Source organism: Salmo salar, chromosome 15 (assembly GCF_965601325.2).
Source record: "Salmo salar chromosome 15, fSalSal1, whole genome shotgun sequence".
Classification (NCBI taxonomy): domain Eukaryota; kingdom Metazoa; phylum Chordata; class Actinopteri; order Salmoniformes; family Salmonidae; genus Salmo; species Salmo salar.
Genome location: NC_138305.1, coordinates 52,132,892 through 52,204,980, shown reverse-complemented (window position 1 = coordinate 52,204,980; position 72,089 = coordinate 52,132,892). Strand labels below are relative to the sequence as shown.

At 45.1% G+C, this 72,089-nt stretch overlaps 1 protein-coding gene across 1 annotated transcript; it reads left to right on the top strand.

Moving 5' to 3' along the window:
- Window positions 1–47,201: 47,201 nt before the first annotated feature.
- LOC100194732 (checkpoint suppressor 1-like) lies at window positions 47,202–71,692 on the top strand. Its single transcript, NM_001139762.1, has 4 exons — window positions 47,202–47,307; window positions 66,837–67,403; window positions 71,225–71,247; window positions 71,481–71,692. Exons 2-3 carry the CDS (start codon window positions 66,855–66,857, stop codon window positions 71,228–71,230), a joined length of 555 nt encoding a protein of 184 aa, NP_001133234.1. The 5' UTR covers window positions 47,202–47,307; window positions 66,837–66,854; the 3' UTR covers window positions 71,231–71,247; window positions 71,481–71,692.
- The last annotated feature ends 397 nt before the right edge of the window (window positions 71,693–72,089 follow it).

The window sequence follows — 72,089 nt, the reverse complement described above, 5'->3', positions numbered from 1 at the left end:
TTTTCTACATTGTAGAATAATAGTGAAGACATCACAACTATGAAATAACACATATGGAATCATGTAGTAACCAGAAAAGTGTTAAACAAATCAAAACATATTTTATATTTGAGATTCTTCAAGGTAGCTACCTGTCACGATTCCCACCGACGGTGGCGCCCCCTCCTGCTCGGGTGGCGCTCGGCGGTCGTCGTCACCGGCCTATTAGCTACTACCGATCCCCTTTTTGGTTTTCCCTTTTTTTGGTTTTGGGCACCTGTGGCCAATTAGCTATTAGAGGGGGTATTTAGTTTAGCTGGCCCGTCCATTGTTTGTGCGGGATTAATTTTCTTCATTGACGACGTGTTGTTCGTCGGCTTTTTCTGGTCGTCTATTTGTATTTATTCCCTATGGTTGGGAACTTTTGTTTATCCAGTGTTATTAAAAACACCACTCCCTGTGTTCGCTGCTTCCTGCACCTCATTCCTCCCACCCGACTACCGAAGCCATTACACTACCATTTGCCTTGATGACAGCTTGACACACTCTTGGCATTCTCTCAACCAGCTTCACCTGGAATGCTTTTCCAACAGTCTTGAAGGAGTTCCCACATATACTGAGCACTTGTTGGCTGCTTTACCTTCCTTTTCCTTCCTGCAGTCTAACTCATCCCAAACCATCTCAATTGGGTTGAGGTCAGGTGATTGTGGAGGCCAGGCCATCTGATGCAGCACTCCATCACTCTCCTTCTTGGTCAAATAGCCCTTACACAGCCTGGAGGTGTGTTGGGTCATTGTCCTGTTGAAAAACAAACGATAGTCCCACTAAGCACAAACCAGATGGGATAGTGTATCACTGCAGAATGCTGTGGTAGCCATGCTGGTTAAGTGTGCCTTGAATCCTAAATAAATCACAGACAGTGTCATTAGCAAAGCACCCCCACACCGTCACACCTCCTCCATACTTCACGGTGGGAACCACACATGTGGAGATCATCCATTCACCTACTCTGCATCTCACAAAAACAGAACGGTTGGAACCACAAATCTCAAATTTGTACTCATCAGACCAAAGCCAGATTTTCACCAGTCTAATGTCCATTGCTCATGTTTCTTGGCACAAGCAAGTCTCTTCTTATTATTGGTATCGTTTAGTAGTGGTTTCTTTGCAGCGATTCAACCATGAAGTCCTGATTTACGCAGTCTGCTCTGAACAGTTGATGTTGAGATGTGTCTGTTAGTCTGTTACTTGAACTCTGTGAAGCGTTTATTGGGCTGCAATTTCTGAAGCTGGTAACTCTAATGAACTTATCCTTTGCAGCAGAGGTAACACTCTTTCTTGTGGCGGTCCTCATGAGTCAGTTTCATCCAAGCATTTGTACTGCTGGCTTATGGGTTAAGTGGGCATTGTGTCAAGAAGCAGTGTGGCTTGGTTGGGTTGTGTTTCAGAGGACGCACAGCTCTTGACATTTTTGTCTTAAAGTAATGATGGACTGTTGTTTCTCTTTGCTTATTTGAGCTGTTCTTTCCATATTATGGACTTGGTCTTTTACCAAATAGGGCTATCTTCTATAGACCAACCCTACCTCGTCACAACACAACTGATTGGCTCAAACGCATTAAGAAGGAAAGAAATTCCACATATTAACTTTTAATAAGGCACACCTGTTAATTGAAATGCATTCCAGGTAACTACCTCATGAAGCTGGTTGAGAGAATGCCAAGAGTGTGTAAAGCTGTCAAACGGTGGCTACTTTGAAGAATCTCAAAGTATAAAATATATCACACTTTTCTGGTTACCACATGATTCCATATGTGTTATTTCATAGTTTTGATGTCTTCACTATTATTCTACAATGTAAAAATACAGAAAAACCCTGGAATGAGTAGGTGTGTCCAAACTTTTGACCGGTACTGTATGTCTCAAAGGATTCTTGGACCCAGTGGACCTGGGTCCAAGAGACAAAAGGGGTTCAGGGGAATTTATGAAACCCACCTCGGTTTTCAATCCATCAAAAGCATATTGCATGATCTGTTTGATTTTAACCTCTGATATTTGGCAGGCGTGTTAAGGAATCGCTGTGGTGCCATAAGGCTTGATCCCCGCCATGGCTGCTTGCAGCTATATTTCTACCTTAGCTCCAGGTAGACGTTGTTGCAGTCCCCTATCCCAACCTCCGTTACTATGATTATGAGCCTGACAACAAAGATGACCGTGTTATTCCCACAAACTAGCTACTCTGTAGCTCATGTCAGCTCATTGTTTTGCTTTCCCAACAGTGCACACTGGAATAGCCAATTTTCACCAATTACTGTTTTAATCCAGGCCAATTGATGGCTGGTTGTGTCTGATGCTCTGAGGGCGTGAGGAGGCCATGGTGAATTGATGACCTGACTATCACTTTGCCCCCCCCTGCCTCCCTCTGCTCTCCTAATTGCCATAATGAGAGGATTACTGCAGAGAGTAACACGTCTCTCTGTCACTCCTGGCCCAGCTCGGCACACACACAGACGCGCACACACACACTCTCCCAAACCGCCACCGTCGCACAGTGAAGGAGGACACCATTGATAAGCTAGACTGGAGGAGAAGCCCTCTCACTCTGACAAGACACAATTAACCCACACTGACTAGAAGCTGCACGCTATCTCTTAAGTACGGCACTCCTTTCGCTGTTTCCTCTGTTTCGTTTCTGTCCCTTTCTCTCTGGCTTTTAGTCTGTTTCTTTCTCTTTTTCTCTCTAGTTCTGTTTCTCTCTCTCTCACCCCTCTCTCTGTAAGTCTCTTTCTTTTTATTCCATCTCTCTCTCCCTGCTCCTGTCTTCTCATTATCTGTGCTGCGGTACATTCAGCTTGGTCACTAGAAATAGACTTCGCTTATGGACGTTTGACAAGGTCCTGAGAACGTCGATATGCACCTTCCTCGGCGCTCGCACCAAATGAAATGGCACCAACTTGTGATGCTCGGAGCCAAAGCGCGCTGTTTAGACCACCGCGCTATGGCAGTTCTCAATGCTTTAGCAAGCCATGAGAATACTTGATGGTATGACGTCGGTTGGTTTGCAGAGCCTTCCCCAAACCATTGCCTTAACCTTAACCACCTTTTAAGTTGTTTCTGTTTTAACCCTGTAACCATGCGAAATGAATGCGTCAAAAAAATAGATGCTTGTGTGGGCCTCCCGAGTGGCGCAGCGGTCTAAGACACTGCATCGCAGTGCTAGCTGTGCCACTAGAGATTCTGGGTTCGAGTCCAGGCTTTGTCGTAGCAGGCTGCGACCGGGAGACCAATGGGGCGGCACACAATTGGCTCAGCGTCATCTGGGTTAGGGGAGGATTTGGCCGACAGGGATGTCCTTGCCCCATCGTGCAGTGCACGCTGACACGGTCGCCAGGTGTACGGTGTTTCCTCTGACACATTGGTGCAGCTGGCTTCCGGGTCAAGTGGGCATTGTGTCAAGAAGCAGTGCGGCTTGGCTTGGTTGGTTGGGTTGTGTTTCGGTGGACGCATGGCTCTTGACCTTTGCCTCTCCCGAGGGAGTACGGGAGTTGCAGCGAAGAGACAAGACTGTAACTACCAATTGGATACCACGAAATTGGGGAGAAAAAGAGGTAAAAAAAAATGTTATACAACAAAAAAATAGATGTTCATCCACAATATGTTGAATTTCGAAGAGAAACTATGAAATCGTGTTGAGTACAGTAGCCCGAGGCTGTTCACCTGAAGCTGATGTTGTCGACAGGCTTTAATCATTACCTGGGGCTGATTAAACACTCTGGTTAAAATTCACTGCTCTTTGTTCTCCTTGGCCAAGCCCCAAATGGAACCCTATCCCCTATATAGTACAGTACTTCTGGCCAGAGCCGTGTGTTTTACAGGCCATCTGGGTGAGAAGATGGAGAACAGAGAAGGAGAGGGGAAACCTAAGGCCTATTCTTTAATTAGAAACAACATTCTGTAAATATCACAATTTGTTTTGATGTCTGTTCTTTTCAATGTTGAGTTCTTTCTACAAACACGGAAAGGTAACCTGCGAGCTCTGTCGCTCTGTCTATATGCCAGACAAACCACCCGAATAGTGGCTGTATTCTTGGGACCAAAACTCGGTCTCACCATTTGTTTTTCTGTCCGTTCAAGTCAGTGTGAGTATACTTAACAGGCATGCAAAGACAACCCAAAGCTCTATCTCGTTTCATTGCCCTTCCCTTACTGTCTAAATTCTTCAGATTCAAAACTAGTTAAGTTCTCACTCTTATAAAAAAATGACTCTCTCTCCTAAATATCAGCACCTATTTTTCTGTCCGTTCAATTTCACATGAAGGCACCCTGAGCCATGTCTGTCCTTAAAGCTGAGATCCGCAATAAGGAGAAATACTGCCACTTGGCACTCCAGGCCCATTTGTTATTGTTTTTGTTTTGTTGATTCAACGGCGGAGAGGAGCTCCAGCATCAAATTAATACAAATTGTCGAGCATACAGTACATCTGCTGTTCTATTGCACATGCAATGATGGGCAATCAGTGTTCATTGATTGAAATAACATATTTGTTGTTGTAATATCGCAAACGGACATGGCAGTTTCACCGCTACGGATTCCAACTTTAATAGGCCTATACTGACTATTGAGGCTGACAGTAGTTTTCAGGCCAAAGGTAAACACTATCTCTCAACACACTTAAAATTACAATAAACCATCTCACTGAGTGACAAGTTCAAGCCAGTGCTATACCTTTCCATGCTCTTTCCTCCCTCCCTCCTTCTTTCCTCCTTTCCATCTCTCTCTCTCTCCCTCCCTCTCTCCCTTGCTCTTTGTCTACATGAGATTGTGTTACGCTCGTTAGCTGAACCGCTCATTCAACCCATTCTAATTAAAATGATACACACGCACACATACTGTACACACAGATACATGCATTAATTCACACGAGCCGACACACACACACAGAGAGAGATTAGTGGGTGCTGAAATCCTTATCTCAGGCATATCTCATAGCCTCGGTAAACAGGACCTAGTCTGTTGTAGACATTATGGGCCTATTGCAACGAACATTGGCCAGCGTACTAACACAAGGTATTCTCTTGTTAAACCATCAATCAGTGTTAAATTCACCAGCACAGCTGATCTCAATTGCAACCATCAATGCCCACTTGGCACAGACATCAATTCAACGTCTATTCCACGTTAGTTCAACGTAATTTCATTGAAACAACATGGAAGCAAAATTGATTCAACCCGTGGCCACTGATTTATCAGCCTCCTTAAAGTGTATGTGGAAGTTATCTTTAGGTCCAGATTGCTGGGAATAAAAAAAAAAAAATGTTTCACTCTGTGGTGGGTATTATCATTTTGAACAAATTGATCATGCTTTTTTAGGAGACTAATGGCGATAGATCTATTTGAAAATCATTCTATACAACTGAAGTAAAGTATTTCTTTGTTTACTGTGGCAAATTACCCAACACCTATGAATGGCAAACTGTTCATTACAATTTGTCTTTAAAAAAAAAGTTGTCTTTAAAAAGTATGGTCATTTCTTATCAGGATCAGGGGAAATATCCCTGGACTGTCCACATTTGAAATGTGTATTAAATCAAGTCAATTGTGTTATGTTAGGTCTGTATAATCTATATTTTGTATCAAATGAAAATGCAGTCTAATAAAGTTATTTCAAATAGCACACATTATTTAGCCATTTAAGGTGAATGTTTGAATTAAATATAGGCCTACCACTTCTATATCCTTGTACTAATAAGTATTTTTTTATTAACCAGCCTTCTGATACTCCTGATAGGTTGATATTTCATTGGGGGCGGGAGTAGAGAACATAGCTGTCTAGTACCATAATCAGTTGGCACGGTAACAGTGAGAGATCAACTGATATGCTTGTTTATTCTCGTAGGCAACGAGGCAACAAGGCTGGTGACTAAATGGCATTGAAACAAAGTATGGTTTCGGGTTAGTCAGTTTTTGTGTCTTTGTTTAGTCTGGAGGTTGACCCCATGGGGGATGGGTTTACAGCCAACCTCAACATATTACCGGACGGAGTGTGTATGAGGAGTGTTTTAAGAATCCAGCGGTAACCTCCAGGAGCGCGTTAAGTTCTACCTGTTCTTTACAATCAACCCAGTGTCGCTGGTTTTGTGTATGTGCGTACGTGTTTTTGCATCTATTAAACATACACACTCCGTCCGGTAATATGTTGAGGTTGGCTGTAAACCCATCCCCCATGGGGTCAACCTCCAGACTAAACAAAGACACAAAAACTGACTAACCCGAAACCACACTTTGTTTCAATGCCATTTAGTCACCAGCCTTGTTGCCTGAAAGATACTATTTTTTTGAGACACAAGGGGGGGGGGGTCTAGATAGTATTCCGGTATAGACACAACTCTCAATAGGGTGTCAGTCTACTCCTCCGCTTTGGGCTTGTTCCACTATTTCTATATCCTGAGTGCGTCAGTCTCTATGTGTGTGTGTGTGCGTGCATGAGCGCAGTGGTGGAAAAAGTACCGTATTGTCCTTCTTGAGTAAAAGTAAAGATAAAATGACTCAAGTAAAAGTGAAAGTCACCCAGTGAAATAGTACTTGAGTAAAAGTAAAAAGTAGTTGGTTTTAAATATACTTAAGTATCAAAAGTCAAAGTAAAAATCATTTCTAATTCATTATATTAAGCAAACCATTACGGATAGCCAGGGGCTATCTCCAACACTCAGACATAATTTACAAATGAAGCGTGTGAGTTTAGTGAGTCCGCCAGATCAGAGGCAGGGGATGACCAGGGATGTTCTCTGTTTAGTGAGTCCGCCAGATCAGAGGCAGTAGGGATGACCAGGGATGTTCTCTGTTTAGTGAGTCCGCCAGATCAGGGGCAGTAGAGATGACCAGGTATGTTCTCTGTTTAGTGAGTCCGCCAGATCAGAGGCAGTAGGGATGACCAGGGATGTTCTCTTGATAAATGCATATATTGGACCATTTTCCTGTCCTGCTAAGCATTCAAAATGTAATGAGTAGTTTTGGGTGTCAGGGAAAATGTATCGAGTAAAAAGTACATCATTTTCTTTAGGAATGTAGTGAAATAAAAGTTGTCAAAAGTATAAAATAGTAAAGTAAAGTACAGATACCCCCAAAAACGATAGTACTTTAAAAATATTTTTACTTAAGTAAAAATAAAATGCATGCATGTGTGTTTGTCTGTTGATCTGACTGTCTATGTGTGTGCACTCCTTTAGTTTGAGTTTTTACCCAATCTTTCTATATCAAGAGTGTCTAGCAAGTAGCAACCAACTAGCAATCTGCCTCTCCCTCATTCCACCTTCAGCAACTCTCCCTGCATGGTCTTCAATACCAATCTGCCTCTCCCTCATTCCACATTCAGCAACTCTCCCTGCATGGTCTTCTAAACCAAACTGCCTCTCCCTCATTCCACATTCAGCAACTCTCCCTGCATGGTCTTCAATACCAATCTGCCTCTCCCTCATTCCACATTCAGCAACTCTCCCTGCATGGTCTTCTATACCAAACTGCCTCTCCCTCATTCCACATTCAGCAACTCTCCCTGCATGGTCTTCAATACCAATCTGCCTCTCCCTCATTCCACATTCAGCAACTCTCCCTGCATGGTCTTCTATACCAAACTGCCTCTCCCTCATTCCACATTCAGCAACTCTCCCTGCATGGTCTTCAATACCAATCTGCCTCTCCCTCATTCCACATTCAGCAACTCTCCCTGCATGGTCTTCAATACCAATCTGCCTCTCCCTCATTCCACATTCAGCAACTCTCCCTGCATGGTCTTCTATACCAAACTGCCTCTCCCTCATTCCACATTCAGCAACTCTCCCTGCATGGTCTTCAATACCAATCTGCCTCTCCCTCATTCCACATTCAGCAACTCTCCCTGCATGGTCTTCTATACCAAACTGCCTCTCCCTCATTCCACATTCAGCAACTCTCCCTGCATGGTCTTCTATACCAATCTGCCTCTCCCTCATTCCACATTCAGCAACTCTCCCTGCATGGTCTTCTATACCAAACTGCCTCTCCCTCATTCCACATTCAGCAACTCTCCCTGCATGGTCTTCAATACCAATCTGCCTCTCCCTCATTCCACATTCAGCAACTCTCCCTGCATGGTCTTCTATACCAAACTGCCTCTCCCTCATTCCACATTCAGCAACTCTCCCTGCATGGTCTTCAATACCAATCTGCCTCTCCCTCATTCCACATTCAGCAACTCTCCCTGCATGGTCTTCTATACCAAACTGCCTCTCCCTCATTCCACATTCAGCAACTCTCCCTGCATGGTCTTCTATACCAATCTGCCTCTCCCTCATTCCACATTCAGCAACTCTCCCTGCATGGTCTTCGATACCAAACTGCCTCTTGTACCACTAATGCTAGTCTGCTATTATAGTAATATTATATGTCAACCCTCTTGCTTTTTCCACCCATATCTATAACTGAGGGACAGTTGAAATCCCAGGCTGGACTAACATGGCCCTATGTGTTTGTGATATGTTTGTCGTTTGCTACACTTGCCACTAGTATGACTGCCTGGAATAGGGCGCCATTTGTCTGTGTCCCAAAAGGCATCGTGTTCCCTACATGGTCCACTTCATATGGGAAAGGGTGTCGTTTGGGACGCAGGCTATGTGTTGCTAACAGTGATATATGGTGGTGTCACCAACTGCGGCCTCGTGATAGCATGATAGCATGATGCACCTGTTCAAGTGTCGATTGGCAGAGAGACGAAAGGGGAGGTGTAGTGGGTCAGATGACCGGGTCTGTTTGCTATTCCTGACATGACTGTCTGTCTTTCTTTGTCTTTTCATGTCTCTCTCTCTCTGTCTCCATCCTCCACCTCCTCTCGTTTCTCTCTCACTCTCCTTCAGTGTGTATGTGTGACGTGTGTGTGTGTGTGTGTGCAAATGCTGTGTGTGTCTTTATGAGATAGCAGAGAGTGGGACAGTGAGGGCTGTAAGTGACTCCTCATACTCTGGTGACAGGCAGGCAGGGAGGTCAGACTAGTGTTGTGCTGACAGTGACAGATCAAAAATAACAACAAAACAATCAGGATGCACGTCCAGACTTGTTTTTGCCGGGCCGGCGTGCATGGACAGGCACAGTGTCATAAATACGTCCTGCCTGGGAGTTTGCAGTTGTATGTCTGCATTAGCAAAGAGGAATCGGTTTGGCATTGGCATGGAATGTCAAGCTATTTCCTGTCTTAGAACAGACGTATTTATCAAAGAAGAAGAACTTGTACCGGTATGTCCAATGAATCTTTACACCAATCTTAGAAAAACGTGAACAAACCTCAAAAAACAAGTTGGACGTCTCAAAACCTGTCACCCTTCATAAGGGCAGGCAGCTTTGCTGCCAATTTATCTAACGTGCAGTGTAAAATATAATGTTCAAAACAAGTGTGTAAGGTTGGGTATGTGCTGTGTAGGGACAGCGAGTGTGTGAAGATGGAGGGAGGACATTGGGAAAGGGATAAGTGATTCAGGCTGAGGATCAATACAATAAGATTCACAATGCCTCCCCTCCAATCCTGCTCAATCACAACACCACAGGGAGGGAAGGAGAACAGAGAAGAGGGAGGGATGGAGGGAGGGAGGGAGGGATGGATGGGGGGAGGGTGTATAGAGCGGAAGGATAGAAGGGGAGAAAGAGGGAGAGAGATGGGGAGAATATATGTGAGAGGTGAAGTGAGAGAGTTTGAGAAAGGGGCTGAAAGGGAGAGAGGTGAGAGAGCGTGAGAGAGGGGGGGATATCATATTTGAGTATGTGTCGGTTTTAGATTGTTTGTGGATCATCTGCCATTTGACTCTGGATATCTAGAAAATAATGTAACCATGGCAATATGATAGCAATGACAGTGTGCCCTTGACTGAAGAATACTTAAATTGATATCACTCACATTATTTTTTTATTTGACATTTTCCTGTTCATGGCTTCTAAGCAATCTCTCTCTGGTCATAATTGTCCACAATGTCCATTACAGTAAGACAATTAGTAGTGCATTGATAAATATTGTCTGCGTTTGACTGATGCTATTTAAATATTGACCTCAGCTGATGAGTTCTGAGTAAAACCCTCTAGCCCTCAATGTCCTTGTATGACCGCCATGCTAACCTTAACAAGGTCAAGCCATAAACACACCCATCCACCACCCACACATGTTTCCCCTACTTTAATAATGCATACATTTCCCCTAGAAACAGCAATGTTTGTGTTTTTTCTGTAGGCTCTCTCTCTGCCTAACCCTCCATCTCCCCCTTCCCCCCTTCTCTCTCTCTCTCTCTCTCTCTCTCTCTCTCTCTCTCTCTCTCTCTCTCTCTCTCTCTCTCTCTCTCGCTCTCCCCCCTCCCTCTCTGTCTCTCTCCCTCTCTGTCTCCGCCCCCACCCTCTCTCTCTCTCTCTCGTTTTCCCACCCGAAATAGAGTGGCTGTTGCTATGGTGATACATCCATTGGCGTTGCCGGGACATTTTTAGCCAAGCGATTCACAGGGGATTTAGCTCACTGTAACTTTCTGTAATTTCTATTCTAATTATATCACTGGGCCACCACATGGGGTAAAATAGTGTAGGGACGGTCGAGCAGGGATCCAACCATACCACTCTATATGTGTTTCAATCACTGATCTCTCTCTGTCTCTCTCTGTCTCTCTTTCTCAATTCAATTCAATTCAAGGGGCTTTATTGGCATGGGAAACATATGTCAACATTGCCAAAGCAAGTGAAGCAGATAATATACAGAAGTGAAATAAACAATAAAAATTAACGGTAAACATTACACTCACAGAAGTTCCAAAAGAATAAAGACATTACAAATGTCAAATTATGTATATATACAGTGTTGTAACGATGTACAAATGGTTGAAGTACAACAGGGAAAATACATAAGCATAAATATGGGTTGTATTTACCAATGGTGGTTTGTTCTTCACTGGTTGACCTTTTCTTGTGGCAACAGGTCACAAATCTTACTGCTGTGATGGGACACTGTGGTATTTCACCCAGTCTCTCTCTCTCTCTCTCTCTCTCTCTCTCTCTCTCACTTCCCCCCGCTTGCTCTCTCTCTCCCTCTCCAGCCACCCACTCTCTCTCTCTCTCTCTCTCTCTCTCTCTCTCTCTCTCTCTCTCTCTCTCTCTCTCTCTCGTCTCTCTCTCTCTCTCTCCTCTCTCTCTCTCTCTCTCTCTCTCTCTCTCTCCTCTCTCTCCTCTATCTCTCTGGTGGCTTCACACTACGATATACTGACGTACCCTGACACCGAGTGAAGGGAGAGTGAAATAGAGAGTGTGTGTGAACGTAATATGTGAATCCGTCTGTAATATGTATGTCTAGGCATGCATGGATGTACGTGAGAGAGAGCCAACACACCACATGCTACAGTCTTTACATCCATATGAATAGAGGGCGTCGCAGCATCATTTGGTGATCAATTGAAGGACTATATGAGATAAGCTGAGGTCTCATTGATGCTGGTGCCAGTTATCATATAGGGACAGCAGGGGGTATGTTCTATTAGGGAGAATACAGCCTGTCATCACTAATGAGCATTGTCATCTATTATCATTTGTTCACACACTGGGTTTAAGTTACTATTGTTCTTGATTGAGCTTGCTTGGGTGCAATGGACTAATAGAATAATCAAAAAACTGCAAACCCCTCTCATAAGGTGAATGCACCAATTTGTAAGTCGCTCTGGATAAGAGCGTCTGCTAAATGATGTAAATGTAAATGTAAATCCAGGGAGATCAAAGCAAACACTAAAAGTATTTGAACCCAGGTCTGATAGCCGACTGTGTCTTCTCCCATAGTATTTTATTTAGTATGAGACTGAAGGACCTGGCCCACTATATCCCCCTCATACTCTTCCATCCTTCAAGACATCATTAGGCACTAACTACTTAGTTTATTACCATGGCGACTGACTACAGGAAGTATTTACCAAAGTGAAAGATGATTCAAAAAGTGTTGTGTTTAATAATTCATCAACTTCAAAGAGCTCCTTATTGAACTTCATGAATAAAAACAACACCACGGTCAAGCTCTGTGTTTTACAGCAAACTACCAGAATACAGGCTATAGAGGGGAACATCAGTTAAAGTTAGAGAGAGAAAAAGAGGGAGGGCGGGAGAGAGAGAGGCAGAGAGAGAGGGAGAGAGATAGAGGAAGACAGACATAAAGACAGAACGAAGGACAAACACGCTCACAACAGTGGTCAGTCTCCCTGTTGTATGTCCTGGTGTCATTTTATGTTTCATTAGTATCTCGGATGTTCATTAAACATGGCTTCCCCTCAGCAGATATGGTTCCTACAAACTCATTACCAGTCTGGGAGCTAGCACTATGCTAACAAATGGCTCATCAACTCACATGGGAGGTCGCGCTATGCTAACACCCCGGATCCTATGAAAACTCATGAAGACTAAGGGCTAGCATGGAGTTAGCCTGCTACTTGTGCAAAACAACATTCTCGATACGATGTGTCACTTTCTTTCTTTGTGAGTTAATGGGACCAGAGATTTTATGTCAGAGAACACTGGTAGGTCGAGGAGGGATGCTTTTTAGAGTATCATTTTAAAGGGAGGGAGGAAAGCGAGGGGTAGTTTTATTTTTATAGTCAATTATCGACATAAACCATACCACATACCACGAGATGTCTTCATCACTGCAAAATATAAACGTTTCAGTTTGATTATATTTAAAAGATTACAAACAGTGTTGTCAAGCTATTTTATTTCTTTTTGAAAAACACATTTTTTATGAATTGTGTCATTTTTAAACCTTTATCGTCAATTATCTAAAAACATGTTAACTCAAAATTTTTTAAATATTTACATATGTTGTAGCTTAGACCCTATTTCACGTCATCTGAGGTTTTTGTGTTGTGCCCGCCATTGATTGAGATACAACATACTCTTGAATACAGGCTGGGTGTCATTTCAATCATCGAAATGCAATTCATAGAATATCCCTTCAGACCACAGCAATGTACCTGGTACACCATTGACGTTTCAATTTAACTGAAATTTTAACTTCTAATTACTACCACAAAGATGGCCACCAGTCCACCCATATTTGAATGTCAACTTGAATGGTCAGGTCTATTATCTACATTACCAGTCAAAAGTTTGGACGCGCCGACTCATTCAAGGGTTTTTCTTTATTTTGACTATTTTCTACATTGTATATTAATAGTGAAGACGTCGAAACTATGAAATAACACATATGGAATCATGTAGTAACCAAAAAAGTGTTAAACAAATATAAATAAAATATATTTTATAATTTAGATTCTTCTAAGTAGCCACCCTTTGCCTTGATGACAGCTTTGCACACCCTTGGAATTCTCTCAACCAGCTTCACCTGGAATGCTTTTCCAACAGTCTTGAAGGAGTCCTTCTCTCTGTGGTCCAACTCATCCCAAACCATCTCAATTGGGTTAAGGTCGGGTGATTGTGGAGGCCAGGTCATCTGATGCAACACTCCATCACTCTCCTTCTTGGTCAAATAGCCCTTACACAGCCTGGAGCTGTGTTGGGTCATTGTCCTGTTGAAAAACAAATGATAGTCCCACTAAGCGCAACCCAGATGGGATGGCGTATCGCTGCAGAATGCTGTGGTAGCCATGCTGGTTAAGTGTCCCCAGCAAAGCACAGTGTCACCAGCAAAGCACCCCCACACCATTACCCCTCCTCCTCAATGCTTCACGGTGGGAACCACACATGCGGAGATCATCCGTTCACCTACTCTGCGTCTCACAAAGACAGGGCAGATAGAACCAGAAATCTCAAATTTGGATTCATCAGGGTAAAGGACAGATTTCCACCGGTCGAATGTCCATTGCCCGTGTTTCTTATCCCAAGCAAGTCTCTTGTTCTTATTGGTGTCCTTTAGTAGTTGTTTCTTTGCAGCAATTCAACCATAAAGGCCTGATTCACACAGTCTCCTCTGAACAGTTGATGTCGAGAAGTGTCTGTTACTTGAACTCTGTAAAGCATTTATTTGGGCTGCAATCTGAGGGGCAGTTACCTCTAATGAACTTATCCTCTGCAGCAGAGGTAACTCTGGGTCTTCCTTTCCTGTGGCGGTCCTCATGAGAGCCAGTTTCATCATAGCGCTTGATGGTTTTTGTGACTGCACTTGAAGTTTCTAAGTTCTTCAAATATTCCATATTGACTGACCTTCATGTCTTAAAGTAATGATGGACTGTCATTTCTCTTTGCTTATTTGAGCTGTTTTTGCCATAATATGGACTTGGTTTTTTACCAAATAGGGCTATCTTCTGTATACCACCCCAACCTTGTCACAACACAATTGATTGGCTCAAACGCAGAAGAAAATAAATTCCAGAAATTAACTTTTAACAAGGCACACCTGTTAATTGAAATGCATTCCAGGTGAATACCGCATGTAGCTGGTTGAGAGAGTGCCAAGAGTGTGCAATTCTGTAATGAAGGAAAAGGGTAGCTACTTTGAAGAATCTCAAATATAAAATATATTTTGATTTGTTTATCACTTTTTGGTTACTACATGATTCCATATGTGTTATTTCATAGTTTTGATGTCTTCACTATTATTCTACGATGTAGAAAATAGTCAAAATAAAGAAAAACCCTTGAATGAGTAGGTGTGTCCAAAGTTTTGACTGGTACTATAGTTCTATGTTTTCAATAGGTTTACTATGGAGGATTGACAGTATCATTTAAAACAACATATATTCCCATTCAAGTCAACATTATCTGATGTGTGGACCTCCAACCATCTTTGTGGTAGCATTTGAAAGTAGAAATTAACATTTTATTCCCATTTTAATACATTTTATTAGCCGAAACATGACACCCACACTTTATTCAAGAGCATGTTGTGTCTCAACCAATGGTGTGCACAGCACAAAAACCATAGAGGATATAAAATAAGGTCTAAGCTACAACATATTCAAATAATAAGAACAAAAAGTGTACGTGTTTTTCGATAATTGACGTTAAAGCTAAAAATATATATATATATTTCATATTCGAAAATAGTTTGAAAACGTTTTTGTACACTTTTAAATTATATCAATCCATACCATTTATCTTTTTCATTGAGAAGGACATGGATCTGATGATATGGTGGGGTATGCAAAACTCTGTGCACCTTTATCTCTTGAATGGTTTGGCATTCAGGTCCAAAAAGTCACTTTCTGACCACTTCTTCAATGGGCAAATATGAATGGAAAGTTTTATTCAAATCAAAAGGGGTGCAGTCAAAAAGGGATTACATTCAAATGGATTTATCCTCTAATGATATGTTTTGTGACCACACTTTAATGCCATCGCTTTCTGAACGGAAGAATAAAAAAACGTTCTGTTGAGTCAGCATTACATAAAGGTCTCTCTCTCTCTCTCTCTCCTCTCTCTCTCTCTCTCTCTCTCTCTCTCTCTCTCTCTCTCTCTCTCTCTCTCTCTCTCTCTCTCTCTCTCTCTCTCTCTCTCTCTCTCTCTCTCTCTCTCTCTCTCTCTCTCTCTCTGCCAGGTATTACAACCATAACACCATCCAGCCTTGCCTTCTGTTGCATGACCCAGATTTTCCCAGTACAAAGGATGAGTAACATATGTCAACATGTACAAACAAGTTCAAAGTCCCTTAAATGTTCCCTTCATCAACATCTTTGTAGCATAGCTCTGTGTAGTTTCGCTACAAAGCCATGCTAGGAAACTGTGCTGTTTTGGCGGCCTGGAAAGCCTGTACCAGTTGTGTCTTGATGTGAACTAGCTAGGAAGCTTATCGCAGTCCAGTTGTTCTGTGCCAGCATTCAAACCTTCCATTGGAATCATTTACATGTAGATCATTGAATTCATTGATTCTATGTCTGCTTGGTTAGACCTTTTTGCTCATGTGGAAGGGCGACCATTAGTGAGAATTTGAACAGGCAATGTACCTTTCGGGAACCCTGCATGGTTGGCAAATGCCTGGCAAATGTTTGGCAAATGCTTGGCATTGTTGGAAAAGTTTCCACTCCAAACGCTATGAACTTCTGTGCCAAAGTTATTAGTTCTGTCTAACTTTGAGATGATATTGAATGCAAATAAATACCCAATGTCCTTTGCAGAGTATGGCCGTTGTACAAGAACAGATTTTGGAAGTGCACCACCGACAGATTCACAGTGCATTGAATAGAATAGGATTGTCTGTCTCTTTCTCTCTCCCTAACTGTAGACACTATTCCAGGGAGAACCTCCACAGATCATCTCCATTCATTTTGGGTTCCTTTTATTTGTTCACATTAACATCAAAGGGCTGTCGGCCTCTCTGGGGAAGATGCAGCTTATGTATCAGTGCTCGGCTCGCTTTGACTGATCTGTCTCTTTCAGTCAGACCTAGCTGCCCTTCCAATGTCCATCCCTCATCGCACGGAAGTACCGCAAGCATGCACACACACACACACACACACACACACACACACACACACACACACACACACACACACACACACACACACACACACACACACACACACACACACACACACACACACACACACACACAGAGACACACAGACACACACACACACAGTCTTGTACAGCTAACCTTGTGGGGACACACAATTCAGTCCCATTTAAAATCCTATTTTCCCTAAGCCCTAAACTTAACTCTAACCCGTACTCTTACCCTAACCCTAACCCTAACCCTAACCCTAACCCAAAAACATAACCTTAACCCTAACCCTAAACCAAACTGAAATGGTCTACTCACACAGACAGTGGGTGAAGAAGGCCCAATAGCACCTCTTCAACCTCAGGAGGCTGAAGAAATTTGTCTTGTCACCTAAAACCCTGACAAACTTTTACAGATCCACAATTGAGAGCATCCTGCCGAGCTGTATCACCACCTGGTACGGCAACTGCACCGCCCACAACTGTAAGGCTCTCCAGAGGGTGGTGCGGTCTGCACAACGCATCACCGGGGGCAAACTACCTGCCCTCCAGGACACCTACAGCACCTGATGTTGTAATGAACACAATGGGAGACAGAAAGCTAGTTTCAAGTGCAGGGCGCTTGGTCATACAAAGGGTCATACACAGGGGGTCCAACAAGGCAACAGTACAGGCAGGGAAAAGGCTAGTAACGTCGTCCGGGAGATCAGGCAATAGGTTGATAACAGGAAATCCGATAGGCTAAGGTACAGGCAGGGAATAAGCAAAAGGCGTTGTTAGTGAGGCAGGCAAAAACTATCATACACGGGAGGAGTAAATCACGGGAAAAACAGAGCTCTGAAGAGAAGTGTGTCAAAAACAAACAATACTTCACAAAGATGAGGTGCAAAGAACTAGTGTGTGATAATGACATACAGGTGTGTGAACAGGTGATCAGAATTCAGGTGATTGGGATCTGGAGAGTGAGCAGCATTCAGGGGATCTATGTGTTTGAGAGTGTGAGCTGGAAAGTGGAATGGAAAGTGAGCTGCGCTCAAGGGATCTACGTGAATGAGCGTGTGAGTTGGAAGCAGACATTACAGATGTCACAGGGAGGCCAAAAAGATCAACAAGGACAACAACTCCCCCGAGCCACTGCCTGTTCACTCCGCTACCATCCAGAAGGCGAGGTCAGTACAGGTATCAAAGCTGGGACCAAGAGACTGAAAAACTGTTTCTATCTCAAGGCCATCAGACTGCTAAACAGCAATCACTAACTCAGAGAGGCTGCTGCCTACATAGAGACTCACTAGTCAATTTAAACAATGCCACTTTAGTAATGTTTACATATCTTACATTACTCATATCACATGTATATACTGTATCTTATACCATCTATTGCATCTTGCCTATGCCGCTCGGCCATCGCTCATCCATATATTTATATTTATATGATCATATTCTTATTCCATCCCTTTAGATTTGTGTGTATTAGGTAGTTGTTGGGGAATTTTTAGATTACTTGTTAGATATTACTGCACTGTCGGAACTAGAAGCACAAGCATTTTGCTACACTCGCATTAACATCTGCTAACCATGTGTATGTGACCAATGCAATTTGATTTGATTTGACCCTAGTTCCTAACCCTGACCCTAAAACTAACCCTAACCCTAACCCTTAACGTAATTCTAACCCTAACACTAATTCTAACCTTAACCCTAAACTCCCTAGAAATAGCATTTGACCTCGTGGAGACTAAGAAAATGTTGGTCTAATTGGTCCAATTTTTGTTTTAAACATGTCCCCACACACACACACACACACACCAGTCAAAAAGGCATATCACCCAATACCCAGCAGTCAGTGGTAGAGTCCATACAATCCATACCTTCACTGAGTAGCGCTGAATTTCATATTGCTTTTCTGAGAATGGCCTTGGGCTCAGGAATTGATGAGCGCGTCTGTATCGGCACCCTATCCCCTATAATGATACGGAATCACGTTGAGCTCTCTCTCGCTCTGTCCTTCTCTCTCCTTCTCTCTCTCACTTCCCCCCGCTTGCTCTCTCTCTCCCTCTCCAGCCACCCACTCTCTCTCTCTCTCTCTCTCTCTCTCTCTCTCTCTCTCTCTCTCTCTCTCTCTCTCTCTCTCTACCACTCTCTCTCTACCACTCTCTCTCTAGACCTCTCCATTTCTTCTCTCGACCCCTTCTCTTTACTTATCCCAACCCACCTCTTCTCCCCTCTCTCTCTCTCTCTCTCATTGTTAATGTACCCGAATGTGATGACCATTCCAGATTAAAGCACACAGGACATGACTCATTAGCCAAGGGCTTCTTTTATCATCTCTCCCTCTCTCTTTCCACATTTCTCTCCATTTCCCTGTTCTATCTCAATGTCTCTCTCCCTTCATCTATCTGTTCTCCCTCCCTCCTTTGCATGCTCCTGATCCCATGTTCCACGCCCCTGTTATGAAGACACAATAGAACCAGCCAGCCCACAAAGGTTACAGGGATCCACAGCCCTCTCTGTGCCTCAGAGGTCAACCTCTCTCAATGGGCTTCACTTATAGATACAAAGCGCGCACACACACACAAACTCACATGGCCCGTCTGAAAGATTATTTTAGGGACAAACCAGTCTTGTCAACGGGCTGATATTGTTTTAGCTTCTCTCAATGCGGTTCTGTATTGCACGATGCCGTGTGCGTTTCCGTCTGACGGTATAGTTAGCGTCACGGCTCTGTAGTTGAAATCAGGGGAAGTGGATGACGTAAAAGCTAGAGTCCTGTAAACTATTCAATTGGTTACATTGTGCCCGGCAAACAAAATCCAACCCAGCTTAAGTATTTGAAACAATCACTGTCCGTGGGTTTTATGGCGAGCTGGACAGTGATATCTCTGCTCAAATGGCATGTCTGGCCCAATGTCTGCGTGTGTGGCATGTTAACCATGTCCGTTATGGGGAAATTGCATTAGGTGATACATTGCGTTAGGCTCGACCACTGTAATCACATCCAGCAGGAACTAAGACGTGGCGGTATGTACTATCAGCTTGTGTTGGGTTTACATTGGCGTTAATAGTCAGGATATATAAACCAGTTATTACAGCTATCCCATGTTAGATTTACGTTACTCATGTCTTCTCGTTCACTGGTCAGTTCATCATTAATCACACACTATAATGACGCATGGCAACTAGTGACGGCTGAGTGTTCTTCCTAAAAGATGGAGATGAAGGGTAAACAACTAAACAAATAAACAAACAAACAGCGGAGCTGATGACATGACATCAACTGGGCCAATTAGATGGCAAGCCCAGATTGTCTGGCTGCAGGCTACACGCACACACACACACACACACACACACACACACACACACACACACACACACACACACACACACACACACACACACACACACACACACACACACACACCAACAAGCTCTCACAATCTCTCTGCAGAATCAGACGTTCATCCACGCTCTCCAAACCTCAAATTTCGATGTTAAGGGTTAAGTTTAGGCTCTAACTCCCCTAGCTCCACAATGAAATAGGGCGCAGGCCAGGCAGCAGGCTGTTAGCCAGCCTGCCAGCTTAGTGGAGTCTGCCACTAGCACAGTCAGTGTAGTCAGCTCAGCTATCCCCATTGAGACCGTGTCTGTGCCTCGACCTAGGTTGGGCAAAACTAAACATGGCGGTGTTCGCCTTAGCAATCTCACTAAAATAAAGACCTCCTCCATTCCTGCCATTATTGAAAGAGATCATGATACCTCACATCTCAAAATAGGGCTACTTAATGTTAGATCCCTCACTTCAAAGGCAGTTATAGTCAATGAACTAATCACTGATCATAATCTTGATGTGATTGGCCTGACTGAAACATGGCTTAAGCCTGATGAATTTACTGTGTTAAATGAGGCCTCACCTCCTGGTTACACTAGTGGCCATATCCCGCGTGCATCCCGCAATGGCGGAGGTGTTGCTAACATTTACAATAGCAAATTTCAATTTACAAAAAAAAACAACGACGTTTTCGTCTTTTGAGCTTCTAGTCATGAAATCTATGCAGCTACTCACTCACTTTTTATAGCTACTGTTTACAGGCCTCCTGGGCCATATACAGCGTTCCTCACTGAGTTCCCTGAATTCCTATCGGACATTGTAGTCACAGCAGATAATATTCCAATTTTTGGTGACTTTAATATTCACATGGAAAAGTCCACAGACCCACTCCAAAAGGCTTTCGGAGCCATCATCGACTCAGTGGGTTTTGTCCAACATGTCTCTGGACCTACTCACTGCCACAGTCATACTCTGGACCTAGTTTTGTCCCGTGGAATAAATGTTGTGGATCTTAATGTTTTTCCTCATAATCCTGGACTATCGGACCACCATTTTATTACGTTTGCAATCGCAACAAATAATCTGCTCAGACCCCAACCAAGGAGCATCAAAGTCGTGCTATAAATTCTCAGACAACCCAAAGATTCATTGATGCCCTTCCAGACTCCCTCTGCCTACCCAAGGACGTCAGAGGACAAAACTCAGTTAACCACCTAACTGAGGAACTCAATTTAACTTTGCGCAATACCCTAGATGCAGTTGCACCCCTAAAAACTAAAAACATTTGTCATAAGAAACTAGCTCCCTGGTATACAGAAAATACACGAGCTCTGAAGCAAGCTTCCAGAAAATTGGAACGGAAATGGCGCCACACCAAACTGGAAGTCTTCCGACTAGCTTGGAAAGACAGTACCATGCAGTATCGAAGAGCCCTCACTGCTGCTCGATCATCCTATTTTTCCAACTTAATTGAGGAAAATAAGAACAATCCGAAATTTCTTTTTGATACTGTCACAAAGCTAACTAAAAAGCAGCATTCCCCAAGAGAGGATGGCTTTCACTTCAGCAGTAATAAATTCATGAACTTCTTTGAGGAAAAGATCATGATCATTAGAAAGCAAATTACGGACTCCTCTAAATCTGCGTATTCCTCCAAAGCTCCGTTGTCCTGAGTCTGCACAACTCTGCCAGGACCTAGGATCAAGGGAGACACTCAAGTGTTTTAGTACTATATCTCTTGACATAATGATGAAAATAATCATGGCCTCTAAACCTTCAAGCTGCATACTGGACCCTATTCCAACTAAACTACTGAAAGAGCTGCTTCCTGTGCTTGGCCCTCCTATGTTGAACATAATAAACGGCTCTCTATCCACCGGATGTGTACCAAACTCACTAAAAGTGGCAGTAATAAAGCCTCTCTTGAAAAAGCCAAACCTTGACCCAGAGAATATAAAAAACTATCGGCCTATATCGAATCTTCTATTCCTCTCAAAAAGATTTGAAAAAGCTGTTGCGCAGCAACTCACTGTCTTCCTGAAGACAAACAATGTATACGAAACGCTTCAGTCTGGTTTTAGACCCCATCATAGCACTGAGACTGCACTTGTGAAGGTGGTAAATGACCTTTTAATGATGTCAGACCGAGGCTCTGCATCTGTCCTCGTGCTCCTAGATCTTAGTGCTGCTTTTGATACCATCGATCACCACATTCTTTTGGAGAGATTGGAAACCCAAATTGGTCTACACGGACAAGTTCTGGCCTGGTTTAGATCTTATCTGTCCGAAAGATATCAGTTTGTCTCTGTGAATGGTTTGTCCTCTGACAAATCAACTGTAAATTTCGGTGTTCCTCAAGGTTCCGTTTTAGGACCACTATTGTTTTCACTATATATTTTACCTCTTGGGGATGTCATTCGAAAACATAATGTTAAATTTCACTGCTATGCGGATGACACTTACAGTATTTGGTAGACATGAAGTACAATATTGTAAAATGAAATATAAAAAGTATGCAGTTCAGCTGTGCTTGCACATTTCAATGAAACATGGTGAAGCCCCAAAATTGCCCTCGCTAGAAGCCTGTGTTTCAGACATAAGGAAGTGGATGGCTGCACACTTTCTACTTTTAAACTCGGACAAAATAGAGATGCTTGTTCTAGGTCCCAAGAAACATGGAGATCTTCTGTTAAATCTGACAATTAATCTTGATGGTTGTACAGTCGTCTCAAATAAAACTGTGAAGGACCTCGGCGTTACTCTGGACCCTGATCTCTCTTTTGAAGAACATATCAAGACTGTTTCAAGAGCAGCTTTTTTCCATCTACGTAACATTGCAAAAATCAGAAACTTTCTGTCCACAAATGATGCATAAAAATGAATCCATGCTTTTGTTACTTCTAGGTTGGACTACTGCAATGCTCTACTTTCCGGCTACCCGGATAAAGCACTAAATAAACTTCAGTTAGTGCTAAATACGGCTGCTAGAATCCTGACTAGAACCCAAAAATTTGATCATATTACTCCAGTGCTAGCCTCCCTACACTGGCTTCCTGTTAAGGCAAGGGCTGATTTCAAGGTTTTACTGCTAACCTACAAAGCATTACATGGGCTTGCTCCTACCTATCTTTCCGATTTGGTCCTGCCGTACATACCTACACGTACGTTACGGTCACAAGACGCAGGCCTCCTTACTGTCCCTAGAATTTCTAAGCAAACAGCGGGAGGCAGGGCTTTCTCCTATAGAGCTCCATTTTTATGGAATGGTCTGCCTACCCATGTGAGAGATGCAGACTCGGTCTCAACCTTTTAAGTCTTTACTGAAGACTCATCTCTTCAGTGGGTCCTATGATTGAGTGTAGTTTGGCCCAGGAGTGTGAAGGTGAACGGAAAGGCTCTGGAGCAACGAACCGCCCTTGCTGTTTCTGCCTGGCCGGTTCCCCTCTCTCCACTGGGATTCTCTGCCTCTAACCCTAATACAGGGGCTGAGTCACTGGCTTATTGGTGTTCTTCCATGCCATCCCTAGGAGGGGTGCGTCACTTGAGTGGGTTGAGTCACTGACGTGGTCTTCCTGTCTGGGTTGGCGCCCCCCCTTGGGTTGTGCCGTGGCGGAGATCTTTGTGGGCTATACTCGGCCTTGTCTCAGGATGGTAAGTTGGTGATTGAAGATATCCCTCTAGTGGTAAGGGTTAAGGTTTGGGACAGGGTTAAAACAGTGTCTATGGTCAGACATTTAACCTTCTGATCCATAGTCATGGGATTATGTCCACCGCCCCTTTTCCAGAACACCCCAGCAAAACCAAAGCCTACTTGATGGTAATAGGGCTCACTGTTGCCCCTAGTGGACAGTTTTGAAGGCATTTCCCAATGTCTTCAGGGCATGGAAAGATGTCCAATTTTAACGTCAATCTTGAGCAATTTCCCTGCACACACACACATCCACACACACATGCAGAGGCACAAACGCACATGCACACACGTAAACACACTCATATAACACACTTGCACACAAGCAGAATGGCAAACACACACACATGTGCACGCAGCTCGGCAGACACACACACACACTCATGTACGAGCATACACACACATAGATGCACACAGATGTGGATAAACAGAGCTTGCACATATACACTCATGCACGCAGGCACACACACACTTAAAACACACACCCAAATTATAAACACATGGAGATATACATGCAAACTGTATCATCACACAACAAAATACACACACACACACACACACACACACACACACACACACACACACACACACACACACACACACACACACACACACACACACACACACACACACACTCACACACACTCACACACACTCACACACACACACACTTAAGCATACACACGTCTAAAACTCTACTGAGTGAGGCAGCCATCAAATCATGCTGTCTGTCTGTCTGTCTGTCTGTCTGTCTGTCTGTCTGTCTGTCTGTCTGTCTGTCTGTCTGTCTGTCTGTCTGTCTGTCTGTCTGTCTGTCTGTCTGTCTGTCTGTCTGTCTGTCTGTCTGTCTGTCTGTCTGTCTGTTCTCCTCTAGCTCATTGATTTTGTTTGTTTGTCCCAGGGCGATGGGAGGCCGTATTACACACACACACACACACACGAGAGGAGCGTTCCAAATTGTTCGATGTAAGTGGGTCATGCTTTCCTACGGTCTCTTGAAAGAGAAAGAGCTTTTGTGCAACTCTCGCCGAAAGGCAATCGCACCCGCCATGGTTTTTTGGCTGCATGTTTTATGAGTATTTATGGAATAGGCAGGGATGGTTGTGGAATAGGTCTATGGTGCTTGCCTGGCTGGGAGCGGGGTCTGGGAATGTGATTGCTAGATGATGAGGGGGTTTGGGGACTGAGGGTTGGGTCTAGGAGGGGGTTTGGGGACTGAGGGTTGGGTCTAGGAGGGGGTTTGGGGACTGAGGGTTGGGTCTAGGAGGGGGTTTGGGGACAGAGGGTTGGGTCTAGGAGGGGGTTTGGGGACTGAGGGTTGGGTCTAGGAGGGGATTTGGGGACTGAGGGTTGGGTCTAGGAGGGGGTTTGGGGACTGAGGGTTGGGTCTAGGAGGGGATTTGGGGACTGAGGGTTGGGTCTAGGAGGGGGTTTGGGGACTGAGGGTTGGGTCTAGGAGGGGGTTTGGGGACTGAGGGTTGGGTCTAGGAGGGGGTTTGTGGACTGAGTGTTGGGTCTGTGAAAGGTGATGACGAGTGGTTTTGGGGCTGAGCTGAGCTGCACCACTGTGTAATCAGACAGGCCACGGCTCCACCATTCCATGCATCAGGGAGGAGGTTTGGCAAGAAAGTAGAGTGGCTAGACCTGTCACATCAAATGATACCCAATCATTCACCCACTTTATAGGTCCAGGATATGTGTGGGCTATTCCAAATTGGATGCCCCTGGCCTACAGTGGAGTGCGTGGTGTGTCTGGTCTGTCTGTCCATACAGCGATGTGAAAGACTATGAGTTTGTGTGTGTGTGTGCGTGAACGTGCGTGCGTGCTATATCACACTGTTTTGAAATGAGCAATGAGCAGTGCAAAGTAATGGTTTGTGAACTGAACTGGAGAGTTACATTTGGTGTTGTGACTGATTTTGTTTCCTAGAGCAAGAGAGTGTCACAGGAAATGCCCAGCTAGCTGCTTAAATGAACAATCTACAAAATGATCTATGCTGTCAGTCACCCATGCAGGTCAGGGTGCATGTCTGCATTAAGTGTATCTAATGTCATATAACAGTTTATAATGAATCTCTTACTATCAAACAGATGGCGCTGGAATGGAAAGCCGGAATGGATAGCTGATGTTTTACGGCTACTGGCCAATTCTGTTATTTTTTTTAAACATAATGTTTCCGCCATCGTTTCCTGTACCGGAAAGAGCTTCTGGACATCAGAACAGCTATCGCTAACCTCGATTTGGATTGAGATTTCTACCTCAACATGTCGAATGGCGCAGGACATACTGCTCACCCCGGACCAGGTCCTTACACCCTCGCGACTCGGAAGAGAAAGACAGAGGCCGACGAAATAGAGGCCCACGTACCCTGATGAAACTACATGAGCGAGTAGATAAACCGCCTCTACCCTCCGTTCTATTGGCGAACGTACAATCACTGGAGAACAAACTGGACGAGCTGAGACTATCCTATCAACGGGACCTGAAGAACTGTAATATCTTATGTTTCTCGGAATCGTGGCTGAACAACAACATGGATAATATACATCTAGCTGGTTTTTCTATGCATCTGCAAGACAGAACGGCAGCTTAGGGTAAGCTCAAGGGGGAGATTTGAGTCTCTTTGTTAACAACAGCTGCTGCGTGATCTCTGATACAAAGGATGTCTGGAGGTTCTGCTTGCCTGAGTTAGAATACCTCGTGATAAGTTGTAGACCATACTATTTGCCTAGAGAGTTTTCATCTATGTTTTCGTCGCTGTCTATTTACTAACACAAATCGATGCTAGCACTAAGACCTCACTCAAGGAGCTGTATAGGGCCATAAGCAAACAAGGAAATGCTCATCCAGAGGTGGCACTCCTGGTGGCCGGTGATTTGAATGCAGGGTAACCGAAATCCGTCTTACCTAATTTCTACCAGCATGTCACCTGACGAAAAAACTCCAGATCACCTTTACTCCATACACAGAAACACATACAAAGCTTCCCTCGCCCTCCATTTGACAAATTTGACCATAACTCTATCCTCCTGATTCATGCTACAGGACTGTTTTGCTAGCACAGAGTGGAATATGTTACGTTCTCATCCGATGGTATTAAGGAGTTTACCACATCGGTCACCGGCTTCATTAATAAGTGAATCAACGACGTCGTCCCCACAGTGACCGTACGTACCTTTCCAAACCAGTAGCCATGGATTATAGGTAACATCCACACTGAGCTAAAGGCTAGAGCTGCAGCTTTCAAGGAGCAATACACTAATCTGGAACCTTATAAGAAATTCTGCTATGACCTCTGACTAGCCATCAAACAGGCAAAGCGTCAATACAGGGCTAAGATCGAATCCTACTATGCCGGCTATGACTCTCATTGGATGTGGCAGGGTTATCACGGATTCCAAAGGGAGGCCCAGCTGCGACCTGCCCAGTGAGGTGAATTTACCAGACTAGCTAAATGCCTTCTATGCTCTCTTCAAGGCAAGCAATGCTGGACCATGCATGAAGGCACCAGCTGTTCCGGATGACTGTGTGATCATGCTCTCCATTAGCTGATATGAGTAAGACCTTTAAACGGGTCAACATTCACAAGTCCGCAGGGTGAGACGGATTACCAGGACGCGCACTCAGAGCATGCACTGAACAGCCGGCAAGTGTCTTCACTGACATTTTCAACCTCTCCCTGACCCAGTCTGTAATACCTACATGTTTCAAGCAGACCACCATAGTCCCTGTGCCCAAGAATGCCAAGGTAACCTGTCTAAATGACTATTGCCCCGTAGCACTCACATCTGTAGCCAGGAAATGCTTTAAAAGGGCTGGTCATGGCTACATCAAAACCAAACACTACATTCCACAGTAAGAACCTCATACCAATGGTCAAGCATGGTGGTGGTTGTGTGATGGTTTGGACGACTTGCCTTAGTAGAAGCAACCATGAATTCTGCTCTGTATCAGAAAAGGAGAATGTCAGGCCATCCGTCTGTGAGCTGAAACTGAAGTGCAGCTGGGTCTTGCAGTAAGATAATGATCCAAAACACACCATCAAGTCTTTTTGAAAATGGTTAAAAAGGAATGGCCTAGTCAAAGTTCAGACCTAATCCCTATTGAGATGTTGTGGCAGGACTTGAAATGAGCAGTTCATGCTTGAAAACCCACAAATGTTGCTGAGTTAAAGTAGTTCTACATGCATGAGTGGGACAAAATTCCTCCACAGCGACGTGAGAGACTGATCAACAACTACAGGAAGCATTTGGTTGCAGTCATTGCAGCTAAAGGTGGTACAACCAGTTAGTGAGTGTTATGGGGCAATTACTTTTTCACACAGGGGCTTTCGGTGTTGTATAACTTTGTTAATTAAATAAATAAAATAAGTATCAATTTGTGTAGTTATTTGTTCCCTCGGGTTCCCTTTATCTAATGTTAGGTTTTGGTTGAAGATCTGATAACATTCAGTATTAAAAATGTGCAAAAGTAGAGAACATTAGAAAGGGGATAAATACTTTTTCACTGCACTGTATATACACTACCGGTCAAAAGTTTTAGAACACCTACTCATTCAAGGGTTTTTCTTTATTTTTTAATATTTTCTACATTTTAGAATATTAGTGAAAACATCACAACTAGGAAATAACAGATATGGAATCATGTAGTAACCAAAAAAGTGTTAAACAAATCCACTGAGCAGGACTTACAGATAAGGTTGCAAATAAGGACATGCAGAGGATCAGAGATTAATACAGACACCTGTGATAATCTGAAGTACCCAAAAGGGCCACTCGATGTCTTGTGACAGATTACATAAAATCCTTGAAAGATACCAGCATTTTGGTAGTTTACTGGTATGTTACTGGAAACTTTCTTAGTTTACCAGTAAACTACCAAAATGCTTGTATCTTTCAAGGATTTTATGTAATCTGTCACAAGACATCGAGTGGCCCTTTTGGGTACTTCAGATTATCACAGGTGTCTGTATTAATCTCTGATCCTCTGCATGTCCTTATCACATGTAAAATGTATGAAATAATTAAAAAAGAAGATTTAAAAATTAAAAAAATTATGACAAAGCCGTAAATATTCTCCTAAATATAAACCATCAACTAAGTGAATATCGTTGGTGCCTTGTTAAATAAAGGTTAAATAAATAAAATACAATTAATATGATTCATAAGATGGTTTCAGCATGAAATATCCTTTATAATACACTGCTCAAAAAAATAAAGGGAACACTTAAACAACACAATGTAACTCCAAGTCAATCACACTTCTGTGAAATCAAACTGTCCACTTAGGAAGCAACACTGATTGACAATACATGTCACATGCTGTTCTGCAAATGGAATAGACAACAGGTGGAAATTATAGGCAATTAGCAAGACACCCCCAATAAAGGAGTGGTTCTGCAGGTGGGGACCACAGACCACTTCTCAGTTCCTATGCTTCCTGGCTGATGTTTTGGTCACTTTTGAATGCTGGCGGTGCTTTCACTCTAGTGGTAGCATGAGACGGAGTCTACAAACCACACAAGTGGCTCAGGTAGTGCAGCTCATCCAGGATGGCACATCAATGCGAGCTGTGGCAAGAAGGTTTGCTGTGTCTTTCAGCGTAGTGTCCAGAGCATGGAGGCGCTACCAGGAGACAGGCCAGTACATCAGGAGACGTGGAGGAGGCCGTAGGAGGGCAACAACCCAGCAGCAGGACCGCTACCTCCGCCTTTGTGCAAGGAGGAGCAGGAGAAGCACTGCCAGAGCCCTGCAAAATGACCTCTAGCAGGCCACAAATGTGCATGTGTCTGCTCAAACGGTCAGAAACAGACTCCATGAGGGTGGTATGAGGGCCCGACGTCCACAGGTGGGGGTTGTGCTTACAGCCCAACACCGTGCAGGACGTTTGGCATTTGCCAGAGAACACCAAGATTGGCAAATTCGCCACTGGCGCCCTATGCTCTTCACAGATGAAAGCAGGTTCACACTGAGCACATGTGACAGACGTGACAGAGTCTGGAGACGCCGTGGAGAACGTTCTGCTGCCTGCAACATCCTCCAGCATGACCGGTTTGGCGGTTGGTCAGTCATGGTGTGGGGTGGCATTTCTTTGGGGGGCCGCACAGCCCTCCATGTGCTCCCCAGAGGTAGCCTGACTGCCATTAGGTACCGAGATGAGATCCTCAGACCCCTTGTCAGACCATATGCTGGTGCGGTTGGCCCTGGGTTCCTCCTAATTCAAGACAATGCTAGACCTCATGTGGCTGGAGTGTGTCAGCAGTTCCTGCAAGAGGAAGGCATTGATGCTATGGACTGGCCCGCCCGTTCCCCAGACTTGAATCCAATTGAGCACATCTGGGACATCATGTCTCGCTCCATCCACCAACGCCACGTTGCACCACAGACTGTCCAGGAGTTGGTGGATGCTTTAGTCCAGGTCTGGGAGGAGATACCTCAGGAGACCATCCGCCACCTCATCAGGAGCATGCCCAGGCATTGTAGGGAGGTCATACAGGCACGTGGAGGCCCCACACACTACTGAGCCTCATTTTGACTTGTTTTAAGGACATTACATCAAAGTTGGATCAGCCTGTAGTTTGGTTTGCCACTTTAATTTTGAGTGTGACTCCAAATCCAGACCTCCATGGGTTGATAAATTGGATTTCCATTGATTATTTTTGTGTGATTTTGTTGTCAGCACATTCAACTATGTAAAGAAAAAAATATTTAATAAGATTATTTCTTTCATTCAGATCTAGGATGTGTTGTTTAAGTGTTCCCTTTATTTTTTTGAGCAGTATATATTTTTGACCCACTTTTATTTATTTAACCGTGTCAATATTTATTTGTTGTAAATGTTTTAATGCCATTGTTGATTGGAGGCTTTTTTCATTAATTTGGCTATTTTCTCTTGTACCATATGGTCTGTCCACTAGAAACTCATGGATAATATGGACACCGATATAATATTCAAGTATAAATTAGAGAAGTTACGATAGATTGCCATAGATTTTCTGTTAATTACCAAAATTCCTGAAGATTCTTGTAACTTTGGTAAATTACTGGTAGCTTTACAAACCTACATATTGTAAAGACCTCCCGGCAGGAGGAACACACCCAGGGACTCATGCTGTAATACTCGACCCCCACCAAGGCCTCTCCTCTTGGGGGAGACTGGCATCCACTGCTACCTGCTGTGGAATTCAATGTCCAAGATCTAAAGGAGATGTACTTCTCTGTGGGTAGCTCTGCTACCACCATGAGACACAGGAGTTGAGGTAAAGAGATTACAGATCAGAGATTAGGTAAGGTTATTAGGTAAAGGAGAGTATGCATGGCTCATAATGTCTATCATGATAAATATCTACATTCGTTCGGTGTGTTTGAACCAAGTGGAAATATCTCATACATTTGAGTCATTCTAATAAATGTTGTGCAAAAAGAGAGGGAGATGGAAAGAAGAAGAGGATAATGGAGGAATCACTTTTTCACATTCAGAAAATGGAATCTCAATGTTAAGGTCGACAATAAACAGGAAATATTGAATATGATTTCATCGTTGTCACTCCATAATACCAAATTATTTTTCTGTTTTTGCTTTCTCTCTTTCCTGCTCTCTCTCTTTCCTGTACTCTCTCTCTCCCCATCTCTCTCTCTCCCCATTTCTCTCTCACTGGGTGGGATGAGTCATTGAGGACAGAGGGAGGGAAGAGAGGAATGGGAGGGACAAGACTAGTAGAGAGAAAGAGAGGTAGTGGCTGTGTTCTATTCCTCTGGAGGTGTACTGCCCTTCACACTCTATCCTGAGCACCACGTCACCGACACTGGGAGAGGGCAGGGCACTATACATCCTGGTATATACACTGCTCAAAAAAATAAAGGGAACACTTAAACAACACAATGTAACTCCAAGTCAATCACACTTCTGTGAAATCAAACTGTCCACTTAGGAAGCAACACTGATTGACAATAAATTTCACATGCTGTTGTGCAAATGGAATAGACAACAGGTGGAAATTATAGGCAATTAGCAAGACACCCCCAATAAAGGAGTGGTTCTGCAGGTGGGGACCACAGACCACTTCTCAGTTCCTATGCTTCCTGGCTGATGTTTTGGTCACTTTTGAATGCTGGCGGTGCTTTCACTCTAGTGGTAGCATGAGACGGAGTCTACAACCCACACAAGTGGCTCAGGTAGTGCAGCTCATCCAGGTTGGCACATCAATGCGAGCTGTGGCAAGAAGGTTTGCTGTGTATGTCAGGGTAGTGTCCAGAGCAGGGAGGCGCTACCAGAAGACAGGCCAGTACATCAGGAGACGTGGAGGAGGCCGTAGGAAGGCAACAACCCAGCAGCAGGACCGCTACCTCCGCCTTTGTGCAAGGAGGAGCAGGAGAAGCACTGCCAGAGCCCTGCAAAATGACCTCCAGCAGGCCACAAATGTGCATGTGTCTGCTCAAACGGTCAGAAACAGACTCCATGAGGGTGGTATGAGGGCCCGACGTCCACAGGTGGGGGTTGTGCTTACAGCCCAACACCGTGCAGGACGTTTGGCATTTGCCAGAAAACACCAAGATTGGCAAATTCACCACTGGCGCCCTGTGCTCTTCACAGATGAAAGCAGGTTCACATTGAGCACATGTGACAGACGTGACAGAGTCTGGAGACGCCGTGGAGAACGTTCTGCTGCCTGCAACATCCTCCAGCATGACCGGTTTGGCGGTTGGTCAGTCATGGTGTGGGTGGCATTTCTTTGGGGGGCCGCACAGCCCTCCATGTGCTCGCCAGAGGTAGCCTGACTGCCATTAGGTACCGAGATGAGATCCTCAGACCCCTTGTGAGACCATATACTGGTGCGGTTGGCCCTGGGTTCCTCCTAATGCAAGACAATGCTAGACCTCATGTGGCTGGAGTGTGTCAGCAGTTCCTGCAAGTGGAAGGCATTGATGCTATGGACTGGCCCGCCCGTTCCCCAGACCTGAATCCAATTGAGCACATCTGGGACATCATGTCTCGCTCCATCCACCAACGCCACGTTGCACCAGAGACTGTCCAGGAGTTGGCGGATGCTTTAGTCCAGGTCTGGGAGGAGATCCCTCAGGAGACCATCCGCCACCTCATCAGGAGCATGCCCAGGCGTTGTAGGGAGGTCATACAGGCACGTGGAGGCCACACACACTACTGAGCCTCATTTTGACTTGTTTTAAGGACATTACATCAAAGTTGGATCAGCCTGTAGTGTGGTTTTCCACTTTAATTTTGAGTGTGACTCCAAATCCAGACCTACATGGGTTGATAAATTGGATTTCCATTGATTATTTTTGTGTGATTTTGTTGTCAGCACATTCAACTATGTAAAGAAGAAAGTATTTAATAAGATTATTTCTTTCATTCAGATCTAGGATGTGTTGTTTAAGTGTTCCCTTTATTTTTTTGAGCAGTGTATATATATATTACAAACACATGCACACTCAATGCATGTCAATTCAAGGGGCTTTATTGGCTTTGGAAACATATGTTTACATTGCCACAGCAAGTGAAATGGAGAATGAACAAAATAAACTGCCAAAAATAAACAGTAAACATTACACTCACAAAAGTTTGAAAGGAATAGAGACATTTCAAATGTCATATTATGGCTATATATATATATATATATATATATATATATATATAAAATGCCAATAAAGCCCCTTGAATTGAAATGAATTGAGTGTGCATGTGTTGGAATGCGTGCATTCACATGCATGTTTGTGAACACTTGTCTGTGTGTGGCCACAGCGCTCGCCCACAGGTTTATAGCTGCGTCTGTGTGTGAGAAGTGGACTCTATCACCCGCTGGGCCTCAGGCTCACACACTTTCCAAAATAAACAGCTCCCGCAGCCCGGGATTACTATCGATCCATACCCAGAAGTCAGCTCTGAATTTGGGGGGAGGGGGGAACCAGAGAGACGAGAGAGAGAAAGAGGAGCCTTCCAGCCAGGGAAGACAGGGAGAAACAGACTATTTCCCAGGAATGTATGTTTCACCAAGTGCAGGTTAGGAAGTAGAGGCTGATTTAAACATGGACACCACTCATCCATCCTACTGTCAAGCTGTAATAAGAAGCCACTACAGGTTCAACAGTAGCCGTGCTTGTGTGTGTATAGGTTTAAAAAAAAGTGAAGAAAAAAAACCCACTGAGAAAATGAGTTAATGGTCTGTTGTTTGATTGACAGCTTGGCCCGCCGTCTGTTACCTGTCAAACATTTGATTGCTCGCCCGCCCCCTCTGGCCGAGGCTCATGGGTAGGTTGGACGGAGTGGCAGCTCCATTTAAGGAGTTAGGGATCATGGATGGCTAACTCACAGACCTGTGTGTGTGTGTGTGTGTGTGTGTGTGTGTGTGTGTGTGTGTGTGTGTGTGTGTGTGTGTGTGTGTGTGTGTGTGTGTGTGTGTGTGTCAACTTGACTCCTTCAAGGAATAACACACTGACTATACAGTAGTGTGTGTAGTAGAAGTGAAGTAGTAGTAGTGAAGTAGTAGTAGTAGTGAATGTATACTGGTACAGTAGTGTGTGTACACTGGTACAGTAGTATGTGTATACTGGTACAGTAGTGTATGTATACTGGTACAGTAGTGTGTGTATACTGGTACAGTAGTGTATGTACACTGGTACAGCAGTATGTGTATACTGGTACAGTAGTGTATGTATACTGGTACAGTAGTTTGTGTATACTGGTACAGTAGTGTGTGTACACTGGTACAGTAGTATGTGTATACTGGTACAGTAGTGTATGTACACTGGTACAGTAGCATGTGTATACTGGTACAGTAGTGTATGTTTACTGGTGCAGTAGTGTGTGTATACTGGTACAGTAGTGTATGTATACTGCTACAGTAGTGTGTGTACACTGGTAGAGTATGTATACTGGTACAGTAGTGTGTGTACACTGGTACAGTAGTATGTGTATACTGGTACAGTAGTGTATGTATACTGGTACAGTAGTGTATGTATACTGGTACAGTAGTGTATGTACACTGGTACAGTAGTGTGTGTATACTGGTACAGTAGTGTATGTAGTATACTGGTACAGTAGTGTATGTAGTATACTGGTACAGTAGTGTATGTAGTATACTGGTACAGTAGTGTATGTACACTGGTACAGTAGTGTGTGTATACTGGTACAGTATCGTGTGTGTATACTGGTACAGTAGTGTATGTATACTGGTACAGTAGTGTGTGTATACTGGTAAAGTAGTGTATGTATACTGGTACAGTAGTGTGTGTACACTGGTACATTAGAGTATGTATACTGGTATAGTATTGTGTGTATACTGGTACAGTAGTGTATGTACACTGGTACAGTAGTGTATGTATACTGGTACAGTAGTGTATGTACACTGGTACAGTAGTGTGTGTATACTGGTACAGTATTGTGTGTGTATACTGGTACAGTAGTGTGTATACTGGTACAGTAGTGTATGTATACTGGTACAGTAGTGTGTGTACACTGGTACATTAGTGTTTGTATACTGGTATAGTATTGTGTGTATACTGGTACAGTAGTGTATGTACACTGGTACAGTAGTGTATGTACACTGGTACAGTAGTGTGCACACTGGTACAGTAGTATGTGTATACTGGTACAGTAGTGTGTTTATACTGGTACAGTAGTGTGTGTATACTCGTACAGTAGTGAATGTATACTGGTACAGTAGTGTGTGTATACTGGTATAGTATTGTGTGTATACTGGTATAGTATTGTGTGTGTATACTGGTATAGTATTGTGTGTGCATACTGGTACAGTATTGTGTGTGTATACTGGTATAGTATTGTATGTGTACTGGTATAGTATTGTGTGTGTACTGGTATAGCATTGTGTGTGTATACTGGTACAGTATTGTGTGTGTATACTGGTACAGTAGTGAATGTATACTGGTACTGTAGTGTGTGTATACTGGTAAAGTAGTGTATGTATACTGGTACAGTAGTGTGTGTACACTGGTACATTAGAGTATGTATACTGGTATAGTATTGTGTGTATACTGGTACAGTAGTGTATGTACACTGGTACAGTAGTGTATGTATACTGGTACAGTAGTGTATGTACACTGGTACAGTAGTGTGTGTACACTGGTACAGTAGTGTGTGTATACTGGTACAGTATTGTGTGTGTATACTGGTACAGTAGTGTGTATACTGGTACAGTAGTGTATGTATACTGGTACAGTAGTGTGTGTACACTGGTACATTAGTGTTTGTATACTGGTATAGTAGTGTATGTACACTGGTACAGTAGTGTATGTACACTGGTACAGTAGTGTGCACACTGGTACAGTAGTATGTGTATACTGGTACAGTAGTGTGTTTATACTGGTACAGTAGTGTGTGTATACTCGTACAGTAGTGAATGTATACTGGTACAGTAGTGTGTGTATACTGGTATAGTATTGTGTGTATACTGGTATAGTATTGTGTGTGTATACTGGTATAGTATTGTGTGTGCATACTGGTACAGTATTGTGTGTGTATACTGGTATAGTATTGTATGTGTACTGGTATAGTATTGTGTGTGTACTGGTATAGCATTGTGTGTGTATACTGGTACAGTATTGTGTGTGTATACTGGTACAGTAGTGAATGTATACTGGTACTGTAGTGTGTGTATACTGGTACAGTAGTGTATGTATACTGGTACAGTAGCGTGTGTATACTGGTACAGTAGAGTGTGTATACTGGTACAGTATTGTGTGTATACTGGTATAGTATTGTGTGTGTGTATACTGGTATAGTATTGTGTGTGTATACTGGTACAGTATTGTGTGTGTATACTGGTACAGTAGTGTATGTATACTGGTATAGTATTGTGTGTGTACTGGTATAGCATTGTGTGTGTATACTGGTACAGTATTGTGTGTGTATACTGGTACAGTAGCGTGTGTATACTGGTACAGTAGCGTGTGTATACTGGTACAGTAGAGTGTGTATACTGGTACAGTAGTGTGTGTACACTGGTACAGTAGTGAATGTGAGGACCAGCACTCTTCTCCCCATATATTACCTACTGGAATACTGTACCAGTTAGACATGGCTACCACTATCCAGTTACATCACACACTCAGCCTCCTTCCTCCATCCCCCTTCTGCTCTGTCAGCATGCACGTCCATTTGCTGATGAACAGGGGGAGGAAGAAAAGGAGGTGGAGGAGCAGGGGGTAGAGAAGAAGAAGGGGGATGAGGTGGTGGAGGAGTTGGAGAGAGGGAGAGAGAGAGGGAGAGAGAGAGAGAGAGAGACATTTGTTTTGCTCCTAGAGCAGATAAAACAGCAGTAAACTCTGCAGACATGAATAAGATCCTGACTGTCAGTAGGACGTAACACAACCCTCTGGGTCTGCACGAACACACGCTGCCTTCTAATCAGAGAAAGACACTATATAGACATAATATGACATTTGAAATGTCTTTATTCTTTTGGAACTTTTGTGAGTGTAGTGTTTGCTGTTAACTTTTTATTGTTTATTTCACTTTTGTTTATTATCTATTTCACTTGCTTCGGCAATGTAAACATATGTTTCCCATGCCAATAAAGCCACTTAAATTCAATTGAGAGAGAGAGTGAGGGGGGAGAGAGGGGGCCAGAGAGAGAGGTGGGAGAGGGGGGAGAGAGAGAGAATACAAACAATATTTATCTGTTTAAAAACACTGCAGCTGTTAATATAACATTTAAACCTCTTTATCCTTTTGAAACCTTTATGAATGCAATGTTTACGCTTCGAACACATCAACGGTGTCCTTGCGCAAAATAGTACGCATTGGGATACAGTTTGAGGCATATGCATATGTTCGATAAGCACCACAGCGAACGCACAACACCGAACACACTGAAACTGCCTCTGGAAAGCAATGCTGCAAGGCAAACGCAGCGTTCCATTGGAAATGAATGTACTTCTGCTGTACCAAAATGCAATGATGCTGTCATTGTGTTAAAAGTGTTAATGTAAACATGTTTTGAATGTTTTTGTGTTGTTTCTTGTTTCTCCTCACTTTTGTTTCTTGTTTATTTCTCTTGCTTTGGCAATGAAACATGTTTCCCATGCCAATAAAGCCCCTTTGAATTGAATTGAAATGTAAGTCCACAATTATTAGCATTGTGTTGTTACTACAGTAATTACACAGGTATAAGGGAGACTAAATGTAAAGTGTTACCCAAAAATATACATTTGAGCTTATTCCTAGCCTAGATTACAATGTCACTATCTTGTGATTCATGTTTATGTCAGAAAGTATGTGCTATATAGTGTTGAATGTATATACCGTTTGCTGACAATATATGGTGTTACATTTCACACATATAAATCAAATCCAATGTTATTGGTCGCGTACACATATCTTGTAGATGTTATCGCAAATAATGTGTAAATTCTTTCTTTTTATTCTTGGGATTGCGTTTATAAGCCTTCCATGCTTATGTTTCTTGCACCAACAGTGCAGTAATACCTAACAATACAAAACAATACACGCAAATCCAAAAAATAAAAATAAAGAAAATAAGAAATAACAGAGCAAGCAATGTCAGAGCCCGGAAAATAAATATAAATATATATACATGTATTATTTGATGTTAAACTGTTTATTATAATAGACTAGACATAAACTAAATTATACAGTACCAGCCAAGTTTGGACACACCTGCTCATTCAAGGGTTTCTCTTTATTTGTACTATTTTCTACATTGTTGAATAATAGCGAAGACATCAAAACGATGAAATAACACATGGAATCATGTAGTAACCAAAACAGTGTTCAACAAATCAAAATACATTTTATATTTTGGGATTCTTCAAAGTAGCCACCCTTTGCCTTGATGACAGCTTTGCACACTCTTGGCATTCTCTCAACCAGCTTCACCTGGATTGCTTTTCCAACTGTCTTGAAGGAGTTCCCACATATGCTGAGCACTTGTTGACTGCTTTTCCTTCACTCTGCTGTCCAACTTATCCCAAACCATCTCCCGAGTGGCACAGCAGTCTAATGCACTGCACCTCAGTGCTAGAGGCGTCACTACAGGGTCACTACCAGGGTCACTACAGACCCTGGTTAGATTCCAAGCTGTATCACAACCGGACGTGATTGGGAGTCCTATAGGGCGGCACCCAATTGGCCCAGCGTCGTCCGGGTTAGGGTTTGGCCGGTGTAGGCCGTCATAGTAAATAAGAATTTGTTCTTAACTGACTTGCCTAGTTAAATAAAGGTTAAATAAAAAATATATTATAATAATCTCAATTGGCTTGAGGTTGGTTGATTCTGATGACACACTCCATCACTCTCCTTCTTGGTCTAATAGCCCTTACACAGCCTGGTGGTGTGTTGGGTCATTACAGTCCTACTAAGCGCAAACCAGATGGGATGGCGTATCGCTGCAGAATGCTGTGGTAGCCATGCTGGTTAAGTGTGCCTTGAATTCTAAATGAATCACTGACAGTGTCACCAGCAAAGCATCCCCACACCATCACCCCTCCTCCTCCATGCTTCACGGTGGGAACCACACATGTGGAGATCATCTGTTTACCTACTCTGCGTCTCACAAAGACAGGGCGGTGGGAACCAAAAATCTCAAATTTGGACTCATCAAACCAAAGGACAGATTTCCACCGGTCTAATGTCCATTGCTTGAGTTTCTTAGCCCAAGCAAGTCTCTTGTTCTTATTGGTGTCTTTTAGTAGTGGTTTCTTTGCAGAAATTCAACCATGAAGGTCTGATTCACACAGTCTCCTCTGAACAGTTGATGTTGAGATGTGTCTGTTACTGTCACGACCGTCAGATGAAGTAGACCAAGGTGCAGCGTGGTGAGCGTACATTTTTCTCTTTATTGAATGTCGCCAGCAATACCAATAAACAATACAAAACGACCGTGAAGCTTACAGGGCAAAGTGCCACAAACAAAGTTAACTACCCACAAGGACAGGTGGGAAAAAGGACTACCTAAGTATGGCTCCCAATCAGCGACAACGAAGTACAGCTGTCCCTGATTGAGAGCCATACCAGGCCAAAACAAAGAAATACAAAACATAGAAAATAGAACATAGAATGCCCACCCCAACTCACGCCCTGACCAAACCAAAATAGAGACATAAAAAGGAACTCTAAGGTCAGGGCGTGACAGTACCCCCCACCCCCACCCCCCCAAAGGGGTGGACTCCGGCCGCAAAACCTAAACCTATAGGGGATGGTCCGGGTGGGCATCTATCCGCTGTGGCGGCTCAGGGGCGGGACGCAGACCCCGCTCCACCCCTGGCTCACCCCACTTTGGTGGCGCCTCTAGAGCGGGGTCCCTCACTGCTGACCCCGGACTGGAGGGCGACTCTGGGAGCTCTGGACTGGCAGGCGACTCTCGCAGCGCCGGACTGGCGGGTGACTCTGGCAGCGCCGGACAGGCGGGTGACTCTGGCAGCGCCGGACAGGCGGGTGACTCTGGCAGCGCCGGACAGGCGGGTGACTCTGGCGCAGGACACACCAGGCTGGGGAGACATGCAGAAGGCCTGGCTCTGGGAGCAGGCACAGGACTCACCAGGCTGGGGAGACTTGCAGGAGGCGTGGCTCTGGGAGCAGGCACAGGACTCACCAGGCTGGGGAGACTTGCAGGAGGCCTGGCTCTGGGAGCAGGCACCGGATACACTGGGCCGTGGAGGCGCACTGGCGGTCTTGAGCGCAGGACTGGCACCACCCGCACTGGCTGGGTGCCCGCTTCCCCCCTGCAAATGTGGGACGCTGGCACCAAGCACACCAGCCTGTGGATGCTCGGCCTCGACACCGTGCGCATCACCCCATAGCACGGGGCCTGACCAGTCAAATGCTCGCCACGGTAAGCACGGGGAGTTGGCTCAGGCCGCACTGTGTTCTCCAGGCGAACTGGGGAAACTGTGCGTGGAGCGGGCGCAGGACTCACCGGGCTGTGGAGGCGCACTGGAAGTCTGGAGCACCAAGCTGGCACAAGACGTGCAGGGCTGGAGAGGCGCACAGGAGGCCTGGTGCGTGGAGCTGGCACAGTCTTCACCAGACAGCTAGCACGCACCTCAGGACAAGTATGGAGAGCTGACTCAGGTGACATCAATTCGAGGACACGCTCCGTAGGGCGAATGTCGTGCCTCATGCACCAACACAGCAGCTCTCTCATAGCTCTCTCCTCCAATCTCCCAATCAACTCCTTCACTGTCTCTGCTTCGCTCCCTTCACTCACCTCCAATTTCACCCCGACTGGCTCTGGTTCCATCCTCGGCTCCGCCGACCGTCCCATGTGCCCCCCCCCCCCCAAATATTGGGGGCACATATTGGGGCTGCCTCTCCTGGCCACGCTGCTTGGTCCTTTGGTGGTGGGTAGTTCTGTCACGACCGTCGGATGAAGTAGACCAAGGTGCAGCGTGGTGAGCGTACATTTTTCTCTTTATTGAATGTCGCCAGCAAAACCAATAAACAATACAAAACGACCGTGAAGCTTACAGGGCAAAGTGCCACAAACAAAGTTAACTACCCACAAGGACAGGCTACCTAAGTATGGCTCCCAATCCGCGACAACGAAGTACAGCTGTCCCTGATTGAGAGCCATACCAGGCCAAAACAAAGAAATACAAAACATAGAAAATAGAACATAGAATGCCCACCCCAACTCACGCCCTGACCAAACCAAAATAGAGACATAAAAAGGAACTCTAAGGTCAGGGCGTGACAGTACCCCCCACCCCCACCCCCCCAAAGGGGTGGACTCCGGCCGCAAAACCTAAACCTATAGGGGATGGTCCGGGTGGGCATCTATCCGCTGTGGCGGCTCAGGGGCGGGACGCAGACCCCGCTCCACCCCTGGCTCACCCCACTTTGGTGGCGCCTCTAGAGCGGGGTCCCTCACTGCTGACCCCGGACTGGAGGGCGACTCTGGGAGCTCTGGACTGGCAGGCGACTCTCGCAGCGCCGGACTGGCGGGTGACTCTGGCAGCGCCGGACAGGCGGGTGACTCTGGCAGCGCCGGACAGGCGGGTGACTCTGGCAGCGCCGGACAGGCGGGTGACTCTGGCGCAGGACACACCAGGCTGGGGAGACATGCAGAAGGCCTGGCTCTGGGAGCAGGCACAGGACTCACCAGGCTGGGGAGACTTGCAGGAGGCGTGGCTCTGGGAGCAGGCACAGGACTCACCAGGCTGGGGAGACTTGCAGGAGGCCTGGCTCTGGGAGCAGGCACCGGATACACTGGGCCGTGGAGGCGCACTGGCGGTCTTGAGCGCAGGACTGGCACCACCCGCACTGGCTGGGTGCCCGCTTCCCCCCTGCAAATGTGGGACGCTGGCACCAAGCACACCGGCCTGTGGATGCTCGGCCTCGACACCGTGCGCATCACCCCATAGCACGGGGCCTGACCAGTCAAATGCTCGCCACGGTAAGCACGGGGAGTTGGCTCAGGCCGCACTGTGTTCTCCAGGCGAACTGGGGAAACTGTGCGTGGAGCGGGCGCAGGACTCACCGGGCTGTGGAGGCGCACTGGAAGTCTGGAGCACCAAGCTGGCACAAGACGTGCAGGGCTGGAGAGGCGCACAGGAGGCCTGGTGCGTGGAGCTGGCACAGTCTTCACCAGACAGCTAGCACGCACCTCAGGACAAGTATGGAGAGCTGACTCAGGTGACATCAATTCGAGGACACGCTCCGTAGGGCGAATGTCGTGCCTCATGCACCAACACAGCAGCTCTCTCATAGCTCTCTCCTCCAATCTCCCAATCAACTCCTTCACTGTCTCTGCTTCGCTCCCTTCACTCACCTCCAATTTCACCCCGACTGGCTCTGGTTCCATCCTCGGCTCCGCCGACCGTCCCATGTGCCCCCCCCCCCCCAAATATTGGGGGCACATATTGGGGCTGCCTCTCCTGGCCACGCTGCTTGGTCCTTTGGTGGTGGGTAGTTCTGTCACGACCGTCGGATGAAGTAGACCAAGGTGCAGCGTGGTGAGCGTACATTTTTCTCTTTATTGAATGTCGCCAGCAAAACCAATAAACAATACAAAACGACCGTGAAGCTTACAGGGCAAAGTGCCACAAACAAAGTTAACTACCCACAAGGACAGGCTACCTAAGTATGGCTCCCAATCCGCGACAACGAAGTACAGCTGTCCCTGATTGAGAGCCATACCAGGCCAAAACAAAGAAATACAAAACATAGAAAATAGAACATAGAATGCCCACCCCAACTCACGCCCTGACCAAACCAAAATAGAGACATAAAAAGGAACTCTAAGGTCAGGGCGTGACAGTACCCCCCACCCCCACCCCCCCAAAGGGGTGGACTCCGGCCGCAAAACCTAAACCTATAGGGGATGGTCCGGGTGGGCATCTATCCGCTGTGGCGGCTCAGGGGCGGGACGCAGACCCCGCTCCACCCCTGGCTCACCCCACTTTGGTGGCGCCTCTAGAGCGGGGTCCCTCACTGCTGACCCCGGACTGGAGGGCGACTCTGGGAGCTCTGGACTGGCAGGCGACTCTCGCAGCGCCGGACTGGCGGGTGACTCTGGCAGCGCCGGACAGGCGGGTGACTCTGGCAGCGCCGGACAGGCGGGTGACTCTGGCAGCGCCGGACAGGCGGGTGACTCTGGCGCAGGACACACCAGGCTGGGGAGACATGCAGAAGGCCTGGCTCTGGGAGCAGGCACAGGACTCACCAGGCTGGGGAGACTTGCAGGAGGCGTGGCTCTGGGAGCAGGCACAGGACTCACCAGGCTGGGGAGACTTGCAGGAGGCCTGGCTCTGGGAGCAGGCACCGGATACACTGGGCCGTGGAGGCGCACTGGCGGTCTTGAGCGCAGGACTGGCACCACCCGCACTGGCTGGGTGCCCGCTTCCCCCCTGCAAATGTGGGACGCTGGCACCAAGCACACCGGCCTGTGGATGCTCGGCCTCGACACCGTGCGCATCACCCCATAGCACGGGGCCTGACCAGTCAAATGCTCGCCACGGTAAGCACGGGGAGTTGGCTCAGGCCGCACTGTGTTCTCCAGGCGAACTGGGGAAACTGTGCGTGGAGCGGGCGCAGGACTCACCGGGCTGTGGAGGCGCACTGGAAGTCTGGAGCACCAAGCTGGCACAAGACGTGCAGGGCTGGAGAGGCGCACAGGAGGCCTGGTGCGTGGAGCTGGCACAGTCTTCACCAGACAGCTAGCACGCACCTCAGGACAAGTATGGAGAGCTGACTCAGGTGACATCAATTCGAGGACACGCTCCGTAGGGCGAATGTCGTGCCTCATGCACCAACACAGCAGCTCTCTCATAGCTCTCTCCTCCAATCTCCCAATCAACTCCTTCACTGTCTCTGCTTCGCTCCCTTCACTCACCTCCAATTTCACCCCGACTGGCTCTGGTTCCATCCTCGGCTCCGCCGACCGTCCCATGTGCCCCCCCCCCCCCCAAATATTGGGGGCACATATTGGGGCTGCCTCTCCTGGCCACGCTGCTTGGTCCTTTGGTGGTGGGTAGTTCTGTCACGACCGTCGGATGAAGTAGACCAAGGTGCAGCGTGGTGAGCGTACATTTTTCTCTTTATTGAATGTCGCCAGCAAAACCAATAAACAATACAAAACGACCGTGAAGCTTACAGGGCAAAGTGCCACAAACAAAGTTAACTACCCACAAGGACAGGCTACCTAAGTATGGCTCCCAATCCGCGACAACGAAGTACAGCTGTCCCTGATTGAGAGCCATACCAGGCCAAAACAAAGAAATACAAAACATAGAAAATAGAACATAGAATGCCCACCCCAACTCACGCCCTGACCAAACCAAAATAGAGACATAAAAAGGAACTCTAAGGTCAGGGCGTGACAGTACCCCCCACCCCCACCCCCCCAAAGGGGTGGACTCCGGCCGCAAAACCTAAACCTATAGGGGATGGTCCGGGTGGGCATCTATCCGCTGTGGCGGCTCAGGGGCGGGACGCAGACCCCGCTCCACCCCTGGCTCACCCCACTTTGGTGGCGCCTCTAGAGCGGGGTCCCTCACTGCCGACCCCGGACTGGAGGGCGACTCTGGGAGCTCTGGACTGGCAGGCGACTCTCGCAGCGCCGGACTGGCGGGTGACTCTGGCAGCGCCGGACAGGCGGGTGACTCTGGCAGCGCCGGACCGGCGGGTGACTCTGGCAGCGCCGGACAGGCGGGTGACTCTGGCAGCGCCGGACAGGCGGGTGACTCTGGCGCAGGACACACCAGGCTGGGGAGACATGCAGAAGGCCTGGCTCTGGGAGCAGGCACAGGACTCACCAGGCTGGGGAGACTTGCAGGAGGCGTGGCTCTGGGAGCAGGCACAGGACTCACCAGGCTGGGGAGACTTGCAGGAGGCCTGGCTCTGGGAGCAGGCACCGGATACACTGGGCCGTGGAGGCGCACTGGCAGTCTTGAGCGCAGGACTGGCACCACCCGCACTGGCTGGGTGCCCGCTTCCCCCCTGCAAATGTGGGACGCTGGCACCAAGCACACCGGCCTGTGGATGCTCGGCCTCGACACCGTGCGCATCACCCCATAGCACGGGGCCTGACCAGTCAAATGCTCGCCACGGTAAGCACGGGGAGTTGGCTCAGGCCGCACTGTGTTCTCCAGGCGAACTGGGGAAACTGTGCGTGGAGCGGGCGCAGGACTCACCGGGCTGTGGAGGCGCACTGGAAGTCTGGAGCACCAAGCTGGCACAAGACGTGCAGGGCTGGAGAGGCGCACAGGAGGCCTGGTGCGTGGAGCTGGCACAGTCTTCACCAGACAGCTAGCACGCACCTCAGGACAAGTATGGAGAGCTGACTCAGGTGACATCAATTCGAGGACACGCTCCGTAGGGCGAATGTCGTGCCTCATGCACCAACACAGCAGCTCTCTCATAGCTCTCTCCTCCAATCTCCCAATCAACTCCTTCACTGTCTCTGCTTCGCTCCCTTCACTCACCTCCAATTTCACCCCGACTGGCTCTGGTTCCATCCTCGGCTCCGCCGACCGTCCCATGTGCCCCCCCCCCCAAATATTGGGGGCACATATTGGGGCTGCCTCTCCTGGCCACGCTGCTTGGTCCTTTGGTGGTGGGTAGTTCTGTCACGACCGTCGGATGAAGTAGACCAAGGTGCAGCGTGGTGAGCGTACATTTTTCTCTTTATTGAATGTCGCCAGCAAAACCAATAAACAATACAAAACGACCGTGAAGCTTACAGGGCAAAGTGCCACAAACAAAGTTAACTACCCACAAGGACAGGCTACCTAAGTATGGCTCCCAATCAGCGACAACGAAGTACAGCTGTCCCTGATTGAGAGCCATACCAGGCCAAAACAAAGAAATACAAAACATAGAAAATAGAACATAGAATGCCCACCCCAACTCACGCCCTGACCAAACCAAAATAGAGACATAAAAAGGAACTCTAAGGTCAGGGCGTGACAGTTACTTGAACTCTGTGAAGAAATTATTTGGCCTGTAATTTCTGAGGCTGGTAAGTCTAATAAACTTATCCTCTGCAGCAGAGGTAACTCTGGGTCTTCCTTTCCTGTGGCGGTCCTCATGAGAGCCAGTTTCATCATAACGCTTGGTTTTTCCTGGATTGACTGACCTCCATGTCTTAAAGTATTGATAGACTGTCGTTTCTCTTTGCTTATTTGAGCTGTTCTTGCCATAATATGTATTTGGTCTTTTACCAAATAGGGCTATCTTCTGTATACTACCCCTACCTTGTCACAACACAACTGATTGGCTCAAACCGATTAAGAAGGAAAGAAACTCCACAAATTAACTTTTAACAAGGCACACCTATTATTTGAATTGCATTCCAATTGACTACCTCGTGACGCTGGTTGAGAGAATGCCAGGAGCGTGCAAGCTGCCATTAAGGCAAGGGTGGCTACTTTGAAGAATCTTAAATCTAAATATATTTTGATTTGTTTAAGACTTTTTTTGGTTACTACGTGATTCCATATGTGTTATTTCATAGTTTTGATGTCTTCACTATTATTCTACAATGTAGAAAATAGTAAAAATACAGAAAAACCCTTGAATGAGTAGGTGTGTCCAAACTTTTGACTGGTACTGTATATATATATATATATATATATATATAGTCACTTGAATTAAGAATGTATAAACGACAAAGGATCAATGCTTCTTTCTTTAGTTAATTGTTTCCTGTGTTGAGAAAGTCATTCAGTCGGTCAGCCAGTCAGTCAGCCAGTCAGTCAGCTAGTCAGTCTAGCCTACTGGAGCCTCTGAACAGCATGAACTGATCACCTCCCTCTAGGCAGGCCCTCGTTGCCCTGGTAACCTGCTGACGCTCTGAGGGAGGGAGGGCTCTGCTCAGAGACAATGGCATTCTTTCAGAGAACACCACTAGCACTAGGACCCTGGAGAAGACTGGACTCCTGTTGGTGGGCCAGGCAGGCTGACTGGCTGAGCTGTGGAACACACAACCCTACTGAGAGAGAGAGAGAGAGCTGAGGGCAGAGAGAGAGAGAGAGAGAGAGAGAGAGAGAGAGAGAGAGAGAGAGAGAGAGAGAGAGAGAGAGAGAGAGAGAGAGAGAGAGAGAGAGAGAGAGAGAGAGAGAGAGAGAGAGAGAGAGAGAGAGAGAGAGAGAGAGAGAGAGAGGAGAGAGAGAGAGAGAGAGAGAGAGAGAGAGAGAGGAGAGAGAGAGAGAGAGAGAGAGAGAGAGAGAGAGAGAGAGAGAGAGAGAGAGAGAGAGAGAGCGAGCGAGACTACAGGAACGCAGTCAGTCGCCTGTGTTGCTCAGTGCCAGAAACGCAGAGCTGGGGCGGAAATGGAGGGGCTCAGGCTCAGTGGAGGGAACTGACATTGCAGACTAGGCGAGGAGAGGTAGAACTATCGGAGAGGAGGAAAGGAAGGAAGGGGCTCGTCTGGACAACAGAAGGATTCTAAGGTGACTTTATGGCTCTTTTCAATCGCTGTCTGTGGTGATGGTGGGGGGAGGGGTGTGTGTGTGTGTGTGTGTGTGTCTGTATGTATGTATGTATGTGTGTGTGTGTGTGTGTGTGTGTGTGTGTAGACTTTAGCAACCAAAGGAGGTTAAGTGTTGACATGTGCTGCTTCTGCACTTCTAAGTAGAGAGACAGTGTGTTTTTCAGTGTGTTTTTCAGTGAGACAGAGCGAGGGATAGTTATGTGTTTGTTTTGAAGGGAGAGTAAAGGGGAAAGTCTAAGTGAGTGTTGACAGTCGTAGACTGGAGGGAAGGGGTCCAGAGGAGTGTACACTTTTAAGGGAACAGGGGGATCCCATCCACTCATGTTAGGAGAGAAAGAGAGAGTAAATTGAGAGAGAGAGAGAGAAGAGATGGGGAGGTTTTAATCAGCTGAGCTCTGTGGTTTAGGGTTGTTGGTATACTGTACACTGTGTCCATGGATAGAGAGAGAAGAGTGATGTTTTAGTCAGCTTTGGGTAAAGGCTTGTAATGCATGTGGATGAATAGAGCTGTATGTCATAGCTTAGATTAAGAAGGGACTCTTGTATGGGGATAAGGGGCTGGGTACTGTACGTGCGAGTGTGACAGGCGGCAAATAGGTTGAGAGAGGCAGATCTGATCAGACGCACAGCAACAGTGGAAAGAGCGCGTGGCACAGGGTGAGCACTATCACATCACATTACACACACACAGACAGACACACAGACAGACAGACAGACAGACAGACAGACAGACAGACAGACAGACAGACAGACAGACAGACAGACAGACAGACAGACAGACAGACAGACAGACAGACAGACAGACAGACAGACAGACAGACAGACAGACAGACACCACATCTCTCTCTCTCTCAGAATATATTTATAATAAATGGACTCCCTAATCGTGGAGTGTGTGTATTCGCCAGCATATCAGGGCCACTGTGTTTGATAAGAGTGAACAAGCATGTCTGTCATTATTGCGTGTGTTTCATGTGTTTCGTCTGTTCACCAGCATCTCTTTATTTACACGTGCAACAGTACTTGTTTTTGTATTATCGTAGAATCTTGTGTGTGACTTTCCATGTGTTTGTTCACCTGTCCTTAATCTGTGTGTTTGTTCGAGTGTGAGTGTGTTTACATCTCTGTCTGTGTGTAAATGTGTATCCACGGCAGCGCAGGGAATGTTCACTTGTTAGACAGAGTGTCAATCTCTGTCTCTGTCTCTCCGTGTCTGTGGTCTGTGTTGGTGATTGGCCCTGCTATTTTTATATATTAATGAGTGAGAGGGTGGGGGACAGGAGCGTGTGCAAGGGAGAGAGAGAGAGCGCGAGAGAGAGAGAGAGAGAGAGAGAGAGAGAGAGGACAGCCAGAGAGAGAGCGAGAGAGAGAGAGAGGACAGCGAGAGAGAGACGGAGGGAACAGAGAGAGAGAGCGAGAGAGAGAGAGGACAGCGAGAGAGAGACGGAGGGAACAGAGAGAGAGCGAGAGAGAGGACAGCCAGAGAGAGAGACGGAGGGAACAGAGAGAGAGAGCGAGAGAGAGAGAGAGAGAGGACAGCGAGAGAGAGACGGAGGGAACAGAGAGAGAGCGAGAGAGAGAGAGAGAGGACAGCGAGAGAGAGACGGAGGGAACAGAGAGAGAGCGAGAGAGAGAGAGAGGACAGCGAGAGAGAGACGGAGGGAACAGAGAGAGAGCGAGAGAGAGAGAGAGGACAGCGAGAGAGAGATGGAGGGAACAGAGAGAGAGCGAGAGAGAGAGAGGACAGCGAGAGAGAGACGGAGGGAACAGAGAGAGAGTGAGAGAGAGAGAGAGAAAGAGAGGAGACAGAGGGAACAGAGAGAGAGAGAGAGAGAGAACCTGTCGTGATCTAGTGTAGTTCATTCATAATTCACCCGCCCCACCCTATGGCATCGTTCATTCAGATAATGACCCCCAATGGCTGTGTTCATTTAGGATCTCAGCCCTATATCACCCTGCTAGTCTCAATGAAGAGACCCCCCTATGTAGGAGCGCTCACTGTGTCTGGACTCCAAACACCCTGTAACTGACGTTTCCCCGTACCCCCCACCAACGTCAATACACGCCTGATGCAAAAGTCCGATTTCCATGTCATATTTAATTGAAATGAGCCTTCATTTATCCCAGATAGAACATCTGCTTGATCAATTGCTTACCAAAGACAACTAATGCTGGGCTACAGCTGTTGGTCCTATCGTCCTCTTTATCGGTTTCCAGCACTGGTCGGGTCTAGTCAAAATAGACGTGTCCAGTCCGGTGTAGTCTGGACGTGAGAGTGAAGGCCAGTCACTGTTATAGATACCATCCATCCTAAACCCAGTGGGTCAATAACGACTTTCATTTGACACACAGGTCAGCAGTAACAAAGACAGTCATTTCTCTCTTTGAGCTAATATCACATACACCCTCCTCCTTCCTTCTCTTTCCTCAGCTCAGCGGCGTGCGTTTAGTGCTGTGTTAATGCAGTCTAAAGCCGTATAGTGGAACCACTATTAGAAGAACCATGGTCTTTGTGTCCCCCCCCCCCCAGGTTATAATTGTCATTGACTCTTCAATAGCCACCCTGCTGTGTCCGAATGGAGTCATTGTCCACAGCACAGCGAGCCTGGCTCAATTAGCTCCACTCACGTCAGGAAGAGAGCGCCCGGCGTGTGTGTGTGTGTGTGAACAGTGTGTGTGTGTGTGTGTGTGTCTTGCTAACTAACTCAGTCCTTATAAAGCTCGGGTAAAAATAGAGCGGGATGAAAAAAAAAAGGTTTTATATTTTGAGAGATGTTCTCATTTCTAGCTGAGGTTGCTGACAGATTTGAAGGGATGATTTTGGTGTGTGTGTGTGTGTGTGTGAGTGAGTTGAAGGAGTGTGTCGGACAGGAATGCCACTGCTTGTGTGGAGAGGGCTCTGTCTTGTGTTTTTGTCAGATAAGATGTTCATTTCCCACATCTGACTTGTGTGTGTGCACATGTGTGGGTTTCTGTGTGAGGGTGTGTGTTGTTCTGTGTGTGACTGTGCATGATTGCGTGTGTGGTGTGTGTGCCGGTGGAGGTATGGCGTGACGCTGGTTGCTAAGCGAGGCAGGGACGTGGGTGGAAGGATTTCCTGTCGACAGGAGAGTTTGCTTATGCGGGGACAGCCATGCCGAGGGGATGTGTGTGTTGTGTTTTTTCTGTGTGTGTGTGTGTGTGTGTGTGTGTGATATTTGCCTTGATCACTCATCAAGCAACACACACACTCATGAGTAGTCTCTCACTTCGCTGTCTGGACAGGCAGACCAAACACACACACACCACTGTAGGCCAGGGGCATCCAATTTGGAATAGCCCATACATCTATAAGTGGGTGAATGATTGGGCATCATTTGATGTGACAGGCTGGCCCTTCTACTTTCGTGCCAAACCTCCTAGTCTGTTGACTGTTATTTGGGTTGCATAATGTCCTGGCTGGCGTAATTTGGCTGTTCTGTTCTTTTAGATGGACCTCGTGGCACATCCCCCAAAACCCCCATGACGTTATCCCCATAGCATGGACCTGCGCTCTCTCTCTCTCTCTCTCTCTCTCTCTATCCCTCTCCTTCTCTCTCTATCCCTCTCCTTCTCTCTCTGTCCTCTCTCCCTCTCCCTCTCTCTCTCACTCACCCTCTCTCTCTGTCCTTCTCTCTCTCTCTCTCTCTCTCTCTCGCTCCTTCTCTCTCTCCTTCTCTCTCTGTCCTTCTCCTCTCTCCCTCTCTCTGCAGTGATGTCATGTCTGTTTTATTGTGTCCCACACGTGAGGGTTGCCATTGCCATATGCACCATCGGCATGGCTCCCACCATAGTTACGTAATTGACATTGAATGAGAGGGAGGGGTGACGTCAGTCCCTCTGGTCCTCTCCTCTCCTCTCTGGCTAGCTACAGTGATGTCATAGTTAGAAGCAGCCATACAAAGTCATGGTAGCTAGCTAGAGGGGAGGAGCCAGAGTGTTTTTCAAACTACCTCAGGACCAATCAGATTGATCTAATGTGTTTACCTCCTTTGCGTCATCCCTCTATGGCAGACATTGTTATCAGAGGCATTTAACACACAATCAGGGATTTGGCCCCGTCACTTCATTCAAATAAGATGAGGGTTTGGGGCAGGAGAAATGTAATATCACTCAAATTCGTAAATGGAGCAATGGATACAATGATTGACAGTCCATGAGATCATATTTTGAAGCTATACATTGTTTGTACACAAACACATTGTTTACTAACGATGGAGGAAAACAACTTAATATGGTTGTTATTCTATCTTTTGGCCGCCTTTCCTTCCAGTTCTCTGCTGCCAATGACTGGAACGAGTTGCAAAAATCACTGAAGCTGGAGTCTTATATCTCCCTCTCTAACTTGAAGCATCAGCTGTCAGAGCAGCTTACCGATCAGTGTACCTGTACACAGCCCATCTGTAAATAGCCCACCCAACTACCTCATCCCATATTGCTATTTATCCTCTTGCTCCTTTTGCACCCCAGTATCTCTACTTGCACATCATCATCTGCACATCTATCACTCCAGTGTTAACGCTAAATTGTAATTATTTCGCCTCTATGGCCTATTTATTGGCTTACCTCCCCACTCTTCTCCATTTGCACACTGTACATAGATTTTTCTATTGTGTTATTGACTGTACATTTGTTTATGTGTAACTCTGTGTTGTTGTTTTTGTCGCACTGCTTTGCTTTATCTTGGCCAGGTCACAGTTGTAAAGGAGAACTTGTTCTTAACTAACCTACCTGGTTACATAAAGGTGAAATAAAAATAATATATATACATATATATATATATATGGTAGTACAGTAGTTGTTATTGTACAGTAGTTATTATATGGTAGTACAGTAGTTGTTATTATATGGTAATACAGTAGTTGTTATTATATGGTAATACAGCAGTTGTTATTATATGGTAGTACAGTGGTTGTTATTATATGGTAATACAGTGGTTGTTATTATATGGTAATACAGTGGTTGTTATTATATGGTAATACAGTAGTTGTTATTATATGGTAATACAGTTGTTGTTATTATATGGTATAACAGTGGTTGTTATTATATGGTAATTACAGTGGTTGTTATTATATGGTAGTACAGTAGTTGTTATTATACGGTAGTACAGTGGTTGTTATTATATGGTAATACAGTAGTTGTTATTATATGCTAATACAGTGGTTGTTATTATATGGTAATACAGTGGTTGTTATTATATGGTAATTACAGTGGTTGTTATTATATGGTAATACAGTAGTTGTTATTATATGGTAATACAGTTGTTGTTATTATATGGAAATACAGTAGTTGTTATTATATGGTATAACAGTAGTTGTTATTATATGGTAATACAGTAGTTGTTATTATATGGTAATACAGTAGTTGTTATTATATGGTAATACAGTGGTTGTTATTATATGGTAATACATTAGTTGATATTATATGGTAATACAGCAGGTATTATTATATGGTAATACAGTAGTTATTATATGGTAGTACAGTAGTTATTATATGGTATAACAGTAGCTGTTATTATATGGTAATACAGTAGTTGTTATTATATGGTACAACAGTAGTTGTTATTATATGGTATAACAGTAGTTGTTATTATATGGTAATACAGTAGTTGTTATTATATGGTAATACAGTAGTTGTTATTATATGGTAATACAGTGGTTGTTATTATATGGTAATACATTAGTTGTTATTATATGGTAATACAGTAGTTATTATATGGTAGTACAGTAGATATTATATGCTATAACAGTAGCTGTTATTATATGGTAATACAGTAGTTGTTATTATATGGTACAACAGTAGTTGTTATTATACAGTAATACAGTAGTTGTTATTATATGGTAATACAGTAGTTGTTATTATATGGTAATACAGTAGTTGTTATTATATGGTAATACAGCAGGTATTATTATATGGTAATATAGTTGTTATTATACAGTAATACAGTAGTTGTTATTATATGGTAATACAGTAGTTGTTATTATATGGTAATACAGTAGTTGTTATTATATGGTAATACAGCAGGTATTATTATATGGTAATATAGTTGTTATTATACAGTAATACAGTAGTTGTTATTATATGGTAATACAGTAGTTGTTATTATACAGTAGTACAGTAGTTGTTATTATATGGCAGTACAGTAGTTGTTATTATATGGTAATACAGTAGTTGTTATTATATGGTAATACAGTAGTTGTTATTATATGGTAATACAGTAGTTGTTATTATATGGTAATACAGAAGGTATTATTATATGGTAATATAGTTGTTATTATACGGTAATACAGTAGTTGTTATTATACGGTAATACAGTAGTTGTTATTATATAGTAATACAGTAGTTGTTATTATATGGTAGTACAGTAGTTGTTATTATATGGTAATGACATTAGTTGATATTATATCGTAATACAGTAGTTGATATTATATGGTATAACAGTAGTTGTTATTATATGGTAATACAGTAGTTGTTATTATATGGTAATACAGTAGTTGTTATTATATGGTATTACAGTAGTTGTTATTATATGGTAATACAGTAGTTGATATTATATGGTAATACAGTAGTTGATATTATATGGTAATACAGTAGTTGATATTATATGGTAATACAGTCGTTGTTATTATATGGTAGTACAGTAGTTGTTATTTAATGGTAGTACAGGGGTTGTTATTAAATGATAATACAGTTGTTATTAAATGGTAATACAGTAGTTATTATATGGTAATACAGTTGTACTAAACTAATAAGGCATATATACAGTACCAGTCAAAAGTTTGGACACACCTACTCATTCAAAGGTTTGTCTTTATTTTGACTATTTTCTACTTTGTAGAATAATAGTGAAGACATCACAACTATGAAATCACACACGGAATCATGTAGCACCCAAAACAGTGTTACAAAAATCAAAATATATTTTATATTTGAGATTCTTCAAAGTAGCCACTATTTGCCTTGATGACAGCTTTGCACACTCTTGGCATTCTCTCAAACAGCTTCACCTGGAATGCTTTTCCAACTGTCTTGAAGGAGTTCTCACATATGCTGAGCACTTATTGGCTGCTTTTCCTTCACTCTGCTGTCCAACTCATCCCAAACCATCTCAATTGGGTTGAGGTCAGGTTATTGTGGATGCCAGGTCATCTGATGCAGCACTCTATCACTCTCCTTCTTGGTCAAATAGCCCTTACACAGCCTGGAGGTGTGTTGAGTCATTGTCCTGTTGAAAACAAATGATAGTCCTACTAAGCACGAACCAGATGGGATGGCGTATCGCTGCAGAATGCTGTGGTAGCCATGCTGATTAAGTTTGCCTTGAATTCTAAATAAATCACTGACAGTGTAACCAGCAAAGCATCCCCACACCATCACACCTCCTCCACCATGCTTCACGGTGGGACGCACACATCTGGAGGATCATCTGTTCACCTACTCTGCATCTCACAAAGACAACGGTTGGAACCAAAAATCTCTCATTTAGACTCATCAGACCAAATTTCCACCAATTTTATGTCCATTGTGCGTGTTTCTTGACCCAAGCAAGTCTCTTTTTCTTATTGGTGTCCTTTAGTAGTGGTTTCTCTGCAGCAATTTGACCATGAAGGCCTGATTCACACAGTCTCCTCTGAACAGTTGATGTTGAGAAGTGTCTGTTACTGGAACTCTGTGAAGCATTTATTTGGGCTGTAATTTCTGAGTCTGGTAACTCTAATGAACTTATCCTCTGCAGCAGAGGTAACTCTGGGTCTTCCTTTCCTGTGGCGGTCCTCATGAGAGCCAGCTTCATCATAGCGCTTGATGGATTTTGCAACTGCACTTGAAGAAACATTTAAAGTTCTTGACATTTTCCGGATTGACTGACCTTCATGTCTTAAAGTAATGATGGACCGACATTTCCCTTTGCTTATTTGAGCTGTTCTTGCCATAATATGGACTTGGTCTTTTACCAAATGGGCTTCTGTATACCACCCCTACATTGTCACAATAGAATTGATTGGCTCAAACGGCATTAAGAGGGAAAGAAATTCCACAAATTAACTTTCATCAAGGCACACCTGTTAATTGAAATTCATTCCAGGTGACTACCTCATGAAGCTGGTTGAGAGAATGCCAAGGGTGGCTACTTTGAAGTATCTCAAAATATAAATGATATTTTGATTTGATATTCTATATAATAGAATAATAGAATATCCCAGAATGTACCTTTAATTGTCTAAAGGGAGTGGTAGAGGCTTTTGTCTTGAGAATAGCTTGTTTAATGGTCGTTTTATTGTCTTATGCTGTTCTGTTGTAAGAGGGAGATTAGACGTCAGCTGTGAGGCCACTGAGACCTGTAATCGCTGTGCCGTTGTAGCGAGGCCACTGAGACTAAGACTGGCTTTGAAACTGATCTCCCTCTGTTGTGTCTCGTGTGTGTGTGTGTGTGTGTGTGTGTGTGTGTGTGTGTGTGTGTGTGTGTGTGTGTGTGTGTGTGTGTGTGTGTGTGTGTGTGTGTGTGTGTGTGTGTCTGTAACTATGTAACCGTAGATGCAGTTTTTTTGGTGTCTGACCGTTTGACCTCTGTTGTTGATGCTCAACTGAGAACTAACACAAATCTGAGAGGGGAAAAGTGGAGGAAGAGAAGGAAAACAAACTGAGAAGGAAGAGGTTGCGACAGAAACTTGGTGACGTTTGCGATTGTAGCCAAAACGTCTGGTTTTTAAAAAGTCCCAAATAAGTGGAAAAACAGAGAGCAGCCATCTAGTTCTGTGTATCTGGGATTAGAAAAGTAGCTGTCTGTTTTATTCCGAAGGTTTTGTGGCTACACCCGTCTATCGCTGACTCCTGGTCTACAGTCTCTTTAACTGGCTGCGCGCACACACACACACACACATGTACACACACACTGGACTCTCCGAGTCTGAGGAAATCAGAACGGACTTAACCCTTTGTGTGCTGTAGACAGCCAAGCAAATACATTACAGTGATTTTCCAGCGATTATCTGATTACTGTAAGAACTCAGCTAGACTAAGGCTCAGTCCCAAATGAAACCCTATTCCCGACATAGTGCACTACTTTAACCAGGGACCGTAGTCCTCTAGTACAAATTAGTGCACAATATGGGGAATAGGGTGCCATTTGGGACTCTTCCTTAACCTCTCAAGGACAAACCAAACCACACAGCCGTGGTCTAGCTCAATGACCACTATTCAGACACTCAATCCCAAAGTTATAATCACACTCTCAAACTTACACCCTGACACAATAGACATTGGGTATGGACTTTGTTTTGTTCCAAACGTGGTTTTGGTCACGGAATGTTAACCACGGCCACAAACAGTAGAACTCAAAGCAGCATCATCACACTTAAAATCCCTAAACTGATCCTCTGGCCCCCTCCTTCTCTTTTTTCCTGTCTTCAGGTCTCCCCTCTGTCTGTCTCTTTCTCTTCTCTCCCTCTCTCCAACTCTCCCTCTCTCTCTCCCTCTCTCTCTCCTCTCCCCCCTCTCTCTCTCCTCCCCCCTCTCTCTCTCTCCTCTCCCCTCTCTCTCCCCCCCCTCTCTCTCCCTCTCTCCTCCCTCCCCCCTCTCTCTCTCTCCCTCTCCCCCCTTTCTCTCCCTCTCTCTCCCTCTCTCTTCTCTCCCCCCTCTCTCTTCTCTCTCTCTCTCTCTCTCTCCTCTCCCCCTCTCCTCTCCCCCTTTCTCTCCCTCTCTCTCCCTCTCTCCTCTCCCCCCTCTCTCTTCTCTCTCTCTCTCTCTCCCCCCTCCCCATCTCTCTCCCCCCCTCTCTCTCTCTCTCTCTCCCTCTCTCCTCTCCCCTCCTCTCTCTCCCCTCCTCTCTCTCCCCTCCTCTCTCTCTCTCTCTCTCTCTCTCTCTCTCTCTCTCTCTCTCTCTCTCTCTCTCTCTCTCTCTCTCTCACTCAGCATGTGTCTGTCCATGCGGGGGCCTGTTCCCTGGCAGGACGAGGGGAAAAATATTACCTTCCCATATGATATAAACACAGTGGGCCCAGCAGTGTGTGTGTGTGTGTCACCTGAGACGACGGCTGGGCTGCACCATAGCAAATGGGAACAGCTGCCTTCCAACCATTGGTCACGAGTGTGTGTGTGTGTCTCCCGTGTCACACACATTCTCAGATCCTTCACTAACCATCTATTAACAGACACACAACACAACACAGCACAACACAGCACAACACAACACAACACAACACAACACAACACAACACAACACAACACAACACAGCGTGCTGACTTACAGTACAAGTACACTCTCAACCTCCCTAGCATCTCACAGTCAATTTTGCCTAACATCTTTAGACCAACAGAGCAGCACTTTCCCTGACGATTAATTCATAACAAAAATACAGTGATTCAAAATAAACATTCAATTCAATACTGTTACTCATCACTTTCTCAGCTGATTTGACTCAAGCCAAATTCTGCTCTGCTCCTCTCTTGTGTAAGAGAGTGTGTGTTCACTCTCTCTCTCTCTCTCCTGTCTCTCTCTCCTCTCTCTGTATATCTCTCCCCTCGTCTCTCCCCCATCTCTCTCCCCCCTTCTCTCACACTCTCTCCCTCCCTCCATCTCTCTCTCTGAGGGAATGTCCTTGGCCCATCTGACTTGCGTCCTCCCTCTGAGCTGTCCGTCAACCCCCGGGGGCAGGCCTCTCCCCTGCCAGGCAGCCAATCAGAGCAGGAGGTGTAAATGATGTCAGATAGCGTATGGTCTGAGAGGCGGGGCCGCCCTCCAGGTGATCCATTATAAAGACACCTCTTATTATTATTATTAAGTGTTGGAGGGGCCACTGTAGGAGAGGCCCTTAATGAAAGTGGAGCCGGGAGAGAGTGAGCAGTGTGTCTGTGTGAGCGCGAGAGCTGAATATTCAGCAGCTGCTACCAGACTTGCTGACTCCTCGTGTTCATGCTCTGAATATAACGTATGATATAAGGTTTACACACCAACACGCCTCAGATGCGCTCTGAGAGGGGATGCGTGTGCGTGTGACCGTGCGTGTATGCGTGCGTGTGTGTTTACAGTTTCTGCTAGGAGTTTAGTAACTGAGCCACTGGATCCTCTTTCCCAGTATCTTGCTGGTGTACTGTAAGACACTGTAAAGAAAATGGGGCGGGGGGGGGGGGACTTCAGGAGAATATAATGCAGGTATGCAGGAGTTTACCGGGGAGATTTAGGAGGTGGAAAACGGGGAGAACTGCACGCGTTTGGAGGAGACTGTGGTAGATGAAACACCACGGCAGTGCATAGCAGACAGACCTGCGTCCCAAATGGCACCCCTATTTGTCCTAGTGCACTACTTTAATCAGGGCCTCAGTGCACTATAAAGAGATCGGAGGGAATAGGGTGCCATTTTGGATGCAGGGAGACTTTATAGGAATGTAGACGGAACAGAGGGACTCTAGAAGTGTGTTAGGGTTCTGAGAACTCTGGTTCTGATAGGAAACAGATTGTTGTTTTTCCCCCTCAGATCTCTGGTGGTTGTGTCTCGGGTCACGACTCTGAGGAGAGGGTTGAGGCCTGCTTTGATGATGAATATGGATCAGGTGCTCTAAATGTCAGCTCCCAGTACTTCTTCTCTGCTCTCATCCTTCTTTCTTTCTTTCTTTCTTTCTTTCTTTCTTTCTTTCTTTCTTTCTTTCTTTCTTTCTTTCTTTCTTTCTTTCTTTCTTTCTTTCTTTCCCTGTCATCTGTGCAGTATCCATGGATCAGGCCTTCTCCTCTCCTCCATCCATCTCTTCCCTCTCCTCTCATCTCATGTCCTCTCATCCCCCATATCCCCTGGATGAAGCCCTCTCCCTGAGCTCCACATCTAATCATGGCACCATCATTTCTCACGCTAATTCTTTTGGCAGGGCCTGTCAAACAGCATACGCTAGAGGACACTGTGACTTTGAGATGCTGCTAATGACACAAGGATATTTCCCCCTCGCTCTCTGGTGATTAGAGAGAGAGAGAGAGACAGGGAGAGAGGGATGCAGGGATATGAGTGGGAGAGGCAGAGAGAGATGATAGGAGCAAGGCCAGATTACCGAACAGGCACACAGGTCTACGTCCCCCAGGGCCCCCAATCTCCAAGGGGCCCCCAACAAAAATAATATTATTTTATTTTATTTTTTGGGTCCCCTGGAGGTCGGGGCCCCCCAGACTACATACAATATCAGTCAAAAGTTTGGACACACCTACTCATTCCAGGGTTTTTCTTTATTTGTATTATTTTCTACATTGTAGAATGATATTGAAGACATCAAAACTATGAAATAACACATATGGAACCATGTAATAACCAAAAAAGTGTTAAACAAATCAAAATATATTTTACTTTTGAGATTCTTCAAAGTAGCCACCCTTTGCCTTGATGACACTCTTGGCATTCTCTCAACCAGCTTCATGAGGTATTCACCTGGAATGCATTTCAATTAACAGGTGTGCCTTCTTAAAAGTTAATTTGTGTAATTTCTTTCTTTCTTAAAGCGTTTGAGCCAATCAGTTGTGTTGTGACAAGGTAGGGGTGGTATACAGAAGATAGCCCTATTTGGTAAAAGACCAAATCCATATTATGGTAAGAACATGCAGGTCAGTCAATGCAGAAATTTAAAGAACTTCGAAAGTTTCTTCGAGTGCAGTCGCAAAATCCATCAAGTGCTATGATGAAACTGGCTCTCATGAGGACCGCCACAGGAAAGGAAGACCCAGAGTTACCTCTGCTGCAGAGGATAAGTTCATTAGAGTTACCAGCCTCAGAAATTGCAGGCCAAATAAATGCTTCACAGAGTTCAAGAAAGAAACACATCTCAACATCAACTGTTCAGAGGAGACTGTGTGAATCAAGCCTTTATGGTCGAATTGCTGCAATGACACCCCTACTAAAGGACACCAATAAGAAGAAGCGACTTGATTTGGCCAAGAAACACAAGCAATGGACATTAGACCGGTGGAAATCTGTCCTTTTGTCTGATGAGTCCAAATTTGAGATTTCTGGTTCCAACCGCCGTGTCTTTGTGAGACGCAGAGTAGGTGAACGGAGGATCTCCGCATGTGTGGTTCCCACCGTGAAGCATGGAGGAGGAGGTGTGATGGTGTGGGGGTGCTTTGCTGGTGACACTGCCGATCATTTATTTAGAATTCAAAGGACTGTTGTTTGTTTTTCAACAGGACAATGGCCCAATACACCTCCAGGATGTATAAAGGCTCTTTGTCCAAGAAAGAGAGTGATGGTGTGCTGCATAATATGACCTGGCATCCACAATCACCTGACCTCAACCCAATTGAGATGGTTTGGGATTAGTTGGACCGCAGAGTGAAGGAAAAGCAGCCAACAAGTGCTCAGTATATGTGGGAACTCCTTCAAGACTGTTGGAAAAGCATTCCAGGTGAAGCTGTTTGAGAGAATGGCAAGAGTGTGCAAAGCTGTCATCAAGGCAAAGGGTGGCTACTTTGAAGAATCTGAAATATAAAATGTATTTAGATTTGTTTAACACTTTTTTGGTTACTACATCATTCCATATGTGTTATTTCATCGTTTTGATGTATTCACTATTATTCTGCAATGTAGAAAATGAGTAGGTGTTTTGAGACTTTTCACTGGTACTGTATGATAGTAAAATGTGTAGTATTGCAGGAAATTAGCTTGAAAACGCCAACGTTTTCTCTCAGCCTCATTTCAAAATGTGAACAGTAGCATGGGGGGGGGGGGGGGGGGGGGGGGGGGGTGTCCGGGGTTGCCCTGGGTAGAAGAAGATGAGCCAATGATAATCACAAGAGAGAGGTGAAGGAGTGCGTGAAAGAAGGGTCGGTTAACTGCAAAACTCTTTTTCTAGCCTTCTTTATGTGGCAAAGCACGTTGTGATTCTCATCCACTTTCTCAACTAAACTTGCTGGGGAGCAGAGGAAGCCAAAAGTGGGCGGGTCTCTGTAACAGCCGTTTCAGGGGTTGTTGCCATGGCATTAAGTGTCGTGGACAAATTGTTGGCTAGTGGCTGAGGGTCCGTGCTGTTGTTTGATACAGATAAGTGGAGGAGCCAGAGGAGAGAGAGAGAGAGGTGGAGAGGCCTACAGCGTACTGTGTATTAAATGCAGAGCAGGCTACTCTGTGCAGGCCCAGCCAACCACTACTCTGTGCAGGTTCAGTCAACCACTGCTCTGTGCAGGCCAAGCCAACCACTACCCTATGCAGGCCAAGCCAACCACTACTCTGTGCAGGCCAAGCCAACCACAACTCTGTGCAGGCCAAGCCAACCACTACTATGTGCAGGCCAAGCCAACCACTACTCTGTGCAGGCCAAGCCAACCACTACTCTGTGCAGGCCCAGCCAACCACTACTCTGTGCAGGCCCAGCCAACCACTACTCTGTGCAGGCCCAGCCAACCACTACTCTGTGCAGGCCCAGCCAACCACTACTCTGTGCAGGCCCAGCCAACCACTACTCTGTGCAGGCCCAGCCAACCACTACTCTGTGCAGGCCCAGCCAACCACTACTCTGTGCAGGCCCAGCCAACCACTACTCTGTGCAGGCCCAGCCAACTTTCCCACTTTAAAGCTTTCAAACACACATAAAACCCATCCAGTTCACTCTGTCTGTCTACGCCCACCTCTTTTAGAGTAAAACCAATGAATCTTCAATCTAGTCTCCTGTTTTAATTTGTGCAATGGCTCCTTTGCATATAGGCTATACCTTCTGAGCTGGCCATATATCAAACATACACTAATACTTGAACACACACTTGTGTAAAGAACACAGAGTGCCAGGAGGGAGCTGCAGTAACTGTCACAACAGAAGAATTGTCTGGAAGGTGTGTGTCTGGAAGGTGTGTGTCTGGAAGGTGTGTGTCTGGAAGGTGTGTGTCTGTGTGTGTGTGTGTGTGTGTGTGGTGTGTGTGTGTGTTGTGTGTGTGTGTGTGTGTGTGTGTGTGTGTGTGTCACAGAGACTCTGAAATACAGAAGTTAAAGGGCCTTTGGGCTTTAAAAAAAAAAATGTTTAAAGCCTGACCTGAGGCCAGTGCACAGCGCTCAACGTTAGCCTTAGAGTCATAGTCAGTCTGCTCTGCTGTCTGTGTGTGTACTCCCCTAAGAGGGCTGGAGGCTGCACACTCACCGGTCACCTTCACTGCACTATACTGACCTCAGATCAGCCAGAAGAGTTAGGGTTGTTTGTGTAGAAGTCTAGTCAGTTCAGGGAGAAAGGGAGTGGTGACTGTAGAATCATAGTGAAGGCTGCCTTTCTGTGTGATGTGTCATATTATGGTGATTGACAGAAGGCTTAGTAGCGTGTCGTAGGCTTCTCATTTATTTCCACTGTTACTGCTGACAGCTAATCATTTGTTTGATACATGTGTCTGTGACTACTTTTGATTCGCACTTCAATTAATTACATTCTGTATGGCATGTTAATACAGCATATTGTTCTTTCAAGTGCTGGTCATGTGTTTGATAGTGTGTCTTTGATACTGCAAAAACTAGGTCTCTCTGTGGTCTCTGTGTGTGTGCGTGTGTGTGTGTGTGTGTGTGTATTCCTGGGCAGCTCTTAGGAGGATAACACAATGAACCCTGACCTCTGTCTAATAAACTCCCTAGGCTTTGTAGCAGGGCGAGAGGCAACAGAGAGACACACACATACACATACACCAACACACACACACACACACTGGACTATCCTGTCCCATTGGTTAACTGGCCTCACATGTTTGCCCTGTGGAGCCCTGCTAGTTGTTGTCAAGGGACTGCAGGGAATGGAAACTGAAACTGATTTCATTGACTCAAGCAGCTAGAGAAAACCACAACCTTTTGTACACCAATGTTGAACACACATAGGGGGTTATTATTTACTCACCATCTCTCTCTCTCTCTCTCTATCGCAGGGCCCATAGGGCTCTGGTCAATAGTGGTGCACTACAGTAATAGGGTGCCATTTGGGACGCACGTTATGAGATTTTGTATTCATTCTATTCTCCCTTCAGTGGCCAATTCACTGAAGGCTTTGAAAGGACTGTATGGTCTCTGGTTTATAATGTATTCTCAATTAGAGTCAATTAACCATGTGAACCTGGCTGACCTGAGCACAGTTTTGACACCCTCTTAATAGACTGTCTCGCTGAGGAGTTCATTAACCTCTTCACCCCTGTAAACATTTGGTCCTCGTGCCACTCATTATAGAGAAGAGGTGTAGGTTGTAAGAGAGGCGAAGGGTTAAATACACACAGTTCAAACTCACAGACAAACACACACACACACACACTCACTCACACACTTAGCCAACGCTGCTGTCCCATGGTATAGAGATACTAAACCACTGGGCACTTCCTGTTTCACACTGTATTTAAATAGTGTATCCCTGACATAGCTCATTCTATAATTTCTACTGTTGTACATTGGATTTTAGTTCAACTGTTTATACACACCACATATGTATTTATATATTGTATTCTTGACATAGCTCACTCTAATATATCTACTGCTGTACATATCATTCTTAGTATATCTAGTGTAAATTCATCTGGTGTAGATACATAGAGATTACATTTGGATTACTGTTACAGTGCTGTTTGAGTTGTTAATTAGATTCATTCCAATGATACTTGATTTCTTTATTTTATTCTTGCTTTAGATGTTGTATTATTTGTGTACTCGTTTGACATTTTACTACGTTGTCAGGATCTAGTAACATAAGCATTTCGCCGCAGCCGCCATAACATCTGCTAAACTCTGTATGCGACCAATACACTTTGATTTGATTTTGAAATATGATTCCACCTTCTGCAAATTTCCCACCCAACCAATGTTTGCTGCTTTGGGATTGTATTGTTGTCTTGGCACTCGTCTTGCTTTGAGAGGAGCCATCTTGTGCGGTAAGATGGACATCGGTGACCTCGTCAAGAGGTTTGGACATTGATGTGTGAGAATAGAGGCACCAGTGGTTCACTGGGGGATTCCATCAGACTCAGGAAAAAATTGGGTGTCAAGGTCAAGAAGGTCGTAGGGTCGTGTAAACAAGATTTTAATTAAACATGTACAGACACACACACACACAAGCATGCAAACACACACACACACACTGTCAGTCTGTCAAGCCTCTAGTAGGAAGTACCCCTCCCTTCAACGATCAAGTCTGAACTTGAGCAAGAACTCTCGTTGTCCTTTAACAGTCAGTCATCGGGGAGTTATATAAACGTTGTATAAAAGTTTGTTTAGAGCTCAAAGTGTGTTAAGGAGAGGTTTCTGAAAACTCCAGGTTCTGAATACACGGCTCCGCGCTGCGCCTCGCTACGGTTCGCACACACACTCATAACACAGGCCCTAACTGAAAGGAGTTTGTTGTCATAGCAACAGTAAAATTAGATGACTTTACTGTCAGCCGTAATGTGTCATGGCCCTGCCTCGCCTGCTGCCTTGCCTGCCGTCATGGCAACGTAACAAGAAAACGCTCCCTGTGTGTTCCGTTGTTCCCTTCTCCTCGACGACCGACGCCTCGACGACGTCCAACTGGGAACCATGTCACCCCAGTAACCTTCCCTATTCCCTCGCTGCCATCCGCACCTTGACGAGCCTGTCACCGCTGTATATCTCAACCCCTCGCTTACCTTTCTTTGTTTATCCCCTTTCTATTTTCAGGGCTTTTCAGGAGTAGGAATATCTATTGTCGAGCTTCGCAGGAGATTTAAATTCATTACAGTCAACGTGAGTACTGGTGCAACAACATGGCTCCGTCAGGTAGCTGCTGTTGAATCCCGGGGATATCAGTTAAGGAGGAACTATAGATAGCAGATATCTACAGACTGGAAGCTAGATGACAGATAAAGCTGCTCTAGGCTACTGTTTGGTTGTCGTATAAACACATATATGACTGCCATGGTCCATGCAGCCTACAGACATTTATGGAGGAAGAAAAGGTTCAATCAAATCAAACGTTATTGGTCGCGAACACATCTGCTTGTGTTTCTAGCTGCAACAGTGCAGTAGTACTGCATCTAGCAATACAAAAACAATACACACAATCCAGAAAGAAAGAAATGAAGAAATGCCGGAACGAATCGAAATAGCAACCCAACGATCAGATACATCTGCCTATCTGAAAGCGGCTTGGAATCTAAAAAAGCTTAAGGCTGTTTGGCGGCCATATGCACAGCACACTTACAATGTATGACTAACAGGCTCCGAGACAGTTTCTATCTACAAGCCATCTGACTGGACTGACCACCTGCTCTGATTCTCTGCACCTTAGCACACATCACAACTGCTGCTACCAGACTCCTATTCTCCTGCTCAATTTATACCCCCCCCCCCCCCCCCCCTTCCCCAATACATGTGTAAATATTGGACTATAAATGTGCCTTCCTGTATTATACTTATGCTAAAATGTCTATTCTATTCTACTGAGCCATTTACTTTGTTTGTATTCTTATTTTCTTACTATTTAGTATTGTATGTTGCGTTGCCGAGAAGGAACCTGCAAGAAAGCACTTCGTTGGACGATGTATACCATGCGTTTCGTTTCCCTTACACGCGACTAATAAAGCTTGATACTTCAAACTACTATACACAATAGAGTCTATAGTCCCATGCGTATTTTTAGGAGAACAAGAGAAAACATATCGACAGATGTCAAAACCGTAGGCTAGTGCTTGGTGGCCACAATGTCTACCGTACAACCTACAGTAAATACATGTGTTCTATTCTATATATATATATAGCTCAGTCCTTGTAACTCGGTGAAGAAGAATTATCAGAGCAGGAAGGAAGAGTAGCTTCCCAAATAGCACCCTTTTCCCTTCAAAGTGGGCCCATAGGACCTTGGTCAAAAGTAGTGCACTGTATAGGAAATAGGATGCCATTTGAGACGCAGAGCTGTTGTTCTGTGGTGAAAGCGGCTCAGAGGGGGCCGGCAGCCATGGCAACGTGACAGCTGTCATAGCTAGGGGGGAAGGGGATGGATGTTGACAGCTGTCCGTCAATCAGCCAGAGAGAAGAGTCACATCGGGGGATGATTTCCTTGGCTCATAGCATGATCACACAGGGTGAGCTGGCTACTACATATCTCCTGCTGGGATTAATCCTATCCGTGTGTGTGTGTGTGTGTGTGTGTGTGTGTGTGTGTGTGTGTGTGTGTGTGTGTGTGTGTGTGTGTGTGTGTGTGTGTGTGTGTGTGTGTGTGTGTGTGTGTGTGTGTGTGTGTGTGTGTGTGTGTTCATTTCCATCTTGCGATCATCTTACCAACAGAAGACGCCACCTAACACAGGATATAAGCATTTACTATGCAGTCAATGTAGCTACCGTTCTAGCAATTCATCTGCAGTTAACTAATGCATTCTAACGCTCATCTTATCTTCACTGGTTGGTGGGATTGTTACAGCAAACATTCCTGAGGATCCCATCAAAACTGTCTCTCAAAACCCACTGTAGAAGCATCAGAGTTGCAGACATGACTTGATTCATAGTAACCCAGTCTTGTGCTCTCCTCCCCTCTCCCATCCAGGAGAGAGCCCAGGGCTGGATGGGACCCACCATGCCGCCCAGTAAGAAGGCCCAGAGCCCCAGCAGCGGTTTGGGAGCGACCCGGGGTCTGAGTCCCCTCTACAGGGAGGCGGAGGCAGCTGACCTGTCCCTGTCTCTGTCGGCCTCCTTCTCCAAGGCCGAGGACGAGGAGCTCACCAGCCTCTCCTGGCTCCACGAGAGCACAGACCTTCTCAACAGCTTCTCTCACTCGGGGCTCCGCTCCGTCTCCCCCCTGCAGGACCCCGACGGTCACCCTCTACCCCCCCACTCCCCCTCCTCCTCCTCCCCTTCCCCCGACCCATGTGATTCTTCCACATACGACCTGGCCATGGGAGCCAATCGGAAGCCTCCGTACTCGTTCAGCTGTCTGATCTTCATGGCAATAGAGGACGCGCCATCCAAGAGGCTGCCGGTGAAAGATATCTATGGTTGGATCCTGGAGCATTTCCCGTATTTCGCTAGTGCCCCTACTGGTTGGAAGAACTCGGTGCGCCACAATCTGTCGCTTAATAAGTGTTTCAAGAAGGTGGACAAGGACAGGAGCCAGGTAAGGAGGAGGCTAGCAAAGGCACACGCACACGTACGCACACGCTCACACACACACAACACACCCAGCTGCACCACACTCTCTCGCTCTCTCTCCCTTTCTCTTTGTTTGTTTGAGGTGCTTGGACGCATTTCAAATTCAGTTATCAGGAGAACAGCCATTTCAATCTCAGAGTCAAACACATCCAGTATTTTGTCTACACATGTACAAGGAATTGCTTTATCAATACTTCATCATCTCACTGAATTCCAACTAAAAAGCAGAAGTTCGGAGTTTTCTGGAGGGAACAGCCTTTCAGTTTTGATTTAAATCTTGATATGGTTTCTTCTAAAGGCTTAAATATTTCACTAATCATTCTCCTATTTCAGGAGCTGGTTATATATACGCTATATATTTATAAGGAAAATAATTCCCATAACCAATTAATACTAAAAGTTGTATTAACATTAATGTCAAAAGATATCAGATATCATCTGCCCATGGGAAAGTATAAGTAAATCCTGGAAGAAAGGGATAACCCACACTCACTGAAGTATTCTTTACGTTTTAACGTCTTGTTTTTTCAGCCAGGTCACCCGTGATATAAGTCATTATTCGACATCCATCCATGTCTGAGGATGTCGTGAGATGACGTGAAAACACTTCAAAATTTGACGTTTGGGACAACTTTGAAAGCTGGCGTTTGAGGAACATAGCTGAACGTCTAATTCTGGCGTTTAGACTGTGAGAGCTGGTTGAATTGTTTTGCAGCAGAGGTCAGAACAAAGGGACGTGTTTCGGCGACAGCCGAGCGTTTGGAGAACAACAGACTTCCACCCGTATTTACAGATGACGTCACATTGTAGTACTGCTGCTTTCTTTTTTCACAATCATTATTTACAATCATTACTTACATACATTATTTACATACATTTCCTACTGTTTTCCACCAAAGATCCTGTTGCTCAAAGGCAGAAACCTAACAGAACTTCTTCATTCAAGCCTCTACGGCTCTGTTCGTAAGGCATAGAAATTCTTCTCTGTCACTTCCTCATTTAAGTGGCTGTACAACTTCTAAGCCCTAGAACCTCAGTTGGCACATGTCATGTTTGACCGCATTAAAGTGTCTGGCTACAGGGGACACTTCACTGTGATGCATTTCTTTCTTCGCCCTCGTACGGGAAAGAAAATGTATGTCAGGGGTAAAATTTCCTGTAAAACAAAATTTGTGGTCTATTTACTCAAGTGCCCATGTGGCTATTATTACGTCGGGAAGTCTAAGAGAGAATTTGAAAGTTCGTATTACAGAGCACAAGAGCAGAGCACCCCTGTAGCCAGACACCATGTGTCTTCGAATGAAGTTCATATGTGAGAATTGCCAGAACAATCCGAGATGCCAAAAATATATTTTGCTCCCTCTGGCATATAATTAACCATAAGGATTATATTATGTACACTATACAGGCTTTAGCTTGTGCGTTAGATTCTTTATGAAATGGACTTGTGAGCTCTAAACTACATTTGACCAGCACATGAACCACGGCCTTTCCCTTGTGAGTGAATGTGATATGTGGAAAGACAAAATGTACAAACTGTATCGTGTGTGTGTGTGTGTGTGCGTGCGTGTGTGTGTGTCTGCCCTTAAGTTACTCTGTCATCTGGCCCCTTGACTACAACTGCATAGAGTTTGCCTTGTATACATATCTCCATAGTAACTAGGTTGCAGTTGACATAAAAGTATGCTGTTGCTGTGGCGACGGGAAAACTGATTTGGCTATACTGGCTTTGAGTGTGTGTGCCCGCCCTTGGGTTTGTACAAGAATGTGTGTGTGGGTGTGGGTGTGTGTGAGCGTGTGTGATGGCAAGGACAGAAAGGTGCAGTTGGCAGGGACATTTTTTTCCTCTCACACAGTTTAAGACAGCCAATTAGTTAACTCCTCAATTCTGTCCAATACCCGCTCAGCCCAAACTGACTACCAACTGTTACAGGAACAGGAAATAAAGCGTTACATAAAGACACATGCCTCGGTATACACACAAGAATATGTGCCTGCGTCTTAAAACAGGTATTTTACCTGAGAAAAAAGGCTGGTTTGTATGGAATCATAATGATGTCAACTGTGTAATTTCAAGGAGAGACTAATGTAGCATTCATAGCATAGCATTCAACTACTGTCTTTCTAAGGAGAAGCTGTTTTTCCAGTTTTTTTCTTCTCCATTTTAAATGCCTTTTTCTATAACTGGCTTTACTCTGTCTGTTTGTCTCTGAATTGAGCACGGTACGGGTCGGGTAAGCATTTTTACATTGCATTATATTTCACATTAACATCAAGCTAGTGGGGAGGGACAATCTTCCAATTGGATTGGGGTTTATTATAGTGAACAGTCTTGGTTGGTCCATGGGCTAAGTCCTTGCTAGGTCCACGGGCTAAGTCCTTGCTAGGCCTTGGCTAGGAAGAAAAAAGTATTTTTTGCAAATGCACCAAATTATATTTCCATCAATTTAGAGAGGTGGAGATTATTATGACAAGACATTATTTGTTCCAGAGTGTTTCTGGGTCATATCCAGTCAGACAACAAGACTACTGACTGGGGTTAGCTTATTGTAAGCCTGTGCGTGTGTGTGTGTGTGTGTGTGTGTGTGTGTGTGTGTGTGTGTGTGTGTGTGTGTGTGTGTGTGTGTGTGTGTGGGTGTGTGTGTGTGTGGGTGTGTGTGTGTGTGTGTGCTCGTGTGTGTGCTCGTGTGTGTGTGTGTGTGTGTGCTCGTGTGTGTGTGTGTGTGTGTGTGTGTGTGTGTGTGTGTGTGTGTGTGTGTGTGTGTGTGTGTGTGTGTGTGTGTGTGTGTGCTCGTGTGTGCGCGTGTGCGCGCGTGTATCTGTGCGAGACAGCCAAAGGGCTCAAGTCTCACGGTTTCCATGGTGTTGTTTACAAACAGGATTCCTCCATTGGTGAATGAGAAGCCTTAATGACAGGACACGGTGTTGTGCACATAACACATGCACGCACACACACACACAGCATCATATTGGTTATGAAATCAAAGCTGAAATGTGGGTTATGAAGAAGCAGTTCTGCATGAGAAACAGTTCAAAAGGAGCTATTTCGTAAATCCAATACTCTCAACGCTTTCCCAAGGTATTGTGATCAGACAGTTATCTAACCTAACCTTGCCTCTAGTGTATGAAACAACTTTGAACTAAATCTCTGTTTTCATTGTTGGCTAAAGTGGAAACAGACTGGTAACCAGGCTAACTCAAGATCCATAGCAACAGATCTCTGGTAAAAGTGGTGTTTCATGGTCTACATGGAACTCAAAAGGTTTCTACCTGGAACCTAAAAGGTTTTTTCAAAGGGCTCTCCTGCACTCTAAAAATGTGGGGTTCAACAAGGGTTCTTCTAAGATCCTCAAAGTTCTTCAAAGAATCTTAGAGTTCTTGGGACTGAAAATTGCCAGCAAAAGGTTCTTCCAAGAACCCAATAGGAGGTGGGGTTCATCGAGGAGCCTCCTTAGTTGGTGAGGGTTCTTGCAGGAACCTAACTGTCCAACTGAAACATTTAGATTTGAATTTGGAAGGGCAGCAGGTGCAGGCACTTAAATTGAAGAGATCTTTACATTTTCAGTTAAGGTGTGTCCCTTGTATGATCTAAATTGATATTGTTTTACGATGATACCATCTTTCTTTTTATATTTGTGCAAATCTTTCTAAAACAGAAAATGGACACAATTCAATGGATACCAATCAACGAAGAGGTAAGAATATGTAGGCTATAAGAATATGTTGAAGGCTAGCTGTATTGAGTGCAGATGACTAAACTGCTCACCTTTGTGTCTGTGTCTGCAGGTATGAAGAAGAGGCATACAAAGGTATGTCAATAGGTATTGGTATGTTATTATGCAGATCACATTTACCATATTTCTCTCTTACCTCTTCAATGAATATACCATAGGCCTCTACATTATGGATGAGGTGTGTGTATGAAAACCATTATCAAAACAGGTTCTTCAATTCCCATTTACCACAAAAAACAAGGTATGAATACTGTAGTGTGCATGTTTTGTTAATCATCTGTTTAATTACTATTATTTGGGATTCACAGACTTCACCCTCCCTACACCTCTGATGAATATAACAGGAATCCTGTTTGATCACCAGGCACTGCAAAATCATTCTGTCTGTGGATACGGAGAACATCAACACATTAACATCAACACGCCATTGGACTTGGGGTTCTGCTGGGAGTTGACATCATATTTACATTGTTTTATTCTGCTTTGCCACTAAAATCATAATAAACACTGAGAACTAAAATATAGTGTTGTTATTGTTATGCATATTATTCAAAATGAACCCCAAAAGGTTCTTCAAAAGTTTCTTTGTGGATCCATTAAAAGGGGTTCTTTAAAGAACTTAAAGAACGTTTAAAGAACGTTTCAATTTGAAGAACCCCTGAAGGATACTCCAGGAACCTTTTGTGTATGGGGACAGCTGTAGAACCCCTTTAGGTTCTACACTGTGTTCACAATTATTAGGCAAGTCAGTATTTTGACCATATCATCATTATTATGCATATTTCCCAACTCCAAGCTGTATAAACTGGAATGCTTATTGGATTTAAGCATATCAGGTGATGTGTATTTGTGTAATGAGGGAGGGTGTGGCCTAAGGAGATCAACACCCTATATCAAGGTGTGTATAATTATTAGGT

Excerpts from the sequence above, each read along its gene's own strand:
- LOC100194732 (NM_001139762.1), top strand. The coding sequence starts at position 66,855 with ATGGGACCCACCATGCCGCCCAGTAAGAAGGCCCAGAGCCCCAGCAGC.